The 72,089-nt window shown below is 37.6% G+C and overlaps 1 protein-coding gene across 1 annotated transcript; it reads right to left on the reverse strand.

Moving 5' to 3' along the window:
- Nucleotides 1–25,930: 25,930 nt before the first annotated feature.
- Nucleotides 25,931–39,118, reverse strand: LOC113837654 (odorant-binding protein-like). Its single transcript, XM_035449744.1, has 6 exons — nt 39,056–39,118; nt 38,467–38,606; nt 37,489–37,559; nt 35,933–36,043; nt 34,959–35,060; nt 25,931–26,127 (listed from the first exon to the last, which is right to left on the reverse strand). Exons 1-6 carry the CDS (start codon nt 39,116–39,118, stop codon nt 25,931–25,933), a joined length of 684 nt encoding a protein of 227 aa, XP_035305635.1.
- Nucleotides 39,119–72,089: the final 32,971 nt, after the last annotated feature.

Consider the following 72,089-nt stretch of genomic DNA (forward strand, 5'->3'; position numbering starts at 1 on the left):
GAGACAGAACCACTTTTCTTCAGTTGCTTACACAAATAGAATGCCCATGCACTTGCAGATGATTCTTTATCCAATCACATACTGAGAATACTAAATGAATAAAAAGGTACATGTAAAGTTAGGAGAAAGAATTGGTGAGTAGGAGGTCATGGAAGAGTTAAACAATGATGGACTGAGAGGGTAGATTTGATCAAAATACATTGTATAAATATATGAAAATATCAAATAATTAAAAAGGTCTGAATATTCCAATGTTCCATAAGTACTACCAGATACTGTGTTAGTTCAGTGCTACAATGAACCTTGAAACAGGATCTACAGAAACAGAATGGAATATTCAAACCTCCCCTTTAGCTTAAACAGCTGTGTTAAATTAATACATTTAGTGACTACTGTGTCTCTGAGATTATCAAAATCAGTCCTCAGTGAGTTATCCCACAGAAACAGCAAGTGACTCATTGATTTTAGAAAAAATCCTAGGTACATCTGACATTCATTCAAAGTCTCAATCCAAGAACTTTATGCACATAAAAAGTAAGAAGATATATGTTTAAGATTAACAATTAATTAAAACATGGTATGTGTCTTTCAAAGTTGTCTATTCCCTCCTCTCTATATTGAATGTTTGATATTTGAAAACATATTAAATATTATAACACAAATTGGACTTTTAAAATATTAAAATGTGAATGCCACAGTGTGGGGGCCGACATGGGAGTGAGAAGTACCAGGATGCATTATAAGAAATTAACAAATAATAAATTAAAATATTATGACAAAAATTGCTTCAAATTTTATTATTACAATTTTGAATGTTTTAGTTCTTGATTTCATGCCATATTCAACTTATGTAAATACAAGACTAACTAGTCTGATCATTGTTTCTCTTCTCATAAACATCATGGATAAGGAATCATGTCAAGTTTTGTGAAGTTTCTAATAAAATACTTTCTATGTTTTGAGAACTCAGTAGACCCCAACAACTTTATGTATTGATAGTTTCATCTCAAGTATATGATACATGTCAAATATATGCAAGTACATGTAATAGTAACTAATGACAAAAGAGGTCATGCTTTTGAAAGAGAGTAAAGGGCAATGGGTGGATATTGTAATTGCAATATGAAAAATAAGGCAAATAAGTGTTGCTTTATAACTTCAAGACCTAGGATGACTTTTAATTTTATTTGAATATGTGCTGTCTTTCATTGTGTGTGTGTGGTGTTGTACATAATCTTGTATAGTATTTTGAAAAGAAGAACTTAGATGATATGGATGCTGGTTTTGAGATTTTACAAACCTCTCTTTCCAAGATCTGGGGGGTAAATCCAGAAATTTGGGATAGTACGGAATTTTGTAGTTAAGGTCCATAATTCGTTGGGGCCAGTACATTCTCCGTTTCCTTTCTTCTGTGAACCACTGCTGTTCCCTGAGGGGGTGAGAAAAAGTGAATTTCTCCTCTTTATGCTGCTAATTTTGAGAATTTGGTGATAGCAGCAAGAAAAGTCATTGAAATTGCCAAGAAGCTGAATTCACTGAAGCATTTGTAGTATGCAGTCATCCTGACAGACTAGATACACACCTTGCTTGTCAAAACTCAGATTTCCAATGTATTCTGCTGCAACAGTGTGGTTTTCACAATTGTCATCGTCCCTAAATGTAAAGAGTCATCTGTTACCCACCATTTATTATTACAAATACATTATTTTTAATCTTACAGAAATACAAAAATTACATTTGTGTTTTATATTTGTCATGCCCATTGTCCTTTCTACAATGTGGTGCTTTCCATACCTTATTGCCACCTTTAAAGTTATCTATGGTTGGCATGTGGTGCAAAAAGAACATTTGTCTATATCATAAAAAAGATTCTGACCAAGGCACTGACCTAGAGCTGATGGTTGACAAGAGTTCCCACTCTATAAAACAGAAGAGATTTTCTTCATACATTGGCAGAGATCTACATTCAGTTCTGGAAGGGCCTCAATGAATATCATGATAAAAAAGGAACTCTGCATCTCAGATATGCACATTCATACAATTTTCTTTATTCTATCCCAAAATATTCCTCTGGTTCACTTAAAAATACCCTGGCTCCAGGATATTAAAATTAATAGTGTCCTAAAGTATCAAACTGCTTCAAGGCCCACCTCACTTTTTATCAACAATATTTCATTGAAATTGACAGTTACAATCTGCAAACGACATAGCATAGAGACCATAAACATAGAAAATCTGATTTGCACACTTTCTACCTAAAACTTGAAATTCTACTGCCAATATTCTAATTTACACTTCACATTCCCATTTATTAATATATTATTTTGGAGCAACATTTTTTCAATTTCTAAAACAAATATGCTCTGTATTATCAGTATTTTGACAAAAGACATGCTGAGTATGAATATTTTTATCAAACTCCTTATTCTGAAACACAAATATAACTTAATGTTTTAATTCCTCCAATTGAAACATTCAAAGCATAGTTTAATCTTTGCTATAACAAGTTGAAATAAATGCTAACTAGAACAATTATAAAAATTCTTTACTTATATTTGCTTAAAACTGTTTCTTAACTGAAATATGCTATTCAACTCAGAACAGCATCTTTTCTTGGATGAATGGAATTTTAGTTATCTTTTGTTTTTGTTTATAAGCGGGCCTTTTGAGACAATTTATTTCTGTGTGTCCCTGGCTAGACTGTAACTCACTATGCAAATAAGATCTGCTACAAAATTATAGAGATTTTTGTCTCTGGTTGTTGAATTCTCAGTGTTCAGACATACGTCACTATGAATTGTTTCATTTGTGTTTCTGTAGACTATTTTCAGTTGACATGAAACATCTTACAAATACAAGATAAATTAGACTACATGACATAACCTTATAATATCATTCATTGACATGTGGACACAGATGTAGAAGGACCACAAATTCTGATTCATCTTTAACTGTTTGGACTTGTGTAAACCTAGTTTCCAAAAAAATTATAAAATATGAAAAGCAAGGAACAGGTTATGCTGTAAATCCAAATAGCCATCTTAATGACAGGGTCTCATTCTTACTGTCTTCATACTTAATGTACATCCAGATAGTTCAGACATTTTTATGAGATCATAAAGTTTATTCATGTAGATGTTGAGATTATAACATGGTCTTAGAAATCATGACCGAGTAGACTAATGTCATCGAATTCTCCTAAGAGCAACAGAGATCCCCACACATTGTTAATGTATTCTGAAGGTAATAATTCTGCATTTTTCATCTTAAAATTAAAAAAGTCACTTACCTTGTATAAAAAATGAATGATAATTTCCTAGAATTATTACAATTACGATAATATCTAATGTTACGTGTATAAATTCTCAGAAGTCCATTTTTTCTTGTCAACTCTGTGTCACTGGATGCTATGTAAATTGAGTGAAAATTCCCTGAAAACTAAGAAGGAAAAGGCCAGTTAGGAAGGTCAGTTAACACGTGCATGTGTGTATCTGTATGTGTGTGAAATGTGTGTGTGGCAGCCATTTGTCAAAGTGAGGTGTTTTGCTCAGTCATTGCCCACCTTAATTTTGTGAGAAAGTTTCTCCAACTCTTCTGAAACTTACCAACTCACTTTAGTATGTGGACAATGAACCCCAGGGATTCTGCTCTCTCTGTCATCTCAGTGCTGGGACTACCCATACATGTCAGTGTGCCTAGCATTTTACAAGAATGCTGTGTTTCTGTTAGTATAAGGTTTTCCTTATCCTTATACTAAGAGCCATATCCTCTGTCCTACTCTTTTCTTTTTCCTCAACACCTATAATACTTACTGCACCTGTTTTTCACATTTAAAAAAGCTGATGCATAATCAGTTTGCAATTACCTACAGATCCCAGATATATAAGATAAAGTAATTGTAAAGTTCCATGTATAAATAGTGATATTTTGAGATGAAAAACTAAACCTATCAATGTCAAAGTACTGTTGAAACAGCGTGGTACCATTAACATCTTTACACTAAAAACCTGTGATTTGGAAAAGACAGAGAACTCAAACTGTTTTGGGCATAGGGAGTGATCTGAATACATTTCCTTATCAAGTCATATTTATGCATATATAAGAATGAATAATGTGTGTGCACACAGGAGCATAGAAACATACACAAAATACACAAACATACACACACAGTAAAACCTACACCACACACACACACACACACACACACACACACACACACACACACACACACTTTTTCATTCCATGGTCAGTTTTCACATGGTACCTCTGAAGCATCTTTATCAGTTTGAAGTTTCATTTTGAATGGAGATTTATTGGCAGCACAAACCAAGCACACCACAGCAAACAGCAGAAGAATCCTCATCCTGTTGCTGTTTTCTTCTCTCTTCTACAGAAATTCAGATTAATTCAGTTGTCAAAAGAATCAGAAAGGAAGATACAGTTACTGCATTTCTCCTTTCTCAAAACATGGAATGAAACAGGATTTGCTCATCCTCAGTATTTATATTTCTTCCATGCTTCCTTATTGATACTGTTGGGATATGTTTGACATTATTTTACTTAAACAGCATGATTAAATTTATGGAAAGTGTGATATGACTTTTATTGTTGACATATGTACACAAATGGGAGCAATCTATGAATTATTTCAAGGACATCAAAATGTAATGAGTTATGTAATTGATGATGAAGGAAAAATTAACATCCCTACATGAAGTGCATTTTTAAGTTACTTCCTGTATTCATGATGTTCTATACTTCAATGCCAGTTTAATTTAAATAGATCTACCATGAATCCAAAGTATTGATGACTGTATCTGTTACACAAATCATGCTGGAACAAAAACTGTCTGCCTTTGATCCTAACTAGGTTCCAATCTGGATTCCAAGGATGATAGTTTGTTACACAGGATCCACAAAACATTGTGAGCACCTCTTTTAATGTTTATACATTGTATGATTATTCCTTGTTCATATGAGTGGTGATTAATTTTGCGTCTTTAACTCTCAATTTCAAATTTTCATCTTCAGCCAAATCTGTTTACTATACCATCTAAACCAGAAGTTCTAAACATGTGTGTTGTGATCCCTTTGGTGGTCAAATGACCCTTTCAAAGGAGTCACCTAAGACCATAGGAAATACTAAATATTTACATTATTACTTATAGTAGCAGAAAATTACAGTTATGAAGGAACAATGAAATAATTTTATGGTTGGTGGTTACCATAACATGAGGAACTATATTAAAGGGTTGTAGCAATAGGAAGGTTGAAAACCACTATTTTAAATGATACCTCCACTAATGGTAACAATGAATTCAATGTTATACAGAAAAGAAAGTCATACATTGGAACTGAATATATGTATGTATATTAGGAATGTACATATGTAACACTAATTAATCAAACAAGAGGCCATGGATTTGAAAGAGTGCAATGAAGAGTATAGGGGACGTTTGGATGGAAGAAAAGGGAGAAAGGATCTAATTATATTACAAGACTTAAAACTAAAAGAAAGATATTTAAATGTACAAAGTGTGATTAATATGCATAGCTCTATAATTTTATTTAGAAATCAGGCTTGTAAATATGAACAAAATGCACTGTGTGAAATTTTCAAAGACTTAATTAAATTTATTGGGACAAAGGGAAGTTCATCTTTGTGAGTTGAGGTCAGCCTGTTTTTCATAATGGGTTTCAAGCCAGCCAGTGCTATGCAGTGAGACCTAGTCTCAAAAAACTCTAAAAATTTAATAAGAAATAAAAATAACAAAATAACAAATTGAAAAGAAAAAAATCTATTTTAACTGAAATATATGATTTTATAATTTTAGTGTAGTACTATTTGATTATATATTAGAACACAAAGGACGTTTTGAAAACTGAAATAACTTCCAACATTTTATTTGACCACAATGGAATAAAAATGGATATAGAATGTAATAGAAACTGCAGGAACTGCAAAAACTCATGGAAATTAAACAATACACTATTGAGTGGAGGGAGTTAGGAAATAAATAAAAAAAACATTACCCCAAGACATTTTATGTTTTTTGTGGATATTATGAAAAGTGAAGTCTGTCTGATTTCTTTCTCCACCAATATGTCATCCGTATATAGTAGGGCTACTGATTATTTGAGTTAATTTTGTATCCTGCTACTTTGCTGAAAGTGTTTATCAGCTGTAGGAGTGCCCTGGTAAAGTTTTTTGGGTCACTTATGTAGACTATCATATCATCTGCGAATAGCGAAAGCTTGACTTCTTCCTTCCAACTTGTATGTCTTTGATCTCCTTTTCTTGTCTTATTGTTCTAGCTAGAACTTCAAGTACAATATTGAAGAGATATGGAGAGAGTGGTCAGTCTTGTCTTGTTCCTGATTTCAGAGTTAATAGTTTGAGTTTCTCTCCATTTGGTTTGATGTTAGCTGTTGGTTTGTTGTATATTGCTTTTATCATGTTTAGATATGTTCCTCAGACTACCTCAAGATCCAGCAATTCCTCTCGGGCATAGAACCAAATAATGTACATTCATACAACAAGGATATATGTTCAACCATGTTCATAGCAGCATTGTTTGTAATAACCAGAACCTAGAAGCAACCTAGCTGCCCCTCAACTGAAAAATGGATAAAGAAAATGTGGAACATTTACACAATTTACTCAGCAGAGAATAGCAATGGAATCTTGAAATTTACAGGCAAATGGATGGAACTAGAAGAAACCATCCTGAGTGAGGTAACTCAGTCACAAAAAGACAAACATGGTATGTACTCACTCATACATGAATTTTAGACATAGAGCAAAGGATTACCAGCCTACAATCCTCATCACCAAAGGAACTAGGAAACAAGAAGGACTCTAAGAGAAGAATGCATGGAGCCCAGAGAATGGGAAGGGGCAGGATCTCCTGAGCTAATTGAGAGCATGAGGGGAGGGGAGAGGGAGCTGGCAGAATGAGAGTAGGAGAAGAGGAGGGGAGAGGAGGAAATGGAGGAGCAGAAAGTTTGAGTCCGGGGAATAGAGGAGAGCAAGATGAGAGATAACATAACAAAGGGAGCCATTATATTTCCGAGGAGAGATCTGGCACTAGGGAGATTTCTGGAGATCTACAAAGATAATACCAACTGACAATTTGGAAATGGTGGAGAGGCTACCCTAAATTCATTTCCCCTACTTTATGATGACTACTTTATATGCCATCCTAGAGGCCTCATCCGGTGGCTGATGGAAGCAGAGGCAGACACCCACAGCTAAACATTGAACTGAACTCTGGAACCCAGTTGCAGAGAGGGAGGAATGAAGATCAAAGGGGTTGGGACCAGGCTGGTGAAACCCACAGAAACAGCTGGCTTAAACAAGGGGAGCACATGGACCCCAGACTGCTGTCTGGGAGGCCAGCACCGGACTGATCCATGCCCCTGAATGTGGATGTCAATGAGGAGGCCTCGGCACTCTATGAAACTCCTGGTAGTGGATCAGTATTTATCCCTGGTGTAAGAAGGGACATTGAGAGCCCATCCCATGTGAAGGGATGCTCTCTCAGCCTGAACACATGGGGGAGGGCCTAGGCCCGGCCCAGGATGATGATAGACTTTGGGGAGTCCCCGTGGAGGGCCCTATCCTCCCTGGGGAGCAAAGGGCTTATGGGTGGGGGGCTGGCTGGGGGTTGGGGGGAGGGGAGGGAGAGGGAGATGGAATTGACATGTGAAACAAGCTTGTTCCTAATTTGAACTAGTAAAGAAAGAAATAAAAAGGGGAAATTCTAAGTTCTAAAAATAGAATGAAAGCAGAGCTTATCAAAATTTGTGGCATAAAATTAAGAGATTTCTATTTTGCTTTTCCAAGGAAATCAGGCACATATTTAAGTTATGCATACATCAAATCATTGAATATACCTCAAATTAATAAATTAAATTAAAAATGAACCTGAAGGCCTTGGAAAATCAAAATAATACCATACATGAGATGATAGGAAGACATAGTCAAAATGAGTACAGAAATTAATGGATAAATTTTAAAAAATCTGAAAAGGTTGGTAAGATTGACAAACCTTTATCCAACCTTTATTGGCAATTGATAGCTGCTGTGGCATAATGAGCCTTATTGGGCATGGGATGGAAGAATATGCCTGCTATGGGGTTATATGTGTCTTAGTGAATGGCCCACACCCAAGTTCATAAGGTTAACACTAATTGTATTCAGGAATCTATTACTATTTTGAAGATGGCATAAAGTAATGAGGAAGTATCAGAAAGGTAATGTGCAATGGATCACATCAAGATATATTGTATATATGTATGTAATTTGTAAATAATAGCTTAAATATTATTAAAAGAGTTACTTTCAAAAATTAAATGCATTTTTCTGGCATAGGAAAAACAATGTGGAATGGATAAAATTTAGTATCTTACACCACAAAGAAGCATTCGTTTATGTACAAACAGGCATGATCACAAGGAATTTTTATATTTCACTTTAATATAGATTAAGTTAGTTTATGCCAGTTGGGCTGACAATGCTCTCCACTAGACTGATAGCTTCTATAAGAAAACCCCATGAGCAAGATATAAGAAATGTTCATTTGAGTTTTGATATTTGCAAAAATTCCCAAAACAAGATAGGCTGTTGCTATTGTCCTTGACTGCCTCTCAGAGGTTAAAACTTAAATCCTTATTGCCAAAAATATGCAGATGTCAAACATAGGAGTCAGAAGCTTTGAACCAGGCCTGACTTGAAAGCCTCTTCTGTAAGGAATAGATTCCATAAGATTATACATGGTTATGCAAGCTGCCATGGGAGGGGAGCAATAAAGATCCTTATCTTCTTGTGGTGCCTCTGAACTACAACATTGTTTAGCTTGGCAAAATATGCCTAAGGTACAGCAGTGGCACTCTTACCTTTGTGTTAACTATTCACTGTATAACTGTACTTAAGTCCCACTCAACAGGAGAGAAATTATGCTTATTAAGCCTAGATAGCTAACCAGAACTATTAAGGTAATGAATGTTAAAGGAGAACATACTACTGCACTTTATTAGAGATAACTACATTTTAAATTTAATTTTATACTCACAGATAACTGTAGCTCTCACTCTGCTTCCAACAATTCTTCTCTCTGGAGGGTATAGAGAAAATTATGGAAAACCAAAACTGGTCATAATATAGGAATTAACTGATCATGGTGATCCCAGCTACAATGGAAAAATCTATCCCTGAACCCAAATTCCTGCAACCAAAGCTCATGGATCATCTCAGATGAGAGATTAAAAAATAAATTAAGAATTTGAAGTCCAGTGCTGTGAGATTTTGCTTCCTAAGAATGACAGGGAACATACACCCATGAGGTATCAACAATATCTCTGTCTGAACAATACCTGAAGAGTGACATGACCAACAGATATGTATCATGTAAAGGGGAAATTTCAAGGGGTCCCATTTGTGGACAAAGCTAGAGGCAACTAATGACTCTAGAGAGGGAGAATTATTCATTCTTAGGTATTATCCTCCTAATTTATTATGCAATACAAAGTACCCAGTCCTCAAATAATACACACATTAGATGAACTAAATTATTCTTAGTTACATATTTATATAATAATCAAGGAAAAGGTTGCCATTATTTTGAAAAATTGACATGGAGTGAGTACATGAACTTGGGTAGAGTTTGGTGAAGGAAAGGAAGGGGAAATTGATATCATTATACATTTTAGTTGAAATAAGACTATTTAAGAGGTATAGGTCAAATTTTTAAATACGCCAACTGTACACTCATCTTGGTGAGAGAACAAAGAAAATGATACCTCTCTTTATTCTTGTTATTTATTTAGACTGGGCAACCAACATAGTTCATGTTCGTAGTTTTTTATGAAAATATATATGTATAAATCCCTTTCATTTTGTTTTTCTTTTAGTCTCTGATGCTTTAATGTGTCATGAGTGTAGGTCACCCTCTGTTTTCCTTGGCTTATGGAACTTTCTTATTTGATTTTGCTGAGTACATTATGTATTCATTTAGCTTATAGGTCTTGTTTTTGTTTCTAGTTCCATGATTGGTAAATTTGAACATTTGATGGTGGCTCACATACCCTGTGTGTTTCATCAATATTTTCTCACTATTTTTTAACTTCTTTATTGAATCTTTGGGGGTTTCACCTCATATACCCCAATTCTGTTCACTTCCTGGTCCCTCAAATTCTCCCCTCATCCCTGTTGCATCCCTCCTACAAAAGAAAACGAAACAAAGTAAACAATCAGGCAAACAAAATCATGAACAAAAAAAGAAAAAAATTAAACCAAAACAGAACAAAAAACACACACCTGAAACAGCAAAATCTCTTCTTCTTCTCTCCTGCCTCTCCATCACATCTTCATCTGTCCTGATGGCACTGGTGGTTTTGGTGTGTCATATAGTATACCCCTTTGTCCCATCAGCTTGACTGGCAAATGTCCATTGAAATGAGTCACTGGTCTGGTTCTAGGCCTCTGGTTTTTGGTACACCACCCTCACTGGATCTTCACCAGAATTCTTCTGGAGTATCCTGAGTCTTAGAGATCTTTTGGGTATGATTCTGCAGGACCAATCCCTTCATGAGCTCTAGGAGGACCTATATGTGTGGGTCAATCCAAGGCCCAGTGGGGGGCCTGGTTGTTAGCCAGTCAGGTCAGACTGAGCCACTAGGGCCACCTGCCTCTGGTGCAGAGTCAGCTACCCTACATGCACGCCCTCAGAATAGGTTCATCCTTTCTTGTGGTGAGAAGTCAGGGCCCTCTCTCCTGATTGCAAGGGCCAAATTTCTTGCTGTAGTGGGCAGTGACAAGTAAGGCCAATGAAGGGTGTTACTGGCTCAGTATAGCACTCTGATTTCATCCCACATGGTTGCTAAGGCCTCCTTAGATGACACTGGCCACAGACATCAACACAGACCCCAGCTACAGCTGGACCATGGATCTAACATGGCCTCTGGCAACAGCTTAGGCCATGGCGACATCCGGGCTTTGGGTGGAGGAAATGGCCACTCAGGTGGGAATGGTTCCAGCAGCCCAGCCATGTGGTTGCCAGACACCAGCAAGGCCTCAGATTGCATCCCCAACCCTGAGCCTCTATGTGGCAGTGCCGGACCCAGACTTCAGGTCAGTTCTCCAGCCATGGTAGGACCATGAACCCCAACATGGTTCTCAGCAGCAGCTGTGTCTGGATGTCACCACTGCACCCATTCGTAGTATGACTCTGAGACACTATCTTGGCCCTTGATCTTGGATGTCTGCACAGCCTACGATGGTACCAGAAGCATCAGACATCAGCATGGACCCTGACTGCAGTGGGGCCGTGGACCCAACATGGCCCTCAGCTACAGCTCAGGCCCAGATGTGGCCATGTCACTGAGTAGCAGTGCAGGCCACTCCAATATGGACGCATCCTGGTCCTCAGTCACCAACCCAGACTCAGGTGGCTGGTTTGATTTGAGCTTCTTCATAGCATTTGGTGGCAACTGGAGCCACATATGTCAGTCTGGATTCTGACCACTACAGGGCCAGGGAACCAGACAAGACCCTCAGTGGCAGCCTGGGCCCAGATGACACCATAGTCCTGGGTGGTAGCACAGGGCACCCATATCTGCATGACCCTTGCTGTGTCATGGCACCCTGACTCCACCCAAGCCAAAGAGTTTGGCTGAGATACTGGGCCTCTGTATGGGCCCTAGTGGCAACTTGTGCACAGAGTTGAATGTGGAACCCAGATGCAGGTAGGCCACAGACCCAGAAATGGCCTCAGTCAACAGCTTGGCCTGGTGGACATCATTGTTCTGAGTGGTAGCTCTATGCACTCAGATCAGGATGGCTCTGATGGCAGCATAGCTCCTTGACAACAACAAGGCCACAGGATGTGGCCCAGACTTCAGGCTTTATGTGGCCTTTGGTGGCATTGTAGAGACATGGGTATCAATATAGACTTTAGCTGCAGTAGGACCATGGACACAGACATGGTCCTTGGCAGAAGCCTAGGCCTGGATGTTACCATGGCCCCAGGTGATAGCAAAATCCTCACACATCAGTAAGGCTCCAGTGGCAGCATGACTCATGAACTGGATCTCAGCCCCAGGAAATGACCCAGCACACTGGAGTCAGCATGGTGCTCAACTGCAAGTATTTATCTTTCTTAATATATTAACATTATCCATCAGCCTTCTCTTTCATTTATGTTATAAACACAAATACCCATAATAAATGCTTGGATTGAGTTCTTGGGACAACTATGTTACATTTAACAGGAACTTTATCATTTTTTGTATTGTCATTCACAGGGGCATTAACAAAAACCTGCAACATACCCTAGAGCAGCAGCTGCTAGGAGACAGCTAACATTGCAGCTTCTACTTGGTAGAAGCTGTAGAATAACCTATAGAATATGTGCCATCCTGTTTATATTTATTCTCTGTGTCTGTCTTTCCCTCCCTGTCTCTCTTTCTGTGTGTCTCTGCCTATCTCTCTCTCTCTGATAGATATCTGTCCTTAAATAATTTGGTGATTGTTTTATCATTAGTGGTTCCCAAGGAACTCATCCAGAGCTGTACCTGTAGTAAATCTCTTCTTAAAGAACACAAGTGTTTCACTTAAAACTGATTCTATATGCTATGCTGACCCTGCACTGTTACTTCCAAAGTATGCTTTCTTTGGTTTGAGTATACAGCCCATCTCCCTCCAAGTACCTGTTCCTTAGTCCCTGGCCATTTGGCACAAACAATCAGAATCAGCATCCTCCCCAGAATATACCATGTGCCTCATTTAGCTTTTATCAGTGTGTCCACAGATACAAACTCAAAAATTGATCTAGTGTGGTTAGAAAAATTGGAGCATTGTGAAGGGTGAATTTGCCAGATATTATGAGCTGTACATCCATATTTTAGCCTCCTTCTGTTGCTGTGATAAAATATGCTAACATAAAGCAATCTAGGACAAAAGGAGTTCATTTAGTGCACAATGGCAGGAGTTTGGTAGTCCCATCACAATCAAAAGTGTAGGGGAAGAAAACACTCATTTTACTTGCTTAATTGCTTGTGCTTTATTTGGATTTCCCAATCCTATCAAGTTCAGGAACCTATGCCAATAAATTAGAACAATATGTATAAGATAATAAATGATAAATTAAAATTAAATTAACAGAACGTTCTTATAATGTTACAGAAAATCAATATGGCTTGTTTTAGTATGGATAAAATGAAAACAAAATTGACAAGCCCTAATACAAACAAACACTAATATTGAATACTAAAACAAAATATATTGGGATTCATAGAATTAGTAGAGATTATTTTAAGAAAAAATATTTTGACAGTTTTATACTGGGAGAATTAGGAAAAACTTTTGTAGGAAAGAAGGCAAAGAAATACAGGCACAATAGAACTCACAGTGCCACACATACAATGTGCCCAGGTTCAGACCAGCCAAATTCTTAGCACTGAGTAGGGGAGGTGGACAAAAGGCCCATCCATCACCAAAAAGATCCTGGTATGTGATAGCTGCTATAAAAGAGAAAAGTTAGTATTTAGCCATGTAGGGACATTGGGTATATCACCCACTTTCCATGGCTGGAACCATACCAAGGAGTAGTTGGTCAACATAAAACCTAATCTATGTATTTTTTGTGTTTGATTTTGTTTTATTTTGCTTTGTTTGGGTGGTTATTGATTTTGTATGTTTTTAGCTTTATTTGGGGGAACTTATTTAGAGAGATAGATAACATAAAATTAGTTGGCTGGGAAGGTGAGAACATACATATAAAAAAGCGACTTAAAAATAAAGACAAGACATTTTTATTTCTTATTCTTTTAGAGTCTTTCTCACAAAATCCTTACCTATGCCTTTAAGCTGAATTGATCTCCCCACTTTTGCTCATAGCAGTTTTAAGGTATCATATCTTATGCTTTATATCTTAATCCTTTAGCAGTTTTGCTAAAGATGAGAGAATAGGCCCTTTCCTCTATCTTACTTTTCTAGTTTTCTAAACATCATTTGCTGAAGATTCCATCTTTTTTCCATTGTGTAATTTTGCATCTTTTTGAAGAAAATGAATAACAGTAGCTGTATTGACTTCTATCTGCTCCTTATATTCTACTGCATTGAGCTACATGTCTTTTTTGATATCAATACTATGCTTTTTATTACTGTAGCTCTGCAGTATCCCTTGAAATCAAATATGATGTTGCTTCTCACAGCATTCATTTTGTTCAGCATTTCTTTGGTTATACATCATACTTTATAACTCAGTATCCTATTTTTATCATTAATATATCTATTCATTGCCCAGTAGCTTTATATAAAATCACATGTATTCTATTCATTCGGGGTGATGAGATTTCTCTTGATTTTGGTTTATAAAATGCTGGTAAATTTTGGTAGTTTTTTTTGTTGTTGTTGTTGTTGTTGTTTTGAGACAGGCTTTCTCTGTGTAGCTTTGGAGCCTACCCTGACACTCACTCTGGAGACCAGGCTGGCCTCGAACTCACAGAGATCGGCCTGCCTCTGCCTCCCGAGTGCTGGGATTAAAGGCGTGTGCCACCAACGCCCGGCTTGGTAGGTATTTTTTAAAACTGGCCTTTATTATTAATCTCTCTCTCTCTCTCTCTCTCTCTCTCTCTCTCTCTCTCTCTCTCTCTCTGTGTGTGTGTGTGTGTGTGTGTGTGCGTGTGCGTGTGCGTGTGCGTGTGTATGTGTGTGTGTGTGTGTGTGTGTTTGTAGTGATGTGAGTGTTGGAGACCTGGATCTAAGGGCCTAAGAGAAGGAGAATTAGCACTGCTCCTTGCTGTAGGCTGCATTTGGTGATCTAGCACAGACAATTCCGGAGATCTCATTTGGGTAGTGAGGATGAGGGAAAGATAGTGAGCTGACCAATCCAGCTACCAACCAGGCCCAGAACCAAGGCTATGAGTTGTTCCATCCCAGCATCCCCCTAACCTATGAACTGTTGGAGCATGTGGAGGGGACAAACCTACAGATCAAAACAGCAGGATCTTCATTGACATAGAAAAACAGCAGAGTATCCAGGAGGAACCCCCAGTAAGAGCCCATTATAGGTGTTGCAGAAGAAACTAGAGGCTTCTAGCCAGACCAATGAGTCCCAGCAATGCACACTTGCATGTAACGATGAATGGACTAAAAGGTAATCAGTATGTCTCAATGGACCACATTACAGCATTCATGACAAGATTCTTTTTTATTGCTTTGCTTTTGTTAATCTTTGGTTTCTTTGTGTTTTTTTTTGTGTTCGTTTATGTCTCTGCTGGGTCCTCCTTTCCTAGCTTCTCTGGCCTTGTGGATTGTAGGCTGGTAATCCTTTGCTCTGTCTCAAATCCATATATGACTGAGTTCATGCCATGTTTGTCTTTTTGTGACTGGATTACCTCACTCAGAATGGTTTCTCCTAGTTCCATCCATTTGCCTGAGAATTTCAAGATTCCATTTTTTTCCCACTGAGTAGTACACCATTGTGTAAATGTACCACATTTTTTCTATCCATTCTTCAGTTGAGGGACATCTAGGTTGCTTTCAGGTTCTGGATATTACAAATAATGCTGCTATGAACATAGTTGAACAGGTGTCCTTATTTTATGAGTGTGCTTCTTTTAGGTATATGCCTAAGAGTGGAATTGCTGAATCTTGTGGTAGAATGATTCTAATTTTCCTGAGAAATCTCCATACTGATTTCCAAAGTGGCTGTACGAGTTAGCACTCTGGGTGTTCTTTTAAATGTAGTTTTATTTGGAGGAATGACAGGGAGATATGTAGGATTGAAATACATGATGTGAAATCCACAAAGAATAAAAATTTAAAAAAACTAAAAATTTCAAAAAAGACAAAGGTATTAGATATGTAATAAAAAAGAAAGTCAGATAAACAGATTTATAAGTAGATTCCACTAAACTCACTAGTTATAAGTATTGTTATGACAGTGTTCCATCAAATATATAGGCAAAGGGATTCTTTATGTTAATCCAATATTATCATGCAATCAGAATAAGAAAAAAGTATTAAACATACTAGGTGTTGAATACCAGTGTTCAAAGTTGATTAATAAAATACTTCTCTTTAGAATATACATCCCATTTTAGTCACAACAAAGCAATTAAGTTTCCCTTCATGGATGGAAAGATATTGCTGTATGGGAACAGCCATGGTCAGTAGGCATCTGATTCCAAAATCATGTTCATATCAGTAGATAGAGAGATAGAGATGGAGGAGGATGAAGAGGAGCTGAAGAGTGAGTTTGATGAATATCAATGGTATGTGGTGGAAAAACATAACCATCATAAACTCTCTAAAGAGAGCACAATGCCACAGAATAAAGGCAAGGATGGCAAATCCATAGCCATTATCTAAATAATACAGGAATATATTATAGCATTTCTTAAAAACTGTAAACAAAAAACAAAATAATTTACTCTATGTAGTATTTTAAATTTTTTGTACAGTAAGGTTTTTGTACAGGAAAGGACATAGTCACACAGGTCAGACTCACAGGATATGCTTTGGAAAAAAAACAAAGTCACTGCCAGCTCTTCATTTAGAAAAAGACTAATATAGACATCATAAAAAGAACATCAAACATTGACTAATAAAAGATCAAATGTTCCAATAAAATTGGCAGACAACCTTACCAGATTATTCCCAAAGGAAGTAATAAAAATAACCAAAAAATATATGAAATGATGGTCAGTGATTTTACATTCTTGAACATTGAAAGCAAAATGAAAGTATTTGAAAGCTACATCTTTTAAAACAATATTTATGGAGATTATAAACTTATTAACATGTGTAATTGTATTTAATTAATTTTTCCTACTTCCAAAAGCAAAATAAATTTATAGATTTGCAAATACATTAGAAGTTAACTTCTAGTTTATTTGTGATTAGATAATGAATTTGAAAGAGAATAGGAGGGAGAAGTTGGGGAGGAAACAGAATGGAGAAATGTTCTAATCATATTAGGATTCTGGTTAGATTAGTGTAAGGGTTATGTCTAGGACTAGGGTTAGTATTTTGGGTTAGGATTAGGTTTAGTTTAGGCCTGGGGTTGGAGTTGGGATTACAGTTAGGGTTGTGGTTTGGGATAGGGTTGTGGTTAGGGTTTGGGGTTAGGATTAGAGTTAGTGGTTAGGGTTAGGGTTAAAGTTGGGTTAGTGTTAGGGTTTGGGTTATGGATAATGTTAGGGGTTGGGATTAGGCTATGTGTTGGGGTTAGAGTTTGGGTTAGGGTTAGTGTTACGGTTTTAGGGTTTAGAGTTAAGGTTGGAGTTAGGGTTTAGGGTTAGAGTTAGGTATGGAGTTGAGGTTAGTTAGAGTTAGAGGTTGGGGTTAGAGTTAGGTTTAAGGTTGGGGGTGGGATTAGGGTTACTGATGGTGTTAGGGTTTGGCTTTTAGTTAGCATTAGTGTTAGCATTGGGATTATGGCTACTGTTGGGGTTTGTGTTAGGTCAAGGGATAGAGTTCGGGTTATTGTTAGAGCTAGTGCTAGTGCTGAGTTTGTAGTTGGGCTTGGTGTTGTGGTTGGGATTGAGTTAGGGCTGACGTTTGGCTTTGGGTGAGGGTTTAAGTTTACGGTTGAGGTTGGGGCTGGGATCGGGGTTAAGGTTGGGATTATGGTTAAGGTTAGTTATAGAATTAGGGTTAGGGTTGGTATGGGTAGGATTAGAGTAAGAGTTAGAGTTATGGGTTGGCTTATGATTGGGGTCATGGTTCATATAGGTTAAGGGTTAAGGTTAGGGCTAGGGATTAGGGCTGAATTTAATGTTGAGTTTGGGGTTGGAGTTTGGGTAAGGGTTATTATGGTAAGGGTTGTATTTAGGGCTATGTGGCTTATTTGGTTTAGGGTTAGGATAGATTAGGATTAGGGTTTAGGGTTAGGGGTTGGGGTCAGCTACAGTGCTGGGGTTTGGGGTTTAGGGTTTTGGTTAGAGGTTGGTGTTTAGATTTAGCATTAGGGTTAGAGGCAGGTTTTTGGATTAGGAGCAGGGTTGTGTTTAAATTTAGAGTTGGTGTTTGAATTAGGGTTGGGATTAGAGTAAGAGTCAGAGATGGGGCTATTGCTGGGTTTGGGGTTGGGGTTTTAGTTTAGGGTTAGTGGCTAGGTTACAGTTAGCATTGTGGTTGGAGGTAGGGTTAGAATTAGGGTTAGGGCTAGGTCTAGGGCTATAGATGGTTTGAGGGTTAGGATTGGGTTTTGTGTGAAGGTTGGGGTTAGAATTAAGGTTAAGTGTTGGAGGTAAGTGTTAGGATAGGGTTAGTGTTAGGGTTAGTGTTGGGTTTGAGTGTGGGTTGGGGTTGAAGTTTTTCAGCTTTGGTTTAGGGTTTGGGTTATGGTTGGGGATAGGCTTATGGCTAGTGTTAGGGGCAGGATTATATTTGGGGTTAGAGTTTAGGATTATGGTTTGTTTTAGGTTTAGGGTTTTGGTTAGGGTTAGGGCTAAGGTTGAGATTACTATGGGAATTGGGTGTTAGAGATAGGGTTAAGGTTGCATTGGGGGTTTGAGTTATGTTTAAGGTTAGGGTCAGATTAAGGGTTAGGTTTGGGGTTGGGTTTTGGATTGGGGTTGGAGTTTGGATTGTGGTTGTGTTAGGGATTTAGAGTTAGGGTTGCAATTGGGGCTGGGGTTAGGGCTAGAGTTAGGGCTAGAGCTGGGTTTGGGGTCCAGTTTGGGATTTTGGTTATGGTTGGGTTTGGGTTTAGTGTTATGGTTAGGTTTAGGGTTAAGGTTACAGTTGGAGCTGGGGTTGGAGTAGGGATTTGTGTTGGGGTTGGGGTTAGGCTTGGATTTGGGGTTTAGGTTTGGGTTGGGGTTAGGGTTAAGGTTAGATTTAGGATTAGAGTTTGGGGTTGGGAGAGAGGTTAGAGTTAGGATTAGGGTTAGGGTTGTGGTTGCAGTTTTAGGGTTAGGGTTAGGTTTAGGGTTATTGTTAGGTTTTAGATTTGGTCTAGGCCTGCTCTGTGTTTGATTTTGCTGTTGGGTTCAGAGTTAGGGTTAGGGTTTGGATTTCAGTTGTGGTTCAAGTTGGGGTTAGGGTCAGGGTTAGTGTTGGCATTAGGCATTATTATTAGGCATTAGGGTTAGGTATGAGGTTAAGGTTAGGGTTAGTATTAATGTTGCTGTTGGGATTGTAGCAAGGTTTAGGGATGGGTTAGGGTTAGGACTAGGGCTAGAGCTGGATTTGGGATTGGGTTTGAGGTTGGGGTTGGGTTTATGGTTAGGGTTTACATTAGGGCTAGAGTTAGGGTTGGTATTACAGCTAGGGCTAGGGCTGCATTTGGGTTAGAGTTAGGGTTGTGTCTAGGGCTAGGACTACTATTAGTGTTGAGGTTGGGGTTATGGGTAGAGGTAAATTTACTGTTAGGGTTAGTGTTGAGGGTTAGGATTAGGATTAGAGTTATGGTTAAAATTGGAGTTGGAATTAGGGTTTTGTGAGGGTTAGAGCTAGGCCTAACACTTGGTTTGGGGTTGCGGTTGTGGTTTGGGTTATGGCTACTCAGGGTTTGAGTTCAGGTTGGGCTTCGTATTAGGGTCAGAGTTAGGTTTAGGGATAGGGTTATGGTAGGTGCTGAGGTTGGGGTTAGGTTTAGGGTTAGGGTTGGTATTACGGTTGGGTTTAGGGTTTGGGTTGGGGTTAGTATTAGGGTTTGTTGGTGGTTGGGATGAGGTTAGGATTAGGGTTAAGGTTAGAGCTGTGGTTAGTGTTAGGGCTAGGGTTAGGCCTGGGTTTAGTTTAGGTTAGAGTTGGGTATAGGGTTATGGCTAGGACTAGGATTAGCATTGGGATTTTTGCTAGGGTTAGATGTAGGGTTTTGATTAGGGTTAGAGTTTAGGTAAGGTTAGACTTGTGATTGGAGTTAGGGTTTGGTTTGGGACAAGGTTAGGATTAGGGTTATATTTAGGGTTATTGTTAGGGCTTGGGTCTAGGGATAGGGTTTGGAATAGGCTTATCATAATGGTTATGCTTATGGTTAGGGTTATGGTTAGGGCTATGGCTAAATCTGGCTTTTGGGTTGTGATTGGAGTTAGGGTTGGTTTTGGAGTTTGTGTTGTTTGGGATTACCATTAGGGTTGGAGTTAAGTTTAAGTTTACAGTTATGGTTCTGGCTGGGATTGGGGTTAGGGTTGATGTTGGGGTTTAGGATTAGGGTTAGGGTTAGGGGTACTCAAGTGTTAGGTTTAGAGTTAGGGTTAATGTTAGGGTTTAGAGTTAGTATTGGGGTTAAGGCTGGGCTTGGGGTTGATGTTGTGTTTGAGACCATCATGTTTAGGGTTGGGGTTTGGGTTACAGTTGGGGCTAGGACTAGGGTTTAGGGTTAGAGTTAATGTTAGTGTTGGGCTTGTTGTTAGGGTTAGGTTTAGGGTTAAAGTTAGGTGTTAAGGTTAGTATTGGGGCTAGTGTTAGGTTTAGGGCTAAGGTTAGGGCTGGGTTTGGGTTTGGGCTTGGGGTTGGAGTTAGGGTTTGGGTTACAGTTAGGTTTAGGTTCAGGATTAGGGTTGGTTAAGGTTTAGGGTTATGGTTGTGGTTGTGACTGTGGGTTAGTGTTGGTGTTAGGGGTAGGGGTAGGGTTTGAGATAGGGTTGGTGTTGGGATGGGGTTGGTATTAGGGTTATGGTTAAGATTATGGTTGTGGTTAGGGTTAAGATTAGGTTTGGGTTTAGGGTTTGGATATTTGGGTTAGGTTTGTGGTTAGGGTTAAGTTTAAGGTTGGTGTTTGTGTTAGGGTTAGGTTTGGGGTTTATGTTGGGGTTGGGGTTATGGTTAGAATTAGGGCTAATCTTAGGACTAGGTTTGGGTTAGGGTCAAGGCTAGTGCTGGGTTTGGAGTTTGTATTGTGGTTCGACTTAGTGTTAGGGTTGGGGTTTGGGATAGAGTTGGAGATATGCTTAGGTTTCAGATTAGGGTTAGGTTTAGTGTTAGTGTTAGTGTTAAATTTAGAAATTTAGGATTAGGACTTACATTAAATTTAGAGTTAGAGATAGAGATATTGGTTGGATTTGGGTTATGAGTGGGTGTTACTGTTGGGGTTGGGTTTAGTGTTATGGTTTGGGCTAGGGATAGGCTTAGATTTAGGATTAGGGTTAAATTTAGGGTTAGGATTGGGGTTGTGGGTAGGGTAGAAATTAGGATTAGTGTTGGGGTTGGGCTCATTTTAGGGGTTAGGGCTTGTATAGGTTTTGTGGTTGTATTTAGGGTTAGGGTTGGGATAGGGTTAGCATTAAGGTTGGGGTTGGGTTTTGAGTTGGGTTTGGAGGTTAGGGTTAGGGCTGGGTTTCAGTTGGGGTCAATATGGTTAGCATTAGAGTTGGGGTTAGAGCTATGGCTAGGGCTACAGATCAGGTTAGGGTTAGGGTTCAGGCTAGGACTGCAGATGGGGTTGTGCTTGGGGTTAGGGTAATGGTTGGAGATAGAATTAGGCTTAAGTTTAAGACTAGGACTAGAGTTGGGTTTGGTGTTTGAGTTAGGATTAGGGTTGGGGTTGGGGTTAGATTTGGGGTTTCAGTTAAGTTTGGGTTTAGATTTAGTGGCTAAGGTTAGCTTTAGGGTTAGAGTTAGTGTTAGAGCCCAGGGCTAGGGTTAGGGCTGGGTTTTGTTAAAGTTATTAGGGTTAGGGTTATGATTAGGGCTAGGGGTTGGGGTTAGATTTAAGATTAGGGCTAGGGGTTAGGGATAGGGTTGGATTTGGCTTAGGGTTATTAGGGCTATGGCTGTAGATGGGGTTGGTCTTAGGGATAGGGTAAGGGTTATGAACAGGGTTAGGTTTAAGTTTAAGGCTAGGACTAAGACTGGGTTTGGAGTTGGGGTTGAAGTTAGTATTAGGTTTGGTGCTCAGGTTAGGGTTGGGATTACAGTTGAGGTTAGAATTAGGTTTAGGTTTAGTAGTTAGATTTAGGGTTAGATTTTGTGTTAGGGCTCAGGGTCAGGGTTAGGGTTAGCATTAGGATTGAGGTTGGGTTTGTGGTTAGTGTTAGGATTAGGATTAAGGATAGGACTGGGCCTGGGTTTAGGTTTGAAGTTTGTGTTTGGGTTAGTATTAGAATTATGGTTAGGGGTTAGAGTTAGTGCTAGTGTTAGTGTTAGGGTTGGCTTGGGTTTGGTGTAGAGATTTGGGTTGTTTCTATGGGGTAAGGTTTGGTTTAGGGTAAGGTTTGGTGTTGTGGTGGGGTTGGGGTTAGGATTAGGGTTGAGGTTGAGATTAGGGTCAGGGTTGGGGTTGGGGATGAGGTTGGGTTAGGGTTGGGGTTTGGGTTAGGATTAGAATTAGGGTTAGGGTTAGGGCTACAGCTGTGTTTGAGTCTAGGGCTAGGGTTAGGTATAGGTTTAGGGTTGGAGTTGAGGTTAGGGGTAGGAGTAGGGATAGACCTGGGTTTGGATTTCAGGTAAGGTTTGGAGTTTGGGTTAGTGTCAATATTGTGTTCGGCTTGGGTTCAGGATTAATGCTGTTAGGTTTAGGGTTAGGGCTGTGGTTGTGGTTGGTATTAGGTGTAGTATTGGTGTTGGGGTTATGGTTAGGGTTAGAGTTAGGATTGGCACTCAGGATTAGGCTTAGGCTTAGTGTTGAGAGAAGTTGGAATATAAAAAAACTATTAACCTATATATTTTTAAAGAGTCTGTCTGATCTTCTATGCCTTCAGGCCAAAGACTGGATGCCCCAACTTTGAAGAAGAATCCTGGGGTAACTGTCCAGGCAGCCAGATATCTCTGTTACTTCTATATGTTTGGAAGTGGCCTGCATGGCACTTCCTGTTTACTCAGGTAATATTATATCCTTAGGGGTTCTTTGATGGAATTGAAGACTACATAGCTATAGTTAGATTCCCTTACTCATGATAGAAAATAAATTAGGTAAAAAACTTTGGACTCATGAAGAGGGGATAGATAACAGAATATTTTCTCTAATTTTTCCAAATACAAATGGACTGGATAATGTAAATATGATTTTTATCTGATAATTCTTCTTATTGTTTAGAGTTTTATTTTGTTAGTATTAAGACCTTTCCTTTGAGCTGGGCGGTGGTGGCACATGCCTTTAATCCCAGCACTCGGGAGGCAGAGGCAGGTGGATCTCTGTGAGTTCAAGACCAGCCTGGTCTACAAGAGCTAGTTCCAGGACAGCCTCCAAAAGTCACAGAGAAACCCTGTCTCGAAAAATGAAAAAAAAAATAAAGATCTTTCCTTTGTACTTGTTTAAGAAGGGGGGAAATGTTGTAGAGTGATCTTTTTATACACTGTGAAGATATATCACTGTTATTGGCTTAATAAAAAGCTGAATGGCAAACAGCTAGGCAAGATTTCTAGGCCCAGAGGACACCGGAAGAAGAAGGGAGACTCTAGACACAGAGGAAGCAAGACATCTAGGGCATGAGGTAATAAGCCAAAAGCAACATAGAAGGATTTTAATTAATAAGAATGGGTTAGTTTAAGTTATAAGAACTAGTTAGAAAAAAGCTTAAGCTATTGGCTAAGGTTACATAATTAATAATAAGTTTCCATGTCATGTTTTGAGTTTGCAGCCAAAAAAGAAAAGTCCATCTACATATGGTTATGTAAAGTTTTGAAACAGAGTTATAACATGGAGGTTTGACCACATGAGAGTTCATAACTGACAGTCATGATCCTGGATCAGAGCTTCAGTGGCAACCATTAAGAAACACTCAGCCATTGGATCAGGATAATGATAAATTGCTATTGCCAACAAATCTTGTTACATTCACATTTCAAGAAAAATTGCATAAATGACAACAGCCTAGAGAAAGATTCTAAATTAAAAGGTAGGAAAGTTGTTCTGTTGGAATATGCTATTAATCATAGATATCATTGTACTTTTGGATACATTGTTACATGGAGACAAGGGTATCAAGTAATCTTTGTATTAAGCAATAGGATTGTATTGATTTTGAATAGCAAACTTAGGAAAATGTACACACTACAGAAACAGAGTCACTAAGGATGTGGTTGTCACAATTCTTCCTTCATTGTGTAATAAAGAACATAAAGATAAATCAACATTGCAGACCTTAAAATATTTTGTAATATTTGTACACAGTATTACCAATTTCATATTAATCTTCACACACTAGCCTTTTCACTTATCATATAAAGAATGTCAAACATTCTGACACTGATCTCTTAACAGGATTACTGAAAACAAAACTAACTGGATGAAAAAAATGATCATTGTCAATGATTCATTGATATACAATGAGAGGAATTCCTTAAATGTGTCATCATTAGAGACCTTCTGACTACTGAACTGCAGTGAGACTACAAGGGGAGAAAGAGAATGGAAAAGATGAAAGCAATTTGACTAGCTGCTATAGCCTGTTGGTTTCTGATTCTTGGGAGCCTTAGAGGTACCATCAGTATGCTGGCCTAGGTTTGGATGGTAATGGTGGTCGTGTTTATTTCTTACAAGTGAATGTGAGTATCTGAGAACATTGGCTGACCCTACTCAGTAGTTTTCTGTAAGTCCCTTTTTTTACGTGTTTATATTGTTTAAATTACATTTACTTTGGGATATGAGAGTCAAAATATATTGTTGTATGAGATTTTGTTTTTTGTTACTAATTAGCAAAATTGGGCTCATTTTTATATTTAAACATTAATATAAACATTAATATAGTAAACAGTTCACTAACAATGAAAACACTAAACTTAGATAATATATGATATATATATTATATATATATATTATATATTATATATATATATATCATTATTTATGTCTTTCAGCTTTCCATCTCTGTACAACTGACTAAATCAATGAGCCAGAGACTAAATTTTTTTCTTTTCAGAGTTTTTTATTTGAATTAGAAACAAGATTGTTTTACATGACAACCCCAGTTCCCTTCTCCCTCCCATCCTCCCCTAACGCCCCCCTACTAAATCCCTGCCTATCACATATATTTTCTTCTATTCTTTCCCCGACTAAACGTTTCTGCTCCCTCCTGACCTCTGCAACCCTCCTCTTCTTCCCTTCTCATTCTTGTAGATCCCTCCCCCCTCTTCCCCTGCTCTCAATTTGCTCAGGGGATCTTGACCCTTTCCCCTTCTCAAGGGGACAGAGACTAAATTTATTGTCTTGTAATTTCCTAAAACAAGAAGCTTAATGCACTTATTCTAAACTCAGTCTCATTGTCAGACATTGTCATGACCCTGAAAACGTGTTTTTTTTTAAATCAGTAGTCAATGAAAAAGAGATGACTACAGCTGTTGTAGAATGGCTGTGTGCCCCACTGTACTGCCCCATTGGCAGTACAACCTAGCAGCAGCAATCACTGGAATGTAAAAAGGCGAAAGTACTGGAAGAGATGACCTGCAGCAAGGTTTGAAACTGATTCTGATAGAATAAAGTCAGCCATAGAGTGCATTTTAACCCAATTCCAAGGAGAGTCATCCCTTCTGTGAATACATCCAAGTGAGAGCTCTATTGATCATATATCTATTTATATTCTACTCCTCTACAGTTTTATGGAGAATCGAAATACACTCTTCTTTTTCTACTTTATCTGTTTTCTAACCCCAACCTTCTCCTACATAAACCTATTTTCTTGCTCCTCTAAATGAATACCTATGTCCTTTGAACAACATTGTCAGGTTTTTCATACAAAAATTCAAATATTGGTACTGATATTCTGTATTGTCACTTCTCTTTTCCCTATGAGGAAATAAATGATAAAAGATATACACAAATAAAATGCAGCAGTGTTCAGAAGATAAGGTTAAGGTTGTCTTTTTGTGAAGCGAAGAATTCGTTATTTTTATGAGATGTTAAAACCAGAGATAGGCAGAAGAACATTACTTAAGTTTCCATATTTCTCAGTGGAAGCAACAGACATTGTGGATAAAGGGTACAGACATTATTTAACATTAGTTAGGTCCAAAGGAACACGGGAAAGTTTTAAACCTTTAAGAATTTTCTTCCAGTTCCACTGCCCTGCTCGCAGACATCTGATGCCAGGGGTAGGCTAACAGGATCCAAACTCGGTGGGATCCAACAAACCCAGAGACTGTCAAGGCCCTAGTAACAGTCCCACCTCCATCCAATGGACCAAGTAGGCCTGGGGCTGTTTCTGGTTCTGGTTCCTGTGTCCTGCTCGAGACACCTGAGGCCAGAGGACAGCTCAAGGGATCCAAACTCAATGGGATCCAACAAACCCAGAGACTGCCAAGGCCCCAGTAACAGTCCTGCCTCCATGCATGAGAAGAGGACAGACATCAGAGTATTGGAATTGTTTGTATCTACCAGAAGAGAACCTTGCTCCCATAGCCACCAGGAGAGGAAGAGACTCCTGCTACACCCACCAGAAGAAAGGATGGGAAGAAGACAATACAAAAGCACATTCAACAACAGAAAAAAACAATAAGACACCACCAGAGACTAGGAACCCTACACAATCAAGACCTGAACAACATAATGCAGATGCAGCAGAAGAGAATGACCTTAAAAACATCTTCATGAACATGATAGAGGACGTCAAAGAGGATATGAGAAAATCCATTAAAGAAATGGAAGAAAAAACAAATAAAAATTACAAGATATCAACAAATCTTTCAAGGAAACACTTCAAGACCTAAAAACTGAAATAGAGGCAATAAAGAAAGCACAATGTGAGGGAATGATGGAAATAGAAAAGCTGGGTAAATGATCAGGAATTACAGATGTAAGCATAACCAATAGAATACAAGAGATGGAAAAGAGAAACTCAGGAGTTGAGGATACACTAGGAGAAATAGACTCACTAACGAAAGAAAAACTTAAGTCCAACAAATCCCTAACACAAAATATCCAGGAAATATGGGATACTGTGAAAAGACCAAACTTAAGAATAATAGGTATAGAAGAAGGTGAAGAAATCCAACTCAAAGGCACAGAGAACATATTCAACAAAATCATAGAAGAAAACTTTCCCAACCTAAAGAAAGACATGCCAAAGAAAGCACAAGAAGCCTACAGAACACCAAATAGACTGGACCAAAAAAAATGTCTCCTCACCACATAATAATAAAAATCACCTAGGAGAATGAGAAGGGGGAGAAGAGGAGAGACACAGAGGACATGAGGGAGCAGAAGATTGAGTCAGGGTAAGAATAGAAGATAACTAGAATGGAGATACCGTAATAGAGGGAGACATTTTAAGTTTACAGGGAAATCAGGCACTAGGGAAATGTCTGGACACCTACAAAGATGACACCAGCTAACAATCTAAGCAACAGAGGAGAAGATACCTTAAATGCTCTCCCCTGATAATGAGATTGATGACTGACTTATATGCCATCCCATAGACCTCATTCAGCAGCTGGTGGAAGTAGAAGCAGACACCCACAACTAATCACTGAACTGAACAGGAATCCAGTTGCAGAGAAGGATGAGCAATGGGCAATGGGGTCCAGGCAAGGCTGGTGATACACAGAGAAACAGCTAACCTGAACAACAGGAATCTCTTGGTCCCAAGACATATCTGGGATACCAGCATGGGACTGATCCAGACCCCAGGAAAATGGGTTTCAGTGAGGGAACATCAGAAATCTATGGGACCTCCTATAGTAGTTCAGTCCTTATCTCTAGCATAGGTGTGGACTTTGGGTGCCCATTCCACATAGAGGAATACTCCCTGAGCCAAGACACATGGGAGTGGGCCCACGCCATATGCCAAAGGATACAATAGACTCTGATGACACCCTATGGATGCATCATCATCCAGGGGGAGCAGAAAGGATATGAGATAGGTAGGGTTTTAGTTGGGGGGTGGTAGGGGAGGACAGGCGGGAAAGAGAACTGGGATTGTCATGTAAAACAATCTTGTTTATAATTCAAATAAAAAATCTGCAAAAATAAATAATAATTAAAACCTGAACCATACAGAATAAAGAGGAAAATATTAAGAGCAGCAAAGGAAAAAGGTCAAGTAACATATAAAGGCAAACCTATCAGAATTACACCTGACTTTTTTGTGGAAACTATGAAATCCAGAAGGTCCTGGATAGATATCATACAAATACTAAGAGAACATGGATGCCAGCCCAGACTACTATACTCAGCAAAGCTTTCAATCAATATAGATGGAGAAAACAAGACATTTCATTACAAAATCAGATTCAAACAACACATATCCACAAATCCAGCCCTACGGAAAAAATCTGGAAAGAAAACTGCAACCCAAAGAAGTTAACTACAACCACAAACATATAGGCAATGGATAATCCAACATTACCAATAGCTAAAAGAAAAAAGGGACAGAAACACACACATAATTTCACTACCACCACCAAATCCAAAACAAACAAGAATGAACAATCAATGGCCATTAATATCCCTCAATATTAATGGTCTTAACTCTCCTATAAAGAGACACAGGTTAGCAGAATGGGTAAGAAGACAGAATCCATCCTTCTGCTGCATACAAGAAACACACCTCAACTTCAAAGAAAGACAGTACCTAAGAATTAAAGTTGGGAAAAGATTTTCCAATCAAATGGACCCAAGAAACAAGCAGGGGTAGCAATCCTAATATCCAAAAAAATGGACTTTTAACTAAAATCAATGAAAAGAGATTAAGGGGGTCATTTCCTACTCATCACAGGAGAAATCCATCAGGATGAAGTCTCAATTCTGAACATTTATGCAACAAATACAAAGGCATCCACATTCATAAAAGAAATATTACTATCAATTAGGCGGCCTCTGCACTCTAGGGGGCTCCTGGTAGTGGATTCGTATTTTTCCCTGGTTTAAGAAGGAGCTTTAAGAGCCCACCCCACGTGTACACTCTTGGCCTGTACACATGGGGGAGGGCCTAGGGCCGGTCCAGGATCATGTGGTGGACTTCGGGAAGCCACTGTCAAGGGCCCTACCCTGCCTGGAGAGTGGAGGTTGGGTTGGGTGGGGGGCAGGTGGGGATTGGGGAGGTTGGGAGAGGGGAGGGAGAGGGACAAGGGATTAACATGTGAAGCAAGCTTGTTCCTAATTTGGACTAATAAATTTTTTTTAAAAAAGAAACATTACTAAAACTCAAATCACACATAAAACCACACGCACTTATAGTGGGAGACTTCAACTCCCCATTCTCACTACTGGACAAGAACACCAGAGAGAAACTTAGCAAATGAACAAAGGAGCTAATAGAAGTTATGGCCCAATTGGGGTTAACAGATATCTATAGAACATTCCATTCAAATACAAAACAATATACCTTCTTGTTAGCGCCACCTGGAACCTTCTCTGAAATCGACCACATACTTGGCAACATAGCAAACCTCAACAGGAACAAAAAAATAAAATAATCCCCTGTATCTTATCAGACCACCATGTTTTATAGGTAGAATTCAACATAAACACTAATTGCAGAAAACCTACAAACTCATGGAAATTAAATACTGCCCAATTGTACAATTCCTGGGTCAAGGAAGAAATAAAAAAGGAAATTAAAGATTTCCTAGAATTCAATGAGAATGCAGACACAACATACCCAAACTTATGGGACACTTTGAAAGCAGTGCTGAGAAAAGTTCATAGCGCTAAGTGCCCACATGAAGTAACAGGAGAATAATCTCACTAGAAAATTAACAGCACAACTAAAAGCTCTAGAACACAAAGAAGCCCATACACCCCAGAGAAGCAGATGCTAGGAAATAATCAAATTGAGGGCTGAAATCAATAAAGTGGAAACTAGGAGAACAATACAAAGAATCAATGTAACAAAGAGTTGGTTCTTTGAAAAACTCAACAAGATAGACAAATTTTATCCAAACTTACCAAACAGCAGAGAGGTAACATGCAAATAAATAAAATCAGGAATGAAAGGGGGACATAACAACAGACACAGAGGAAATCTAGAGAATCATCAGGTCATACTTCGAAAATCTGTATTCCTCAAAATTTGAATCTAAATGAAATGGACAATTTTCTGGATTGATTTCAATTACCAAAGTTAAATCAAGAACAGATAAGAAACTTAAATAGACCTATAGACCCTAAAGAAATGGAAGCAGTCATCAAATATCTCCCAACCAAAAAACCCCCAGGGCCAGATGACTTCAGTGCAGAATTCTACCAGAAATTCAAGGAACAGCTAATTCCGAATGTCCTCAAAATATTCCACACAATAGAAGCAGAAAGTTAATTTCCATATTCTTTTTATGAGGCTTCAATAACTTTGGTACCCAAGCCACACAGAGACACAACTACAGACCAATGTCCCTCATGAACACTGATGCAAAAATACTCAATAAAATACTGGCAAATCGAATCCAAGAACACATCAGAGAAATCATCCACCATGATCTAGTAGGCTTCTTCCCAGGGATGCAAGGATGGTTCAACATATGAAAATCCATCAATGTATTTCACCATGTAAACATACTGAGGAAAAAAACCGCATGATCATCTCACTAGATACCGAAAAGCCCTTTGACAAAACCCAACACCCCTTCATCATAAGGGTCTTGGAGAGATCAAGGATAACAGGAACGTACCTTAACATAATAAAAGCAATATACAGCAAGCTGACAGCCAACATCAAATTAAATGGAGAGAAACTCAAGGCAATTCCTCTAATATTGGGGACAAGACAAGGCTGTCCACTCTCTCCATACCTCTTCAATACTGTCCTTAAAGTTCTATATAGAGCAAAAAGACAACAAAAGGGGATCAAAGGGATGCAAATTGAAAAGGAAGAATTCAAGCATTCACTATTTGCAGATGATGTGATAGTCTACATAAGTGACCCGAAAAACTATACCAGAGAACTCCTACATCTGGTAAACACCTTCAGCAAAGTGGCAGGATACAAGATCAACTCAAAAAAATCTGTAGCCCTACTATATACAGATGATACATTCATAGAGAAAGAAATAAGAGAAATATTACCCTTTACAACTGCCACGGGCATAAAATACCTTGGGGTAACACTAACCAAAAAAGTGAAAATCTTCACTGTAAGAATTTTCAGTCTCTAAGGAAAGAAATTAATGAAGATTCTAGAAAATGGAAGGATCTCTATTGCGGGAAATTACCAATACGGAACCAGGTAGACATACAAGGGATTGTAATAGGGAAAAAGCCTTATTTACAGAGCTACCTAGCCAGCTGACAGGCAGCAGTCTGTACAGCAAGCCAAAAGCAAAACTGAAACCAAAACATGCCACCTGAACACCTCTCACTCTACGTCACCCTGACCACCAAGGCCTCGCAGGTACACCCCTAATCAGGCATGGCTACAGCTTCCCCTACAGATCTCCCATTTTCTTGGATAGACAGGATCAACATAGTAAAAATGGCAATCTTGTCAAAAGCAATCTACAATGCAACCCAGTTCCTCACAGACCTTGAAAGAACAATACTAACTTTATATGGAAAAGCAAAAGACCCAGTATAGCCAAAACAAACCTGTACAATAAAGGAACTTCTGGAGGCATCACCATCCCTGATGTCAAGCTCTATTACAGAGTTATAGTCCTGAAAACAGCTTGGTATTGACAAATAAATAGACAGGTAGACCAATAGAATAGAGTTGAAAACCCCGATATTAACCCACACACCTAGGAACACTTTATTTTTGACGAAGAAGATAAATTTATATGCTAGAATAAAGAAAGAATCTTCAATAAATGGTGCTGGCATAACTGGATGGTGGAATGTAGAAGACTATTGCCATGCACAAAATTTAAGTCCAAATGATTCAAAGACATCAACATAAATGCAGCCACATTGAAACTATTAGAAGACAAAGTGGAAAATACCCTTGAATTAATTCATATAGGAGAGCGATTCCTGAATGTTACACCAGTAGCACAAACCCTGAGATCAGCAATTGATAAATGGGACCTTCTTAAACTGGGAAGCTTCTGTAAGGCTAAGGACACAGTAAGACAAATGGCAGCACACAGACTGGGAAAAGATATTCAACAACCCCACATCTAACAGAGAGGTGATCTCCAAAATATACAAAGAAATCAAGAACCGAGTCTCCAAAACACCAAACAATCCAATTAAAATTGGGGAACAGAACTAAATAGACAATTCTCAATAGAGGGATATAAAATGGATGAAAGGCACATAAGAATGTGTTCAACATCCGTAGCCATCAGGGAAATGCAAATCAAAACAACTCTGTGATACTATCTTACTCCTGTTGAATGGTTAAAATGAAAAACACCAATGATAGTATATACTGGAGAGGATATGGAGAAAGGGTAACACTCCTCCACTGTTGCTGGGAGTGCCAACTTGTACAGCCACTTTGGAAATCAGTATGGAGACTCCTCAAGAAAATGGGAGACAAATCAGGCAGTAGGAAAATGTCTGGAGAGCTACAAAGATAACACCAACTAACAATCTAAGCAACAGAGAAGACTCTACCTTAAATGCCCTCCCCTAATACTGAGATTGTTGACTGTCTTATATGCCATCCTATAGACTTCATAAAACAGCTAGTGAAAGTAGAAGCAGACACTCACAACTAATCACTGAACTGAACAGGAATCCAGTTGCAGAGAAGGACGAGTGAAAAGCAAAGGGGTCCAGACCAGGCTGGTGAAACCCACAGAAACAGCTGACCTGAACATCAGGGAACTCTTGATCCCCAGACTGATAGCTGGAATACCAGCATGGGACTGATCCAGACCCCAGGAACATGGGTTTCTGAGAGGAAACCTCAGAAATCTACGGGACCTCCTGTAATAGTTCAGTACTTATCCCTAGCATAGGTGTGGACTTTGGGAGCTCATTCCATATAGAGGAATACTCCCTGAGCCAAGAAACATGGGGGTGGGCCTAGGCCCTACCCAAAGGATACAATAGACTCTGATAACACCCTATGGAAGGCCTTACCACCATCCAGGGGGAGCAGAAAGGATATATGGTAGATAGGGTTTTATTTGGTGGGGGGTTGGGGAGGACAGGAGGGATAAGGGAACTGGGAATGTCATGTAAAACAATCCTGTTTCTAATTCAAATAAAAAATTGAAAAAATAAAATGATGTAAATGTACATTGAATACATAAAATTTTCAAAAAAAAACATTAGTCAAGTATTTTTTCTAAAGGAACATCATTTTTCATGGCACACAAAGAAAGGTTAAATAGCAGATTTTATATCAAAACATGATTTCATAGTTTCTTATTCATGTCTGTAGCATATACATATGCATATATATGCATATATATATATATTAAATGTGCTTTGCATATGTTATATCTTTAGACTTCAGGAAAATGGATGTAGCAACAGTGACTAATATTTTTTTCCTTGATCCAAGCCCTCAAAGAAGACTGCATCTGCCTTTAATTTTATCTTAGCTAACTATATTCTAAGAAATGCTTGTAATAGCCACAGGAAATTTTAATAAGTTCTTGTATGTTTGTGAGAATTGGTATCTATGAAAATTCATTGTCATGAGTTTATTCTTCAAACATGAATGACTCACATGTGCACAATTTAAGTATATCCTAATGGATTTGCTTACTGAAATCATTTAGTAAAAGATAATCTCCTGAGATGGACTTTTGAAAACAGATTTCATTCTTCCTTTGCAATACTGTGGAACATGCAGGAAGAACAAGGAGTGTCTTATGTGAATTCTTTTAGAGTGTTAAGGACATTCATTGCAAATCACTCTTTACAGCTGAAAGTATATAAGAAACACAACATATAATATACTTCTACAGTGTTCTCACCCATGGCTCTCCAATAAATGTGACATTTCAATTATTACAATAGTTTTTAATAATACGGATATCATTTGTTACACCAGAGTGATTATTTTAATTATCGTAGTGTATATTCATGTGTTTTTTGAAAGAGATGCATTTCACAAGGTGTTTATTGCTTCTTGAAACACTTTATTTAATCAGTCAAAAAGGAACAACAGCAAATAATAGATCATTCGATGGGAAAGGAAAGGTAAGCCAGGAATTTGGTATGTGGCATCCTGACTTCACAGGACAGAGGACAATTCATTTAGAAGGAAATGGTGATTTACTTGTGATGTTGATTCCGTGGAAAAGAGGATATGATGCATAATTGTCATCCTGTTCTCACCTTGCAAATATGAAAGCAAAAATTATCATTGAACAGACAGGAAAGACTTCATCCTTGAGAGTGCATGAATATAAAATTAAATATCACAATACAGAGTATACAGAAGGGATTATACACAGACAGTTCCTTCATTGGAAATCACCAACACTTTGTACTTTGGATTTTATATGAGCACAGTCAACAGTGAATAATGACATTCTATGTCCCCACATGCATATGTAGATTGAGAGGTTTCAAAGAATGTATTGAAACTCTCAACATGCTTATATAATATCTGTGACAAATTATATTCCACAATCATAAGTAAAGTAAGATTTTTCAAATAATAGGAAACATTTCTTGATGGAACATTCCTCAAAATAAATATATTAGCAATTCTGAATAAAAGTCCTTCACATTGTTTTGTACATAAAAATTTTCTATTCTTCATTTTTACCACTGTAACATTTTCAGCATGAAAACTCAAATAATATTCTGTCTTCATATTGCCTACTTTTGAGTTCATTTTATCCTTTGTCAAAACTTACAGAAGGACAAATCTATTCAAATATCAGGATGGTTAGGCATGGTTTCTGTTTCTACTCACCTACAGAAGGTCTTTATTTAGGGCAAGTATCTGAAAAAGAACATGAGTAGGGTAAGGAGTAACAGAAGTTTTATCATAAGAATATAAAAACAGTTTTTCCAAGACTCTTGCTACAAATGAAACTGAAAGATAAGATGACTAAATATAATCTGAATCAGTGGTTGTACTAACTAGATAGATGGATAAATAGATAGATAGATGATAGGTAGGCTCTGTGTGCATATATACATACATAGATGTATAAATATACATCCATATACATATATACATATTTATAAATAATGTATCTAAAACATATTCATTGAGTTTACCTGTAGCAAGAACATTGTGAATGTTTTCTTCTGGAATGTTCTTTTCATGAGCAAATTCCACAAGTTTTTCATGTTGTTCAGATGTCAAAGGTTGACCTTTACCTGTATTGCATTAATGACAATGTCAGAGAGTTGGTCAGTAGAATTCTGAAGAATTTATTTTGCTTCCTTAGTGTCCCACTGTGAGGTACAATTGAAAGACCCCAACTTTTCCAAATTCACCTACCCTGGGTGGGTAATAACAGTCAATTACAATTTTCAAAATTTACAAGTACACAATGGATAACTTCTTTTTTAATTTTTATTGCTTCAAATTAAGAACAAGCTTGTTTCATATGTCAATCTGTTCTGCCTCTCCCTCCCCTCACACCCACCCTCCTCCCCCACCCCGACCTAATCCCCACCCCATCCACCCTCCACTCCCCAGGCAGGGTAGGGCCCTCAACGGGGGCTCCGAAAAGTCCACCACTTCAGCCTGGGCTGGGCCTAGGCCCTTCACCATGCATCAAAACTAAAAATTACTTCTCTAGAGAATTCACTCATCTGAATCCTTTCCACATTCCAAAACATAACACTAAAGAGCTATTTATGCATGTCAATGTAAAATTCACAACTCTCCTGATTCTATGCACTGAATTTCATGTTTTAATTTGGTGTACACTTGATCAAATAATGCTCAAAATGGTCTGAACTTTGGGAAAATAATATTTGCTCTACTCTTTCCATTGAGGAATCATGAACATACACTCTTCCAATAGCCTCCCCAGGTTGCCCCTAGTCTTCAATGACCATCCTACTGGATTTACAATATAATGTGAGAGCTGGTCCACACAACAATAGGATAGTCATTTAGTGAACAGGATTTTGGAAATCCCATAACACTGATTTGGAGGGGATGGTGTGAATCTGACTTCATCTTCATTTGCAGAGTGATACTTTTGCTACTATTTGAGAGAATCCACTCCCATTCTTACCAACAACATAAATCAACTTTGTTTTCCGGCCTTCTCGGTCCACATTATCGGTGACAAAGACAATGTTCTCTGGTGTTGCATGTACAGGTTTAAATGTATTGTCACCTTCAACTGTAATAATAGAAATATTTCAAAACTCAGTGTCACTGATTGTTCTACCTCGTTTCCTAATATTAACTTTGACCCTTTCTCTAGCAATCATCTTTTATCCATTATCATATGACACATGTGTACAAAGCAATTCCTGGTCTCATTCATTTTGTATATCCCATCATAATACTGTGACCAGTCATTTCTGCTCTTCAACTCTGATATTGAATCCTAAGTACAGGTAATTTCCCATTTCTCTGAATTCCTTGAGTCAAGACTTTGGGACAAATCTGTTGGGTATTCTTTCCCCTATCAACCAGGTCCCAAAGGCCACTTGTCCTGAAAGTGTAAATATCTGGTGTCATACCACGGTAATACACAGTAAGCAAAAGTACACATGTGCAAGGAAAGACTGTACTAATTAATAATATGCACAAAATTTATCATTGTGTAAGATTGTTGATGAATACTTGTAAGGTTAAACATTTTTAATTTGACAGACATTCATATTGTATGCATGTGTTGGTCTGTCAGTGTATGCTTTGAATGCCCAGGTAAGGGGTGTGTGTGTGTGTGTGTGTGTGTGTGTGTGTGTGTGTGTGTGTGTGCACATCTGCGTGTGAATGTATGCATGCATGTGGTATTTGGACTCACTGACAATTATTAAATATAAACGTGATTAGCATGAAAATAAAAGGATTTATAGGATGTGGTCATTTAATACTACAGAATTGCTTTTAATATCCATGTAAATTTAGGAGAGTATGAGACTTGCCACAAGAATGTGTCCTCTGTTCATTTAAATTAAGCCAAATGCCAAACTGTGTATAATTCATTACAGTAGTGTTGTGGGTTTTTTTTTTAGCCATTCTTACAAAATTGAAGTATTCAGTCTGAAATTCTTAAACAGATTTTCAATGAACTGCTTTTCAAAATTGAAGTTAATCATCTGAGGATCAAATTGTTGTGATCTCTATACAATGTGAGAAAAATAATCTTTGAAATGGCACTGTTCATTTGAATTTTCACAAATCAAGGGAGACAGATAATATCTGTAATACAAATACTTGAGAACATGAGGCAAGAAGTTTGCAAAGATGTTCAGGACACAGGGTCCTATTAGTGAGTGGTGGACTTGTCCAGTAACAAACGGAGACACTGAATGAAAGAAAACATCCTGAATACTTACTGGTAATGAAATTTTCATTCAGGGAAACTATTTGGAGACATTTTGCTAGAATTATTCACATCTTTCTGGAATAGTGTTCTTCTCCATGTAAACTTCAGATAACCAACAATGTAATCTGACTTTGATGCATATGTCAGAGATTGGAATGAATGATACCCTTCCAAGTAGCAAAAATTGTTCTACATCCATGTACCTATGGGTGGCTGAAGTATCAATGTTAATGTGCACACCCACATTGCCTTTGTTCAGAGAGGAAGCTTCCAGATCCCATACTTACACTGTGTTCGGTATGTACCATCTGCTTGTCTGTACCCAATGACTTTAGTCTTTGAGCATTGGTTATTTGCACTAAAAATCAAACAGATAAACCATAGTTTGTTCTTTATAATCTTTGAATTTATATTAAAGACGTTCAATTGATATAATGAAATTGAGGGCTAATAGGATCTATGAAGACTTTACATAGCTAGGACTAAAATATCTATGATTGCCTCACTTTTTTGATCTTTATTGAGAAAGTATCAACATATTTTAATCATAGAGATGACATCCTTTATTTCTGCTTATTTTGCCTAAAGCTAGGAAGGCTCTCTTCCAAACTTCACTATTCAGTGAGTATGATTTCAAATATGCAAATTCTCTTGTGCTAGTCCAACAATAATATATACACAGTTATTTTGCATGTGCTTTAAGTACTTTCATTGGTAACCTAAAACACACAATTGTGACTATAACATAGATTTACTTCTAAGCATTTTTAGGTCTTATGGTGTTATGCATCTTCCATTGAACATAGTCATCCAATTGTCACAGAGAAAATCTTTGAGACTAGCGCTACAGAGAAAGGGAATCCCAAATTAGATTTATTTGAACTGTTTTTGGAAGACTATTTCATCACATCATCGACTGAATAACATAACATGCACAGCTTTGACCCAAATGCTGACACAATCCTACTGACTTACTAGAAATTGGAACCTTGGTGTTCCTGCATGTGATATTAGAGCATAAAATTCAACTACACACTTCTAACTACAAGGACTTATAAGAAAAAGCACATGGAATTGGATACAGTGCCAAACTTCTATGTGGTGTTCAGAGCTGACCCATCATGAAATAAGGTAATCACATTGCTAAAGGTGACACCTTCAGTTTCATGATGAGAAACAAAATATTGCCATGTAATCTTAACAACATAAAGGCTGAGGAATGCATACAGAGTCTGCTTAATTTATAAAGTTGACAATTTGCTTACTTGACATAAAATGTGACTCCCATTTCACTACAGTCGTCATTACAATCAATTTCACGAACGTAGAGTCTCATTGGTCCTTCTTTCTCTATCTTGTCAACATTGTTAGCAGCAATGGCAATGGTTTCCCATTTTCCTTGAAGCTGAAAATAACAACAAAGGCAAACAAAGGAAAGAAATAAAACAGGCCAGTGTTATACATTCACATCACTCATCACAGTCCTTGGAACCATATACACTCACTGTAAATATAAATCAATAATATTTTGTTTATCATTTCAAGATTATGTTCCTAGTGATGTAGGATAGCCCAAGGTAATGTGATGACTCAATTAACATAGATCATTTTGAACCTGAGACTTTGAATAACTGTTCATGTTTTGGCCTTCTTATGCTCTCAAATACCACCCATTATGTCCTTATTCCATTTGTTTCATAGAGAGAAATCTGATTGGTGAAGTGTATCTGCATGAGAGTCAGAAAGCTTATTTCTTGAATATGGACTTGCATGGACTAACTGGATGATGCATCACATCCACAGAAATATGCTATTGAGGAATCTCAGATATATGATTAGACCAAATGAATTTACCTCAGCATAGTCATCAGCATGAGCCAGGCCAAAGGCCAAAGCCAGCAGCAGAAACTTTACCATGGTGGCGCCTTCCTTTGCTCTTCTGCAGAAGCTCAAAGAGGTTAGTGGTTGTGAAGGAACTGAACTGACAAAGCTTTTTATACAGCCAGTTAGAGGGAGTTTCATGGAATCAACCAATGGTTATGCTCCACACTAAGCTGCATCTGTCTAGTATTTCCTCTTTGGCCCTGCCAAATGATGTATGAACTCATATCCCTAAACTAATGTGATTAGCCTTAAGGTCAGGTTATGTTGGGTTGAAAATTGATCATTTCTGTCACAAAGAAAGGACTATCTTGTTACAGCATTTAATAATGTTCTTGCTTCCAGTACTATGCTGGTGGGTAAAGGTCATGCTACATATGCATATGTCCTATATGATTCATAAAGCAACATGAAGAACATTTAAAATATTTTCCAAATATAAGCATAATAATGTAAAGTTAAATGAATTTAAGACTGATTGTGAGGTGATATGAGTTAGAGTAACCATGTTACTCTAGAAGATAGATGTTAAAATTCAAGGAGGATTTCCCAAAAGGATATAGATATGTCTGGTGCTACTTTTAATATTTTCCATATATTGACTGCTTTATTTTTCTGGTACATTGAATTCAACAGCCATGGTACAGAGCTCCAAGAGATATCATTGAAGCTTAACTGTATAAATAGTGGGAATATGCTACTAGATGTCCACTAGTAATAAATACAAGTGTCATTAGTTAAAAGGATCCAAATCTAGTGAAACAGTCTATAAATACAATGATGTTCACAAAACTGTCTTATTGTGATAACAGACTGTGCATTCAAGCTGAAAATTTTACTTTATGTTTGCTAAAGCAAAAACACTCTCTGCCTAGTTGAACTCCTTACACATCAAAACCAAGGACTGTGTTTTGCTGAGCCATAAGATCTTGTCATCCAGTTTTATGGACAACCAAGAAGACTATTAGGACTCTGTAGTACTGTTAATCTTCTGGAGCTTTCCTCTCTAAAACAATGAATAACCTACAATTAATATATTAGTAATTGGGGTTGAAAACCCATGGTTTCTAACTACACCAAGACACCTTCTCTAAATTACATCCCCATTATTATCTCTATTTCTTTTATCTTTGAGATTATAACACAATTTCATTGTTTTCAACTCTCTTTACTCCCTCTAAACCCTCCAATATGCCTACTCCTTCAGCTCTTTCAACATTCCCGACTCTTTTTTCACTAAATGTTGTTACATGCATGTGATTTTCATGGTCTCAAGTGAGTCCTAAACTTTTATCTGAAGATTTGATCCTAGGAATAACAAAAGAGACATTACATGCCACAATTGTCTTCTTAGATCTGGGTTACCTCACTCAATAGGATGTTTTATCATGCCTGCCATTTACCTGCAAATGTCATGATTTCATTTTTCTTTTCCATGCAATAATATTACATACTTTGTATGTACCACTCTTTTATTATCCATTAGACAGCTGAAGAACATTTAATTTGTTTCCTTTTCCAACCTGTTTGAATGGAATAGCATTGAACATGGATGAGAAACTTTCTATTAAATAGAATGTCAAATCATTTACACATAGTCCAAAGAGATGTATAACTGAGTCACTTTTAGAAACCTAAGAAATCCAGTTTATGCACCCTGTCCACTAATGCTAGGGGTCTTAGATGGGATCAACCTTCTGGGTTCTTGGGAATTTCCCTAGCATCAGGTTTCCTTGTAATGCCTCCCTATATGGAGATTTGCCTTTCTATGCCTTTCTCTTCAGATTGGTGACCTCCCTAACTGTTATCATAGAACCTTCATCTGGTAACTGGTGGTATGAAATGAAGACATCCATATCCAAACACCAGGCTGAGCTACAGCAATCAAGTCAAAGAGAGGAAGGAGAGATTATATGAGCCAGGGGATCAAGATAATTATGGGAAAACCCACAGAGACAGTTGACCTGAACTTGGGTAATTACAGGAGCTCATGGAATCTAGACCAACTTCTGGGGAACCTGCACAGGACTGTACCAGGTCCTGTGCATGTGGGTGACAGTTTTGTAGCCTGGTCTGTTTGTGGGATCCCTGGCAGTGGGACCAGTATATATCCCTAGTGAATGTTCTGGCTTTTTGAAACCCATTCCATATGGAGGGATGTCTTACTCAACCTTGATGTGGATCAATATGAAAAATGCGCTCACATGACTCACTTATTTGCCTCCAACATTTTGCCAATACTCAGGCACTGAGCACAGATACATTGCAATTTATATGATACGATTTCCAGTGGTAGTTTTGTTGTATATTTTCAGAAGGAATAATGTGACAAGAACATGATTGCTCCATTTTGTTATTTTCTATAGTACACTGTTCAGATCATTGTACATTGATATTAGCACTGTTCGTTTTTATTAATGATAGTAGGAATTTTTCATACATTCTCAATACATGTTTGTTATAAATAAATGTATTTAAATATCATCTTAGAATATAAACTTTCTATTAACTATTTTTTCAGCATATCTCAAAGTCCCAAATATCTAAATTTGTAAAAGATCACCTCTGTCCTTCTACTACTCTCTCTCTCTCTCTCTCTCTCTCTCTTTCTCTCTCTCTCTCTCTCTGCCTGTCTGAGTGTGTCTGTCTCTGCTTCATAGAGCAATGCAGAAATTCAGTGTTCAGTTTCCTAAAACATTTTTCATCTATCGTATATCCAAGGTTTTAAAGCTTCATGTGATCACTTCTAGCTTTGCCTCTTCAATACAAGTGTCTCGAGTTTTCTGGGATGCAGCTCTATGTACTGTGGAAAATGATTCAGGAGATTCTAACTGCACATACTCATTTTTTCCTTAATGACAGATATATTGTAAGGAGTGATTTCTTTACTCAAATGTTTATCAAAATCCTCTGCAAAGAATACCCACCATCAATATGCTCCTTTACACTTTGAAGATAACAGTGTGCTTTTCTTGCTATTTGCAAATTAATAACCATATTTGGAACTTGCTACATTATAAAAGAGATGTGGTCTCTGTTTAATACACACTATGGTTTAAACATCACCAATATGAATCAACCATGATGATTCAGAAAATCAATACTCTCTCATGTTCAGTTGAATCACAATCATCTCAGAGTAACCCTCTCAAGCAGTGCTTTTAGCCCAGGATTCCTGAATCATCAAATTCAATTATAATCATCCGCTCAGCTTGGTGTCAAATCAGAAGAGTTTTATTTTATTGTTTTCTCCTTCCATCCTTTTTCTTCTTCTGTATGGCAGTATCATGTCCTGCACATTTCCACTGTCATTGCTGGAGTAAAAGTATAATCATTCTCTGTTTACTACTTCACGACTCTGTCTCACATCCCTAATATCTAAAGGTCAATAAAGTTTTCCTCTGCTCGCTGCCTCTGTGTAAATCCTAGAATAAAAGAGTCATTCATACCTGTTTTCTCTAAGTGAATTCTTATGTCGAATTTGTTAGTCTTTACCATGATCAATTCATTTGAAGTTTTTTCACATTCCCTTCTTAAATATGTAGATCTGTTTTTCTTTTATCTTTCCTTTTCTTTTTGTTTTACCAGACAGGGTTTTTCTTTGTAGCATTGTAGACCAGGCTGGCCTTGAACTCACAGAAATCCACCTGCCTTTGCCTCCATGGTCGTGGGATTGAAGGCATGTGCCACCACCGCCCGGCTATAGATCCATTTTTCAACTGGACATACTGCTAATGTTTTGGGGAAAATGACTCTGAAATTTTTCATTGCATTTATTCATTTGCCTCCAAAATATGTTTATACTTAATAAAAATTGCCTTATGTGATTATCAAGATCCTCCTAGATATTCATTGACAACTGTCTCATTGACATTTTCCATTATATGGTGTATTTCTAAGTTCTCAAATTAATATCTATATTGTGACCCATTGTGTTTAAAAAAAGAAGAGAGACACAAACTCTTTTTAAAACATACTGAAGTTTAGACTTTGAAGATCCCCCATGGACTGCCTCACCGTCCCTGGGGTTGGGATAAGGGGTTGGTGGGGTCAGGGGATGAGGGGAGGGAGAGGGAACTGAGATTGGTATGTAAAAGAAATTGTTTCTAATTTAAATTAAAAAACAAACTGAAGTTTAAAGTGCAAAGTGTATCAACCATGACAATCTGAAAAGTATATTCTTTATTTTCAGTTGCGTGACAAATCTCTTCAGTGTCCCCAACCTCAACATGACCCCGTGGCTTTGGATTCCTGTTCATTCCTAGGCAATTTGCCTCATCTGTTCAGGCTGAGGTCAAATCAGGACAGTTTCTATTATTTCCTTCTTCCTTTATCTTGATCTTCTCTCGGGCATTTATGTGCCAGGAAATTCCCTGCGTCCTTATTGAGTATGAACATATGCCCAAGCTTACTTAAGGAATTGGTTTTCTGAAAGGCATTATTGAACACTAAACACTCATTCCAATCCCCTTGTTACTATCTATTCTCACAAAACACTCATACTACTTCATCAAATTATCACATTTTTGAATGTGACAACAATTAATAAGAAATTCCTGAATAAGGTCAGGGAAAAGACGAGACTACAGGATGGTTCAGGAGGAAAGTCATGGAGTACATGATGTGATTATAATATTAGATCTTAAAATTAAATATTTCACAATTATAAATTAATGTCTGTTATAAACATAATCCTCTACCTGCTTATTAAAACAGTATAAAATCAATTATTTTGCATTTATTTCAAAGCCCCTTGAGTTTTATTTTATATTAATCTCTCGAGTGAGGAGTCTTAAGGACCTATTTTGATGTGGTATTCAGGATTCAAACAAGAGTAGCACTAACTATGAATCCCATGGTCACAGAGTAAAAACTCCCAGGATATTTACACATGAGACACTTATCTATAGACATATTGTATTCAGATAGACTTCTCTCACTATGATGCCAGACATTATACTAGTTTTTGGCTAGAAGAGGAAACCCCAGGCAATATATTTCATGGCAAGCACAACTTAATACACATGAAGTTATTTGTCCTTTATTTTAAATGTTTTGTTCTTAGCTTCACACATGACACACTGAAAACAATGTACTTCTCCATACTTTCTGCAGTTTCTTCTCATCTCTGTATTTTTCTTTACACAAAATCAATTCGGTAATCACTAGATTCATGACCCATAGCTTTGAGGAAGGAGGCTGTTGAGAGTTACTCAAATGAAATTATGTATGTGTGGAAATATCTCAAATGATATTCAAGACATGTAATGAAAAATAAAAATAAATAGTCCTCAACAAAGAGAAAAATAAATAGTTCATATTGAGACAATTCAAATGAATGATAGTGAAGTAACATACAGTCCTGACAGTTAAGGGTATGAAGTTCTGTGCTCTGTTATGTTAGAAAGAAAATCCCAAATGCCAAATACTTAACTGTGCTCTTTACATATAAAGTGCTGTTTTCAAACATTTTATTGTTTTCAGTTGTCAGCAATTCCATAAATTCCCCTCTTCTTTTCCTCCCTCCAGCTGCTTCAACCTACCATCGCCCAAACATCTTATATATACCCATCAACTCAACTTCATAGATTTACATTGATTATTAGTAATAACATATATGTATGCAGACATACACCCACACACATACCATGATGAGTACCATTTTGACTTTGATTACATATTGTTTCAGAGCTTACTATTCTGTATTTCACAAGCAATAACAGTGCAAATCTTTTGTGAATGGAGTTAATTCTTCTCCCTACACTCATACATTTCTGTGGTGATTCTCTAGGGGTGATATTCTATATAATTATCCCCTTACATGATAACATATTCTTTTATATTGTCATTTTCCAGATTTTTATTTCAATCATTTATAGGAGAGAAAGTTTCACAGCATAGTTCCTGGTATTCTGGCTTTAATTTCTTTCCAATCCATTTTCAGAGATGTCTGCTCTCTCTTAATACAGGAGCTGTGATGTTCATTTACCATTGGGACCTGGCTCCCATGATCACTTGTTCTCTACCTTGTGTTCAGCAGTATATTTCTATGATGTTTACATTTGCTATAAATAGAAGCATTTACTTCATGAAGAGTTTCTACGTTCACTCATCTGTGGTTTTAAAGGTAAGATGTAGAATATAGGAAGGAACTGTGATGGTCTAGCAAACTTGCAGTACTACCTGCTTTCTTAAAAACCAAGAATTCACTAACCCTAGGGAGCTGACAATGTTTCCAGTACCAGGAATGATTTGCCTCCTGTAGAATGGTCCTTGAGTCCTATCAGACAACTGTTGGTTGCCACCAACACATGAGTGTCACCTCTACCTTTTAGATCATCTTGCCAGGGTGCTAATTGCCATTGTTCACAGTTCTTCCATCTGGTTAGGGCTGTTTACTTCCCTCTCTTAGCATCCTAAATAGTATTTTCTGGAACCAGGGAAATGAAGTCACAGGAAACAAACGTAGAATCACAAATTCAGTTGGAATTTTCTGAGCCCAGTGTCCTCATTATACAGTAACTCTAGCTATAGGGGCCCACCTTCAACCTCTGAGATGCAACCAAGCTCAGAATAGAGAATTATGTGGTTTTTGGCATCACATTGACAACCTGACAAATCATTCCAAAGGAATTTGTCAGTCCTGATACTACCTATTTGTTAGTTCTTGTTGGTATTTTATCAGTCCAAGTAAGTTAGCTTCTTTTATATCGATTTCTATTCACATGCATATGTACATGCCAACAGTCATATATGGGTACTATTTAGGTAAATATAACATTTAAAAAGAATATGACTCCTTGAGTTTATGCCAAATGTCTTTGTTCTTATTTCACACCTCCACCTCAGTTCCCCTATTGTATTACATTATTGCCTCAGAAACTTGGACCCATTATTTGTTTCATTAGTTATGCAAGCTTTATCCTGCATTAACTTCCCACTCCTGCAGCCTGACCCACACTTTCCTGATGTCTTTACACTTTGCTGATGTCTTTGTATACTCAATATTGTCCACTCAGATCTGTGCATTGGAGGTAGGAACTCCAGATGAGAAAGAAAATGTGATGTTTTGGGGGTCTTGGCCTCAGTTAACTCACTCAGTATGATCGTCCTTGCTTCACTTCATTTACCTGCAATGTTCAAGATTCTGAATTTATTCAGCTGAGTTGTATTCCTTGGTACATATTGAACATACTTTCATTGTCCATTGCTCAGTTGAAGAGTATTAAAATGGTTTCATTTGTAGATATTGGGGATTGAGCAACAGTATACCTCACTTAGAACATGGCCTTGGAATAGGAAGGCAATTCCTTTGGGCATGCATTAAGCAGTGATATAGTTGTTTCTTATGTTAGGTTTACTGTTAGCTGATTGAGAATTATTCAACCTTGGTTGCAGAGTTTTACAATTTAGCAAACTGACCAAGGGTGAAAGAGTATTGTCTTTTCCCTTCACTACCTCACACTTTTCCTGTTTGTTGACTTTTTGGTCTTTGCTCCTCTGCTTGGGGTAATAAGAAATCTAAGCACTGCTTTGATTTGCATTTCACAAATGACTAGTGCACACAGACATTTTTATAAGATGTTTGTGATCAGTTTTTCTCTCTTGCTCTCATTTTAAAGCATATTGTCTTCAGGTACTAGGACCACTTTGAATGTAGTACTCTTTTTTTGACTCTGTGTTTTGAGCCCTTTATATATTCTGGATATTAATCCTGTCAGCAGTAGACCTGGTAAAGATTTCTTCTCATTCCCTGAGCTTCCTCCTCACTCTGTTTTTATGTCTTTAACTGTACCATTTTTTCTTTTGTGAATTCCTACTTGTAACTTCTCATCTTAATTCACATCTTATCTGTTTCCCTGCACTGAATCTGTACTACACTTTGTCCATATGTTGGGAGTTCTGAATGAGTTGCTCACTTCTGTGATTGTAACCTTCCATTCTGAACTGTGAGTCATTGAAAGATTTTTCTGTAGTGAGGGACATTGCCTTCACTATGGTACCCAATGCTGAGGCACCAGTGTCTCACTGATTAAAAAGCTGTCTACAATTACAAGAACAGAATAAATTTAAGACAAGACAAGAAAAATATTTAAATTGAAAAAATATGGATCTCTAAAGTGGACCACTTGGTTGGGGCAGTTTTTGAGATCTTGGCATAATGATCTAAGAAGTGTGAGATAATAGTAAACAGAATAAGAAGTGTGTGTTTGTTTGCCTGTGTGTGTGTGTGTGTGTGTGTGTGTGTGTGTCTGTGTTTGAAACTGTCAAAAGCCAATTTTTTTAATCAATACATGCTACCGGAGCTATTTAGGACAGACCACCTTTTTTAACAAATAAAAAAATAATGGTAGAGTCCTGAATCAAGTATGCAACATAGAGACATTCTCTGCTTTGACTCACACAGAGTCCATGAAATGTCTTAACCCTGCCCAAAGGACATTTTTAATGATCTACGAAGTGTGAGGTAAGAGTAAACAGAATAAGAATAATGTTGTCTTTATGCGCATGTGTGTGTGTGTGTGTGTGTGTGTGTGTGTGTGTGTGTGTGTGTGTGTGCGAGCATGTGCATGTGTATCTGTGTTTTAAACTGGAAAAGAACAATTTTATTTAATTAATATATGTTATTGGGGATATATATAACAGACCACCAATTTATCAAATAAGAAAATAATGCTGAATAAAGTATGCAATATAGGGATATCCTATGCTTTCAGATTCATGGAAATGGCTCAGGACTCACATAAAGTCAATGACATCTCTCCACCCTGCCCACAGAACATTTCCTATGGATGTGAAACACTTGGCATTGGTGTTTCTCAAAACTTTTGGAATTATTAGTGGAAGGGTGATTAATTTCAATATTTGATTATGTAACATGATTATGTTTTTGTCTTTGATGATCTTTGACTGGCTGATTTCCATCTTCTAGTGAATAGTAATGAGAGTTTCAAATGCCCAGTTACAATTGGATTAATAATTGATAGATGTATTTTTATGGTTCTTGACCTTTTCAAGGTAAAAGAAAGAGATATTGACTACTTGTTCTCAACAACTGTAGGCATATAATTCTTGGCTTGATTCTCAGGCTTACTACTGTCATAAGAGGGCAGCTTTAAGGCATTAACTTAATTCTTATTGTCCCTAAAAAAATTTGCATTTCTCCACTATTCAAATTTTTAAAGTCTAATGTGAACATTACCACGACCATTTCTAGAGATTCCTTTTATTTCATATTTGTATTTTGTTTTTGGCATTTCCATACCGTTCCTCTCCACTCTCGTCAAGCACTCCCCGCCTTCCTCTGTCCCACCTCCCATCCATTTCTCAGAGAGGGTAAGTCATCCCTTAGGATTTCAAGTAAGTCTGTCCCAACACATTGGTGAGACAAGACTAAGGCAACTTTGCCAGGTCTAGGCTGAGCAAAGTGTTTCTCCATAGAGAATGAGCTACACAAAGTCAGTTTATGCATTGTATTTTGAACTTGGTCCCACTGCCAGTGGCCTTGTATACTGCCCATGCCACATGACTGTCACCTGTATTCAGTGGTTCTAGTTCAGTCCTATACGATTTCCCCAGTTGATTTGCAGAGTCAGTGATCTCATACTAGCTCAGGTCAGCTGATTCGGTGGGTTTCCCTATCATGGTCTTAACTCCTTTCTTCATATTAGTGCTTCTTCCTCACTTTGAATGTACTCCAGAAAGTTGGCCCAATGGTTAGTTAGACATCATCAAATCTTCTTCCATCTCTTTATGGAAGAGGGATCTAACTTTTGGGGGGTTGTGGATTGTAGCCTGGTTATCCTTTGTTTTATGTCTGGTATTTATTTATAAATGAGTACATACTATATTTGTCTTTCTGGATATGGGTTACATCACTCCGGATGGATTTTTCTAGTTCTGTCCATTTGCATGCAAATGTAAAGATATAATTGTTTCTCACTACTGAGTAGTACTCTACTGTGTAAATTTACCAATTTTCTTTCTCCATTCTTCAGATGAGGGCCATCTAAGTTGCTATTACAAATAATGCTGCTCTGAACATAGTTGAGCACGAGTCCTTTTGCTGTGAGTTTTCATTTATTAAGTATATGTCTAAAAGTGGTATCACAGTGGGTTAAATTAGATTGATTCCTAATTTCCTGAGATATTCACACACCAATTTCCACAGTGACTGTACAAATTTACATTCCACCAGCAAGAGAGAAGTGTACCCAATACTCCAGAATCTCTCCAGCATAAGCTGTCATGAATGTTTTTGATCTTTACCATACTGATTGGAGTAAGCAGGTAACTTAGAGTTCTTTTGATTTGCATTTCCTTGATGACTAAGGATCTTGAACATTTCCTAAGTGTCTTTTTTGCCATTAGAGATTCTTCTGGTTAGAATTCTCTGCTTAGATCTGTATCCCATATTTTACTTAGATTATTTGGTCATTTGGTGTCTAGTTTCTTGTGTTCTTGTATATTTTGGAGAATAGCCATCTGTCAATTGTGGGGTTGGTGAAGATCTTTTCCCATTCTATAGGCTGTGTTTTGTCTTGTAGACTATGTCCTTTGCTTTACAGAAGCTTCCCTGTTTCAGGAGATCCCATTTATTCATTGTTGCTATTATTGCCTTGCTACTGGTGTTATATTTAGAACCTGGTATCCTGTACCAATGCATTCAAGGGTACTTCCAAATTTCTCTTCTATGCTGTTCAATGTGGATAGATTTATATTGAAGTTTTGAAACACTTCATCTTCAGTTTTGTGCATGACAAAAGACCTGGACCTATTTGCATTCTTCATGTCAACATCTAGTTATAAAAGCTCTATTTGTTGAAGATATTTTCTTTTTTCCATTTTTTAGCTTATTGGTCAAAAATCAGGTGTTCATAGATGTGTAGGTTAATATCAGGATCTTCCATTCGATTCCAATGGTCAACCTGTCTGTTTTTATGCTAAAACCAAGCTATTCTAATTATTATATCTCTGTAATAGAGCTTGAAGTCAGGGGTGGCGATGGCTCTAGATGTTCCTTTATTGTACAGGGTTGTTTTGATTAACCTGCATTTTCTGTTTTTGCATATGAAATATAGTGTTGTGGGGTTTTTTGAGGTCTGTGAAGAATTGCACTGGGATTTAATGGGTAATACATTGAATTTGTAGGTTTCGCTTGTTACGATTACCATTTTTACTATGTTAATCCTACCTGTCCATGAGCACATGAGATCTTACCATTTTCGGATTCTTCTTCAATTAATTCTTCAAAGAATTAATATTGTTGTCATACAGGTAGTTTACTTGTTTGGTGACAATTACCGCAACATATTTTTTTTGCTGTTTCCAGATATGGTAAAGGGTGAAGTTTCTCTTATCTTTGCTCATCCCTTTTGTAGGGCTACTAATTTTTTGGTGTTCATCTTGTATCCTGCTACATTACTGAAGGAGCTTATCAGGTGTAGAAGTTCTCTGGTAAAAGTTTTGGGGTCATTTATGTAAACAGTCACATCATCAGCAAATAGTTAAAGGTTGACTTTCTTCCATTCTAATTTATATCCCGTTGATCTCCTTCTGTTGTCTTATTGCTTTAACTTTAATACTTCAAGGACTATATTGAATAGATATGGAGAGAGTGGAGAGCATTGTCTTGTTCCTTTTATTGGGATTGCCTTGAATTTCTCTCCATTTAGTATGATGTTTGCTGTTGGCTTACTGTATATTGTCTGTATTATGTTTAGCTATGTTCCTTTTATTCCTGATCTCTCCAAGATGTTTATCATGAAGGGATGTTGGATTTTGGTGTAGACTTTGCAGCATATAATTAGATGATCTTGTGGTTTTTTTTCATTCAGTTTGTTTATATGGTGGATTACACTGACAGTTGTCCATATGCTGAACCAATCCTGAATCTCTGTGATGAAACCTACTTGGTCAAGGAGTATGATTATGTTACGTGCTCTTGGATTCGGTTTACCAATATTTTATTGAGTATTTTTGGATCAGTGTTCATGAGGGAGATTGTTGTGTAGTTATTTCTTTGTTGCATCTTTCTTTGGTTTGTGTATCAGGGTTACTGTAGGCTTACAAAATAGTCTGGCAATGTTCCTTATGTCTGTAATGTGTGGAAGAATTTGAAGAGTTTTGGTATTTCTTTTTTGAAATTCTATTAGAATTCTGTGCTAAAACACTCTTGTCCTGGGCTCTTTTTGATTGGGAGTCTTTTGATGACTGTTTCTATTTCTTTTGCAGTTATGGGTCTATTTAAGTTGTTTATCTGGTCTTGATTTAATTTTGGTATGTGGTACTTACACAGAAATTTTCCAATTTTGTGGGATACAGGTTTTTGAATTATGACCTGATGATTCTCTGAATTTCCTCAGTATCTGTTGTTACATCCCCGTTTTCATTTCTGATTTTGCAGATTTAGGTATTTTCTTTCTGTCTTTTTGGTAGTTTGGATAAATATTTGTTTATCTTGTTGATTTTCTCGAAGAATAAACACTGTCTCATTGACTTTTTTGTTTATTTTTGACTTCTCATTGACTTTGTTTCTATTTTATAGAATTCAGCCCTCAATTTGATTATTTCCAGCCACCTACTCCTCCTCCTGGATGAGGGTGCTTCTTTTTGCTGTAAAGTTTTTGGTTGTTCTATTAATTTCTTAGTGTATGCTTTATCCAGCTTCTCTATGTGGGCATTTAGTGCTATGAACTTTCCTCTTAACACTGCTTTCATTGTGTCCCATCTGTTTGAGTTGTTAAGAGGTCATTTTCACTTCATTTTAGGAAGTCTTGATATGATTCTTTATTTCTTCCTTCACCCAGTGGTGATTCAGTTAAGCATTATTCAATTTCTATATGTTTGTAGGGTTTCTGAAATTAGTGTTGCTGTTGAATTCTAACTTGAGCAGTGGTGATCTGATAAGATACATGGTGTTATTTCATTTTTTTGTATCTGCTGAGGCTTGTATTTTGCCAAGTATGTGAACAATTTTTGAGAAGTTTTTATGGGGTTCTGAGAAGAACGTATATTCTCTTGCCTTTGGGAACAGTGTTCTATAGATACCTGTTAAGTTCATTTAAGTCATAACATCTGTTATTTCCCTTATTTCTTTGTTGAGTTTCTGTTTAGCAGACCTCTCCAGTGGTAAGAGTGGGTTGTTGAACTCTCCCACAATTAGTGTGGTGTGGGGCTTGTTGTATGCTTTAAGCTTTAGTAATACTGCTTTTATGAATATGGGAGTTTTGTATTTGGGACAAAGATGTTCAGAATTGACACTTCATCTTGATGGATTTTTCCTGTGATGAATATGAAATGACCTTCTTTTTCTCTTTTGATCGATTTTGGTTTGAAGTCTATTTTGTTAGATATTAGTATACCAGCTTGGTTTTTGGTCCATTTGATGGCAAATTCTTCCTTATCCCTTTACTCTGAGGTAATGTCTGTCTTTATGGTTGAGGTGTGGTTTTTGTATTCATTCTGTTTTCTTATCCAGTCTATTAGCCTGTGTCTTTTCATAGGTGAATTATTCCATTTATATTAACAGATATTAATGACCAGTGATTGCTAGTTCCTGTTATTTTTGTTTTTGTTGGTGGTGGTGGCACAGTGTATTGGCTTCCCTTTTTCTTGCTTTGTACCTATGAGACCATTATTGCCTTGTTTTAGTGAATGTCATTGATTTCTTTCATTTGGAGTTTCCTTTTCAGTGCTTTCTGTAGGGCTGGGTTTATGGATAGGTATTGTTTAAATATGTTTTTTTGTCATGGACTATCTTGTTGTCTACTATGGTGATTGAAAGTTTTGGTGGGTATATTAGTGTGGGCTGGCATTTCTGGTCTCTTAGTGTCTGCATAACGCCTGTCCAGAACCTTCTGGCTATTAGTGTTTCTAATGAGAATTTGTGTGTTATTCTGATGGGTCTGATTTTTATGTTATTTGGCCCTTTACTTTTACAGCACTTAATATTTTTCTTTATTTTGTATATTTCTGTTTTGATTTTTATGTGGCAAGGGAGCTTTTTGAGGGTTCCAGTCTATTGGGTGATCTGTAGCCTTCTTATATCTTCATAGGCCTTTCCTTCTTTAGTTTGGAAATTTTCCTTCTATGATTTTTGAATATATTTGCTGTGCCTTTGTATTGGATTCCTCCTCCTTCTTCTATCACTATTATTCTTAGGTTTGGTCTTTTCACAGTTTTCCAGATTTCCTTATATTTTATGTTAATAATTTGTTGAAATTAACATTTTCTTTGACTGATGCATCTATTTCCTCTATCATACCTTCAGCACCTGAGATGCTCTCTTGCATCCCTTATTCTATTGTTTAGACTTTTGTTTGTGGTTTCTGGCCGTTTACTCAATTTTTCCATTTTCAGAATTCCCTTGGATTGTGTTTTCTTCATTGTTTCATTGTTTTTCATTGGTTTCCTTGGCGTTCTTTTAAGTATTTATTGAATTCTTCCATTTGGGTTTTTTTCCTCCATCTCTTCAAGGGAATTTTTCATTTCCTCTTTAAGATCTTAAATATCTTCATAAAGTTATTTTAAGGTCATTTCCTTTGCTTCATCTGTGTTGGGCTGTACAGTTCTCACTGTTGTAGCACCACTAGTTTCTCATGGTGATGTATTGCTCTTTATATTGTTGACTGTACTCTTACATTGTTGTCTACCATTATCTTCTTCCAATTGATATATATGAAGCTTCTGCTTCAGGGAATCTGTCTTCCCCCAATTGGTGTAGTTATAGTTGGGAGCTGTGGCTCTGGTGATTATTCCTCCAGGTGGAAGCACGTCCAAGGATCAAATGTTTGCTCCTGGAGGTGCAGGAGTTGCCACCTTTCTGATGATTAGTTCTCCAGGTGGAGGCAGAAACATGGTTCTGGTGATGGCTCTTCTAAGTAAATGTGGAGCTGGGGTTCTGGTAGTCAATGCAGCAGCAGGGTATCAGTGGATGTTGGCTGGAACATAAGTGCTCTTTCCCAGAAGAACATCTCATGACTGCTTCTGGAAAGAACTTGAGGGAGCCAATGGTTTCTTCTCTTCCTGCCGTACCACTTGTGTGTTCTTTCCCAGCTATAGCTCGCAATTCCCAATGGCTATGGCCTCCTCTGATTTTCCTGCAGGCTCAGGCCTCCTCTGGACATCCCAACTGCACAGACCTCTCTCTCACACTCTTGGTAATTCAAGCTACTCACTAGGTCTCCCACCAGGTAGGGCCTATGGCTGACGCTCCCGCAGCCTCGGGCATCTCACTCCAGACTTCTTCTTAAATATGCAGGTCTATGATATGCCTCTATACAACTCTACCCTACACTGGAAAGTAACTTTTCCTATAGATCTTAAATTTACCAGAAAAGGGTGGATAATCTATAACAACAACAACAAAACAGCCTACCTTTAAAGAGTAAGATATTTTTGAGCTCATATGTAGAAAATCTTTCTTCATACAATATCCACTGAAAAGACACATCTTTAAGTTTCCATTGAAACAGTATTTTACTGTTCACAATTTATATGTACATGTTGGGACACTGTTATATCATGAAAGATAAATGAATTCCGTTTTGCAAAAATAAGGTTTAAACAATAACAAGAAGAATAAAACATCATGACAAATCAAGAAAGTAAATATATTTTGATTTCATTTGAGAGACAAAACGCCTCAGAGTCTCCAAACTCAATCAGTGCCATTGGCTTGGATTCTTCCACAGTCCAAGGCAAATAGACTCATTCATTCAGCTTGAAGTTAAATCAGAGCATATTTATTTTATCAATCCATTTGGTCTTCTTCTTACTCTTCTCAAAGACAGGAAATCTCCATGGATATTCCATGTGTACTTACTAAAGTAAGAGCATATGCACAAAGTAAATAACAAGTTCTCTCTCTCTCTCTCTCTCTCTCTCTCTCTCTCTCTCTCTCTCTCTCTCTCTTTCTCTGTCTGTCTGTCTGTCTCTGTCTCTCGCTCCCACTCTCTGTCTCTCCCTCTCTCTGTGTTTGTATGTGTGCTTACATGAGTGGTGTGTGTGTGTGTGTGTGTGTGTGTGTGTGTGTGTGTGTGTGTACTTGTGTTTCCTTTTCAAATGACTCACTTAATGACCCAGCCCCATTTTGACTGAACAGTCTCTTTTATGGCACTGTTTTAAACTTGTTAAGTATTCTGGATATCACAGCTTGCATATGTGCTTATTTGCACTTAAACTAGCATTTGTTGTCTGCTGGAATTTATGGAAGGGGACATGGCTCATGGGATTGCAATATTCATTTCTGGAGGAGGGGCCACTTACAGGTGAGTGGGAAAAACAACATTGGGCAACCTTATTCCTTACTTGTGAGGTCATTAGGGTCCAATTGTTAGTTCCAAAGCTAAGGACACACATACATCCCTGGTTAAACAAATAGGGCTACAAATGAAACTAAAATAAATAATACAGTGAGATGGGCTTGTTGGGGAGAGGGGGAGGGCTTGATGAGATTGAGATGACATGAGAGAAAATTAACAGACTATTTTATATATGCGGGACATGTCATCAAACATTTTTTAAAGCACATTACTGGAGATATCAACAACAAACCAACTTTTTGAAAAATGAAAAAGAAATACTTGTGGAGTACAGAAGGGAATTTGAAGTACTTAGATATTCTGTGCATTCAGGTTCACAGACCTGGACCCCTGAGCCACAGATAGCTTTCTTCAATGAAATCCTTCTACCCTGTCCCCAAGACGCAATCTTCTGTTTAGTGACACTCATACAATGTGTGTTCTCAAAACTCTAGAAATAGAAAAATAACAGTGGAAGGGACACCAGTTCTCATCCTTTCTTCACAGGTTTTTGTTTTCTGTGATCAGTCAGTAAGAATGAGTGGACTATCCCCTTCATAATCCAATTTTAGACTGATGATATACTTCTGCTTGTTGACCTTTTCAAAACACGTGGATGATTAACTGACTTCTGTTTTGCAAGAACTCGGCTTCTGTATTTCTTGGCTTGATGTGCAGGATCAATATGAAAGGAGGCTCTCACATGAATGACTTATTTGCCTCCAACCTTTTGCCAATACTCAGACACTTGGCAAAGATACATTGTAATACATTTGCTATGATTTCCAATTGGAGTTTTACTATATATTATCAGAGGGAATAAAGTGACTTGAACATGATTGCTACATTTCTTTATTTTCTATATTCCACTGTTGAGATCATTGCACATTGATATTAGCAGTGTTCATTTTTATTAATGATGTTAGGGATTTTATCATACATTCTTAATACATGTTTGTTATAAATAAGTGTATTTAAATATCATCTCAGAATATAAACTATTAACTATTTCTATTAACTATTTCTTCAGCATATCTCAAAGTCCCAAATATCTAAATTTTTAAAAAGTTCACCTCTGTCCTTCACACTTGTGTGTCTCTCTCTCTTTCTCTCTCTTTCTCTGTCTGTCTGTCTGGCAGTCTCTGTGTGCCTCTCTATGTGTGTCTGTCTCTCTGTCTCTCTCACTCTGTTTCATAGATTAATACGTAAATTCAATGTTCACTTTCCTAAAACATTTTTCATCTATCCTATACCCAAGATTTAAAGTTTCATGTGATCAGTTCTCTTAAATCTCTTCTAGCTCTTTTTATTAAATATGGGGATCTGGTGTTTTCCTGGATGTAGCCCTATGTGCTTTGGAAAATGACTCAGAAGATTCTGATTGAACATATTCATTTTTTCCTGAACAATAAATATGTTGTAAGGAGTGTTTTGTTTTTTTTACTCAAATCTTTATCAAAATCCTTCTGCAAAGAATACCCACCAGTAATATGCTCCTTGACACTTTTAAGTAAATAGTTTTTTTTTTTTTTTTACGATTCCCAAATTAATAACCATATTTGGAATCTGCTACATTATAAAACAGATGTTCTTTATGTTTAATACACACTATGGGTTAAACATCACCAAAATGAATCAACCATGATGATTCAGAAAATCAATATTCTTTCATGTTCAGTTGAATGAAAAGTCATCTTGGACTACCCCACCTCAAGCAGTGCTTTTAGCTTAGGATTCCTGTATCATCCAATTCAATTATCATCATCCCTTCAGGTTGGTGTCAAATCAGAAGAGATCTATTTTATTATTTTCTCCTTCCATCCTCTTTCTTCCTCTATGTGACAGGAACATGCCCTGGACATTTCCATTGGCATTCCTGGAGTAAAAGCATAAACATTATCTGTTTACTACTTCACCACTCTGTCTCAGAGCACTGACATCTAAAGGTTAATAAAGTTTTCCTCCCCTCCCCACCTCTTTGTAAATCCTGCACTAAAACAGGCATTCATGGGTGTTTTCTCTAAATGAATTCCTATGTCCAAGTTGTAAGAATTTAGCATGATCAGTTCATTTGAAGCTTTTTCAGCTTCCCTTCTTAAATATGTAGATCCACTTTTTCTTTATTTATTTCCTTTTTTGTTTTTTTCCAAGAAATTATTTTTTATTAGTTCAATTAGAAGCAAGGCTGCTTCACACGTCAATCCCTTCTCCCTCTCCCTCCCCTCCCCCTAACCCAGCACCAACCCGCCATCTCATCCCCTTCTGCTCCCCAGGGATGGTAAGACCCTCCATGGGGGTTCACCAAAGTCTGTCATATCATCCTGGGCAGGGCCTAGGCCCTCCCCCATGTGTCCAGGCTGACAGAGCATTCCTCCATGTGGGATGGGCTCACAAAGACCCTTCTTAAGCCAGTGGTAAATACTGATCCACTACCAGGGGCCCCATAGAGTGCCAAGACCTCCTCACTGATATCCATGTTTGGGGGTCTGGATCAGTCCCATGTTGGCCTCCTAGACAGCAGTCTGGGGTCCATGCGCTCCCCCTTGTTCAAGTCAACTGTTTCTGTGGGTTTCACCAGCCTGGTCCCTGGTTTTTTGAGAAAGGGTTTTTTAGTATAGCTTTGTAGACCAGGCTGGCCTTGAACTCAGAGAGATCCACCTGCCTCTGCCATCCAAATGCTGGATTAAAGGTATGTGCCACCACCGCCCAGCTATAGATCCATTTTTCAATTGGACATAATGCTAATGTTTTTTGGGAAAAAAACTCTAAAATTTTTCATTGCAGTTATTCATTCCCCTCCAAAATGTGTTTATAATTAATAATTTTCTTTTGTTCTTACCAAGATACTCCTAGATATCCAATGACAACTGTCTCATTCACATTTTCCTTTATGTTGTATATCTAACTTCCCAAATTGATATCTATATTTTGACCCCATTGTGTTGAAAAGGAGACATTAACACTTTTTTATTGTTTTTTCTCTTTTTCTCCATTTTTATTTAAATTAGAAACAAGGTTGTTTTACATCTCAATCCCATTTCCCTCTCCCTCCCCTGCCCTGCCCGGCAACTGCAACTAACACCCTACATATCCCATGCCCTTTGTGCGCCCCAGAAAGTGTGAGGCCTTCCATAGGGGGGTCTTCAGAGTCTGTCACATCCTTTGGGATAGAACCTAAACAATCCCCCATGTGTCTAGCCTGAGGGAGTATCCCTCTATGTGAAATGGGCTCCTAAAGTCCATTCTTATGCTAGGTATAAGTACTGATATACTAAAAATAGGCCCCATAGATTTCCAAAGCCTCCACACAGACACCCACATTCATGGGGTCTGGATCAGCTGGTTTCCCAGTGATCAGTCTGGGTGCCAGACACGGACAATTTTTAAAACATACCGAAGTTTAGACTTTGAAGATACCCCATGGAAGGCATCACCCTCCATGGGGAGCAGAAAGGGCAGGGGATAGGGGTTGGTGGGAATACAGGGCAGGAGGGAGGAGAGGGAACTGAGATTGACATGTAAAAGACACTTGTTTCTAATTTAAATTAAAAAAAAAAAACATACTGAAGTGTAAAGTCAGAGTGAGCCAATCATGAGAGTCTGAAAAGCAAATATTCTTTATCTTCAGTTGAGAGACAAATAACCTCAGAGTCCCCAACCTCAACATGACCCTGTGGCTTTGGCTTCCTCTTCAGTCCTAGGCAATTTTCCTCATTTGTTCAGGTTGAGGTCAAATCAGGACAGTTTATAGTATTTCCTTCTTCCTTAATCTTAATCTTCTCTCTGTAATTAATGTGCCAGGAAATTCCCCGTGTCATTGATTGAATATGAGCAAATGCAAAAGCTTACATAAGGATTTGGTTTTCTGAAAGGCTTTATGGAACACTAAACGAACACATTCATTCCAATCCCCTTGTTTCTCTCTATACTCATGAAACATTCATACTTGTTCATCAAATTTTCACAATTTTGAATGTGACAACAATTAATAAGGAAGTCTGAATAAGGTCAGGGAAAAGACTAGACTACAGGATGGTTCAGGAGGAAAGTCATGGAGTACATGATCTGATTATAATATTAGTTCTTAAAATTAAATATTTCACAATTATAAATTAATGTCTGTTATAAATATAATTCTCTACCTGCTATTGAAACAGTATAAAATCAATTATTTTGCAAAGCCCCTTGAGTTTTCTTTTATTTTATATTAATCCCTCGAGTGAGAAGCCGTGAAGACCTCTTTTGATGTGGTATTCAGGATTCAAACAAGAGTAGCACTAACTATGAATCCCATGGTCACAGAGTAAAAACTCCCAGGATATTTACACATGAGACACTTATCTATAGACATATTGTATTCAGATAGCCTCCTTTCACTCTGATGACAGACATTATACTAAGATTTGTCTAGAAGAGGAAACCCCAGGCAATATATTTCATGGCAAGTATAACTTTATGCACATGAATTTATTTGTCCTTTATTTTAAATGTTTTGTTCTTAGCTTCACACATGCCACACTGAAAACAATGAATTTCTTCATACTTTCTGCTGTCTCTTCTTGTCTCTGTATTCTTCTTTACACAAAATCAATTTGGTAATCACTAGATTCATGAGCCATAGCTTTGAGGAAGGAGGCTGTTGAGAGTTACTCAAATTAACTTATGTATGTGTGGAAATATCTTAAATGATATTCAAGACATGTAATGAAAAATAAAAATAAATAGTCCTCAACAAAGAGAAAAATAAATAGTTCATATTGAGACAATTCAAATGAATTATAGTCAAGTAACATACAGTCCTGACAGTTAAGGGTATGAAGTTCTGTGCTCTGTTATGTCAGCAAGAAAATCCCAACTCAAATGCCAAATACTTAACTGTGCTCTTTACATATAAAGTGCTGTTTTCAAACATTTTATTGTTTTCAGTTGTCAGCAATTCCATAAATTCCCCTCTTCTTTTCCTCCCTCCAGCTGCTCCAACCTACCATTGCCCAAACATCTTATATATACCCATCAACTCAACTTCGTAGATTTACATTGATTATTAGTAATAATATATATGTATGCAGACATACCCACACACACACCCTGATGAGTACCATTTTGTTATTGATTGCATATGGCTTCAGGGCTTACTTTTCTGTATTAGACAACCAATCACAGTGCCAATCTTGCATAAAAGGAGCTAATTTTTCTTCTCCATACACTCATAGATTTCTGTGGCCATTGTCTAGGGGTGATACTCTACATAATTTCTCGATTACATGATAAGGTATTCATTGATATTGTCATTTTTCCAAGTTTTTATTTCAATCATTTATAGGAAAGAAAGTTTTACAGCATAGTTCCTGGTATTCTGCCTTTTAATTTCTTTCCAGTCCATCTTCAGAGATGTCTGCTCTCTCTAGATACAGAAGCTGTGATATTGATTTATCATTGGGACCTGGCCCCCATGATCAGTTGTTCTCTACCTTGTGTCCAGTGGTAGATTCCTGTAATGGTTTACATTTGCTATACAGAGAAGCTCTTATTTCAGGAAGAGTTTCTACCTACACTCACCTGTGATATTAAAGGTAAGATGTAGAATATAGGAAGGAACTTCGATGATCTAGCAAACTTGCAGTACTATATGTTTTCCTAAAATCCAAGAACTCACTAACCCTAGGGAGCTGACAAGGCTTCCAGTACCAGGAATGATTTACCTCCTGTAGAGTGGTCCTTGTGTCCTATCAGACAACTGTTGGCTCCCACCATCATGTGCGTGTCACCTCTACCTTTTAGATCATCTGCCAGGCTGCTAATTGCCATTGTTCACAGTTCTTTCATCTGGATAGGGCTTCCCTCTCTTGGCATCCTAAATAGTATTTTCTGGAAACAGGGAAATGAAGTCACAGGAAAGAAACTTAGAGTCATAGATCCAGTTAGAATTATTTGAGCCCTGTGTCCTAAATATGCAATTACTTTAGCCATAGCGGCCCACCCTCAACCTCTAAGATGCAACCAAGCTCACAATAGAGAATTAAGGGATTTTGGCCATCACATTGACAACCTGGCAAATCATTCCAAAGGAATTTTGTCACTCATGATACTTAGTTCTTGTGGGTATTTTATCAGTCTAGGTGACTTAGCTACTTTTATATCAATGCTTATTCACATGCATATATACATGCCAACAGTCATATGTGTTGTGAACTATTTTAGGTAAATATAACATATAAAACTAAAATTTAAAAAAAAAGAATATAATATGATCCCTTGAGGTTGTGCCAAATGTCTTTGTTCTTATTTCGCTCCTCCACCCCAGTTCCCCTATTGTATTACATTATTGCCTCAGAAACTTGGACCCATTATTTGTTTCATTAGTTATGCAAACTTTATCCTGCATTAACTTCCCACTCCTCCAGCCTGACCCGCACTTTACTGATGTCTTTACACTTTGCTGATGTCTTTGTATACTCAATATTGTCCACTCAGATCTGTGCATTTGGAGCTAGGATCTCCAGATGAGAAAGAAAATGTGATGTTTTGGGGGTCTTGGCCTCAGTTACCTCACTCAGTATGATCTTCCTTGCTTCATTTCATTTACCTGCAATGTTCAAGATTCTAATTTTATTCAGCTGGGTCCAATTCCTTAGTACATGTTGAACACACTGTCATTATCCATACCTCAGTTGAAGAGTATTAAGGTGGTTTACATTTGTAGATATTACAAATGGAGCAACAGTATACTTCACTTAGAAAGTGGCCTTGGGGCCTAGGCCTGACCCAGGATGATGTGGTAGACTTTAGGGAGCCCCTTTTGAGGCCTTACCCTGCCTGGGGAGTGGGGGGGGCGATGGCTAGGGGCAGGTGGGATGTTGGGGGGAGGGGAGGAAGAGGGAGAAGGGATTGACACCTGAAGCAAGCTTGTTCCTAATTTGAACTAATAAAATAAAATAAAATAAAATAAAATAAAAAGTCAAAAAAAGAATTCAGCTTAAAAAAAAAAAAAAGAAAAGAAAGTGGCCTTGGAATAGGAAGTCAATTCCTTTGGGCATGTGTCAAGCAGTGATATAGTTGTTTCATATGTTAGCTTTACTGTCAGCTGATTGAGAATTATCCACACTGGTTTGCAGAGTTTTATAATTTAGCAAACTCACCAAGAGGGAAAGAGTATTGCCTTTTCCCTTCACAACCCCCGCTTTGCCTGTTTGTTGTCTTTTTCATCTTTGCTCCTCCGCTTGGGGTAAGAAGAAATCCAAGCAGTGCTTTCATTTGCATTCCCCAAATGACTAGTGCAGACTGACATGTTTAGGAGATGTTTGTGAGCAATTTTTCTCCCTTTATTTCATTTAAAAACATACTCTCTTCAGGTAAAAGGACCATTTGTAAGGAGTATTTATTTTCTGACTCTGTGTTTTGAGCCCTTTATATATTCTGGATATTAATCCTGTCAGCAGTAGACCTGGAAGAGATTTCTTCTCATTCCCTGAGCTTCCTCCTCACTCTGTTTTTATGTCTTTAACTGTACCATTTTTTCTTTTGTGAATTCCTACTTGTAACTTCTTATCTTATTTGTTTGCCTGCACTGAATCTGTACTACACTTTGTCCATATATTGGGAGTTCTGGATGAGTTGCTCACTTCTGTGATTGTAATCCTCCATTCTGAACTGTGAGCCATTGAAAGATTTTTCTTTAGGGAGAGACATTGCCTTCAGTGCTGAGACCCCCCCCCCCGAGTCCCACAGATTACAAAGCTATCTGCATTCACAAGAATAGGAAAAATTAACTGACCAGGCAAGAATAAAATTTTAAATTGAAAAAATATGGATCTTTAAAATGGACCACTTGGTTGGGGCAGTTTTCATGATCTTGGCACAATGATCCAAGAAGTGTGAAATAAGAGGAAACAGAATAAGAAGTGTGTGGTGTGTGTGTGTGTGTGTGTGTGTGTGTGTGTGTGTGTGTGTGTGTGTGTTTGAAATTGTCAAAGGATAATTTTATTCAATCAATACGATATTGGAGCTATGTAGGACAGACCACCTATTTTAAGAAATAAAAAAATAATGGTTGAGTCCTGAATAAGTATGGAACATAGAGACATTCTCTGCTTTCAGATTCATGGAAATGGCTCATGACTCACATAGAGTCCATGACTTCTCTTCACCCTCCATCCCAAAGAACATTTCCTAATGATCTACAAAGTGTGAGATAAGAGAAAGCAGAATAAGAATAAGGTGTGTGTGTGTGTGTGTGTGTGTGTGTGTGTGTGTGTGTGTGTGTGTGTGTGTGACAACATGTGTGGGTGTGCATGCGTGTCTCTGTTTGAAACTGGAAAAGAACAATTTTATTCAATAAATACATGTTACTGGGGATATATATGACAGACCACCTATTTTAACAAATAAGAAAATAATGCTAGAGTACTGAATAAAGTATGCAATATAGGGACATTCTCTGCTTTCAGATTCATGGAAATGACTCAGGACTCACACAGAGTCCATGACATCTTTTCACACTGCCCACAGAACATTTCCTAAGGATGTGAAACTCTTGTTATTGGTGTGTCTCAAAACTTATGAAATTATTAGTGTAAGGGTGATTAATTTCAATATTTGATCATGTAGTGAAATGTTGCATTTTGTCTCTGCTAGTCTTTGACAGGCTGTTTTCCATCTAACAGTGAATAATGATGAGAGATTCAAATGCCAAGTTACAATTGGATTAATAAATGATGGATGTATTATTACTGCTCTTGACCTTTTCAAAGTAGAAGGAAGAATCACTCACTACTTGTTCTCAACAACTGTGTGGAAGTATTTCTTGGCTTGATACTCAGGATTAGTACTGCCATAAGAGGGCAACATTAATGCATTAACTTAATGCAGTAACTCATTGGTATTGTACCAAATTTTTGCATTTCTTTACTGTTCACATTTTTAAAGTCTAATGAGATCATTTCCTCTACAGCTTCTCCAGATATCTTTTTTTTTTTTTTTTTGGTTTTCTGAGACAGGGTTTCTCTGTGTAGCTTTGGAGCCTATCCTGGCACTCACTCTGGAAACTAGATTGGCCTCGAACTCACAGAGATCTGCCTGCCTCTGCCTCCTGAGTACTGGGATTAAAGGTTTGCACCATCAACGCCGGCCAGATATTTTATTTTTAATATTTTGAAATTGTTTTGGCATTTCAATCCCAGTTTCCCCCACCATACTCTTCTCAAGCTCTCCCCTCCCTTCCTCCATCACACCTTCCATCCAGTTTTCACAGAGGGAATGACCTCCTCTAGAATGTCAACTAAGTCTGTCACATCATTTTGTTGAGGCAAGACCAAGGCAGCCTCACCATGTATAGGCTGAGCAAGGTATCTCTCCTTAGTGAGTGGGCTTCTGAAAGTCAAGTAACACATTATAGTTAGATGTTGGTCCCACAATCAGTGGACTCATATACTTGCCAAGCCTCACCACAGTCACCTGTATTCAAGGTTCCTAGTTTAATCCTATAACATTTCCCCAGTTGACTTACAGAGTCAGTGATCTCTTACTAGCTCAGATCAGCTGATTCTGTGGGTTTCCCCATCATAGTATTGACTGCTTTGTTCATACCACATTATTGATCCTTCCTCACTTTGATTGTACTCCAGGAAGTTTGCCCAGTGGTTAGGCATCTCCACATTTGCTTCCATCTCTTCCTGGAAGAGGGATCTAATTCTATGAATTTGTTGATTGTTGCCTGCTTATCCTTTGTTTTATGTCTGGAATTTATTTATAAGTGAAGCTAAATGAGAACATATTAATTTTATCAAACATTCGTGCTTCTGCTTACTCCTCTGAATGACAGGAATACTGCATGGACACTCCCTGTGTCTGCTGGAGTAAAAGCATATGCACAAACTAACTGCAAGAGGAAGAAAAGAAGACAGGAAATACAATTAAACAGCTGAAGTAAACAGTTCAAGAATTAAAACTGAAATAGAGACAATAAAGAAAGCACAATCTGAGGGAATGCTGGAAATAGAAAAGCTGGGTAAACAATCGGGAACTACAGATGTAAGCATAACCAACAGAATACAAGAGATGGAAGAGAGAATCTCAGGAGTTGAAGACAGACTATTGAATATAGATTCACCAACCAAAGAAAATCTTAAGTCCAACAAATTCCTAACACAAAATATCCAGGAAAATATGGGACACTGTGAAAAGACCAAACCTAAGAATAATAGGTATAGAAGAAGGTAAAGAAATCCAACTCAAAGGCACAGAATACATATTCAACAAAATCATAGAAGAAAACTTTCTCAACCTAAAGAAAGACATACCAATGAAAATACAAGAAGCCTACAGAACACCAAATAGAATGAACCAAAAAAAAAAGGTCACCTCGCCACATAATAATCAAAACACCAAGAATACAAATCAAAGAGAAAATATTAAGAGCAGCAAAGGAAAAAGGTCAAGTAACCTATAAAGGCAAACCTACCAGAATCACAACTGACTTTTCCTTGGAAACTCTGAAAGCCAGAAGGTCCTGGATAGATATTCTACCTACACTAAGAGACCATAGATGCCAGCCCAGACTACTATACCCAGCAAAGCTTTCAATCATTAAAGATGGAGAAAACAAGATATTCCATGACAAAACCAGATTGAAACAATACATATCCACCAATCCAGCTCTACAGAAAGTACTGGAAGGAAAACTGCAACCCAGGGAAGTTAACTAAAACCAGAAAAACATAGACAATAGATAATTCCAACTTACCAACTGTCAAAAGAAAAAAGGGACACATAATCTTTCCACCATCACCAAATCAAAAACAAACAAGAATGAACAATAATCAATGGTCATTAATATCCATCAACATAAATGGTTTTAACTCCCCTATAAAAAGACACAGATTAGCAGAATGGATAAGAAGACAGAATCCTTCCTTCTGCTGCATACAAGAAACTCACCTCAACCTCAAAGACAGATGGTACCTAAGAATTAAAGGTTGGGAAAAGATCTTCCAATCAAACAGACCCAAGAAACAAGCGGGGGTAGCAATCCTAATATCCAATAAATTGGACTTTAAGCTAAAATCAGTCAAAAGAGATGAAGAAGGTCATTTCCTACTCATCAGTTGAGGTCATTTCCTACTCAACAGGAGAAATCCATCAGTATGAAGTCTCAATTCTGAACATTTATGCCCCAAATACAAAGGCATCCACGTTTGTAAAAGAAACTTTACTAAAACTCAAATCACACATAAAACCACACACACTTATAGTGGGAGATTTCATCACCCCACTCTCACCACTGGATAGGAACACCAGACAGAAACTTAATAAAGAAACAAAAGAACTAATAGAAGTTATGGCCCAATTTGGCCCAATTCGACTTAACAGATATCTATAGAACATTCCATCCAAATAAAAAACAATTTAACTTCTTCTCAGCGCCACATGGAACCTTCTCTAAAATCATCCACATACTTGGCAACATAGCAAACCTCAACAAGTACAAAAAATTGAAATAACCCCCTGTGTCTTATCAGACCACCATGCTTTAAAATTAGAATTCAGCAACAACAAGAACTACAGAAAACCTACAAACTTATGGAAATTAAGTAATACCCAATTACACAATTCAAGGGTCCAGGAAGAAATAAAAAAATAAATTAAAGATTTCCTAGAATTCAATGAGAATGTGGACACAACATATCCAAACCTATGGGATACTCTGAAATCAGTGCTAAGAGGAAAGTTCATAGCGCTAAATGCCCACATGAAAAAAACAGGAGAATAATCACACTAGAGAATTAACAGCACAGCTGAAAGCTTTAGAAATCAAAGAAGCCAATACACCGAGGAGGAACAGACACAAGGAAATAATCATATTGAGGGCTGAAATCAATAAAATTGAAACTAGGAGAACAATACAAAGAATCAATATAACAAAAAGTTGGTTCTATGAGAAAATCAACAAGATAGACAAACCTTTATCCAAACTTACAAAACAACAAAGAGTGAACATGCAAATTAATAAAATCAGGAATGAAAAGGGGGTCATAACAGCAGACACAAAGGAAATCCAGAGAATCACCAGGTCATACTTTGAAAACCTATATTCCTCAAAATTTGAAAATCTAAAGGAAATGGAAAGTTTTCTGGACAGATTTCACTTTCCAAAATTAAATCAAGAACAGATAAGCACCTTAAATAGGCCTATAATCTCTAACGAAATTTAAGCAATCATTAGAAGTCTCCCAACCAAAAAAAGCCCAGGACCAGAAGGCTTCAGTGCAGAATTCTACCAGAAATTCAAAGTACAGCTAATACCAATTCTCTTCAAAGTATTCCACACAATAGAAGCATAAGGGTCATTACTAAACTCTTTTAATGAGGCCACAATAACCTTGATACTCAAGCCACACAAAGACACAAATAAGAAAGAGAACAACAGAGCAATATCCCTCATGAACATTGATGCAAAAAATCTCAATAAAATATTCGCAAATCGAATCCATGAACACATCAGAGAAATCATCTATCCCGATCAAGTAGGCTTCATCCCAGGGATGCAAGAATAGTTCAACATATGAAAATCCATCATTGTAATCCACCATATAAACAGACTGAGGAAAAAAATCACATGATCATCTCACTAGATGCCGAAAAAGCCTTTGACAAAATCTAACGTCCCTTTATGATAAAGGTCCTGGAGAAATCAGGGATAACAGGAACATACCTCAATATAATAAAAGTAACACACAGCAAGCTAACAGCCAACATCAAATTAAATGGAGAGAAACTCAATGCAATTCCTCTAAAATCAGGAAGAAGACAAGGCTGTCCACTCTCTCCATACCTCTGCAATATTGTCCTTGAAGTTCTAGCTAGAGCAATAAGAAAACAAAAGGAGATCAAGAGAATACAAATCGGAAAGGAAAAAGTCAAACTCTCACTATTTGCAGACGATATGATAGTCTACATAAGTGACCTGAAAAACTCAACCAGGGAACTCCTACATCTGATAAACACCTTCAGCAAAGTGACAGGATACAAGATTAACTCAAAAAAATCTGTAACCCTACTATATATGGATGAAACATTGGTGGAGAAAGAAAACAGAGAAGCATCACCCTCTACAATTGCCACAAACAACATAAAATACCTTGGAGTAACACTAACCAAAAAAGTGAAAGACCTACATGTACGAATTTTGAGTCTCTAAAGAAAGAAATTAAAGAAGATACCTGAAAATGGAAAGATCTCCCATGCTCTTGGATAGGCAGGTCAACATAGTAAAAATGGAAATCTTGCCAAAAGCAATCTACAGATTCAGTGCAATCCCCATCAAAATCCCAACACATTTCTTCACTGACCTTGAAAGGACAATTCTCAACATTATATGGAGAAACAAAAGACTCAGGATAGCCTAAACAACCCTGTACTATCGAGGAGCTTCTGGAGGCATCAACATCCCTAACTTTAAACTCTATATTGAGCTATAGTCCTGAAAACAGCTTGGTATTGGAACAAAAATAGACAGGTAGACCACTGGAATAGAGTTGAAAACCCTGAAATTAACCCACACACCTACAAACACCTGATTTTTGACAAACAATCCAAATATATATGCTGGAACAAAGAGAATACCTTCAACAAATGATGCTGGCATAACTAGATGCAAACATGTAGAAACTACAGACAGACCCAAGCCTTTCACCCTACACAAAACTTAAGTCAAAGTGGGTCAAAAACCTCAACATAAACCCAGCCACACTGAAGCTACTAGAAGATAAAGTGGGAAATACCCTTGAATTAATTGGTACAGGATACCAATTCCTGAACATAACACCAGTAGCACAGACACTGAGATCAACAATTAATAAATGGGACCTCCTGAAACTGAGAAACTTCTGTAAGGGAAAGGACATAGTCATCAAGACAAAATGACAGCCCACAGACTGGGAAAAGATATTCAACAACCCCACATCTGACAGAGGGAAGATTTCCAAAGTATACAAAGAACTCAAGAAGCTATTCTCGAAAACACCAAACAATCCAATTAAAAAAAGGGGTACAGAACTAAATAGACAATTCTCAATAGAGGAATCTAAAATAGCTGAAAGACATATTAGAAAGTGTTCAACATCCTTAGCCATCAGGGAAACGCAAATCAAAACAACTCTGAGATACCATCTTACTCTTATCAGAATGGCTAAAATCAAAAAAATACCAATGACAGTTTATGCTGGAGAGGACGCAGAGAAAGAGAAACACTCCTACATTGTTGGTGGGAGTACCAACTTGTACAGCCACTTTGGAAATCAGTATGGAGACTCCTCATAAAAATGGGAATGAGTCTACCACAAGATCCAGCAATTCCACTTCTAGGCATACACCCAAAAGAAGCACTTTCATATAAAAAGGACATCTGTTCAACCATGTTCCTAGCAGCATTATTTGTAATAGCCAGAAACTGGAAGCAGCCTTGATGCCCCTCAACTGAAGAATGGATACAGAAAATGTGATACATTTACATAATGGAGTACTACTCAGCAGAAAAAAAAACAATGGAATCTTGAAATTTGCAGAAAAATGGATGGAACTCAAAGAAACCATTCTGAGCGAGGTAACCCAATCACAAAAAGACAAACATTATATGTACTCACTCATATGTGGACCTGCTTTATGATACATAGTAGTGACCGTGCTTTATCAGAACTGTTTTTAATGATGTTGCTCAGAATGGTTTCCTTCCAGATGATGATTCAGAAGCTAATTAAAAAAAAATGGTGCCAGGTTCCACAAGAGTAACAGAACTGTGCTGTTTTTCTGGAATTTTGATTTTTACTTTTTTTTTAATGGAGAGTACTGGATGTCTCTACAATTTTGTTCAAATGACTGCAGAACCTGGAAAAGCTGTTGCTTCTTCTGATGCATAACATATATATATATATATATATATATATATATGTATATATATATATATATATATATATATATATATATAATTTGAATTTTTGGAAGCTTTAGCTGTGCTTTCAACTTTGGAAAAATTATCCCAGTTTACCGTGTTGAGGTGTCATTGTACAAAAATTAAGAGCCATATTGGTCTAGAAATGTTGAACTTAATTTTTTTCCATTAGTACAGGAGTAAAGCACTGTATTAAATATGTAAGGTCTTAAAAAATAAAAGAAGGGCCCCTTTCCACCGACTGATCCACAACGAGGTGAGTAAGCCTCTTGCTCTTACCCAACTCCCTTCCAAAGCAACATTCACCCTGATCTCCCCTGGCCTGTGCCTACCTGGTATAAACATGCCCAGGCAGGGAGGAGCTCCCTGAATCTGGGAACAGCCCAATCTTCCTTCACATCCCCCGCCCCAACCTGACCCCAACTGAGGCCTAACTCCTTCAGAGTGAGGAGACTACCAGGAGAGGCAAGACCATCCAGAGCAAAGGACATTGAATTCCTGGCCCACACACACACCACTGGGTCACACGAGGAGATGGAGAGACCCCTCCTGCACCCACTAAAAGAAGATATGGGTAGAAGACAGAATAAGAACTCACTCAACAACAGAAAGACCAATATGACACCACCAGAATCTAGGGACTCGACTCCAGCAAGATCTGAAAAGCCCAACACAGCATGAAGAAGAGATGGACCTCAAAAATTATCTCAGCAAGATGATAGAGACCTTTAAAGAGGAAACAAGAAAATCCCTTAAAGAAATAGAAGAAAAAGCAAGCAAAAAATTACACGAAATGGAGGAAAAGACAAACCAAAAAATTCAAGAAATAAAAAAATCTCTTAAAGAATCTAAAGAAACCCAAGAAAAAACAACCAAAGAAGTGAAGGAAGCTCTTGAAACAGTTCAAAGCATGAAAGCTGAAATAGACACAATAAAGAAAACACAGAATGAGGCGATGCTGGAAATGGAAAGACTGGATAAATGAACAGGAACTAAAGATGTGAGTATAACTAATAAAATTCAAGAGATGGAAGACAGAATCTCAGCTATTGAAGACTCACTAGAGGATATACATTCATCAACCAAAGAAAACCTCAAGTCCAACAAATCCCTAACAAAAAATATCCAGGAAATATGGGACACCGTGAAAAGACCAAACCTAAGAATAATAAGTGTAGAAGAAGGTGAAGAACCACTGCTCAAAGGTACAGAAAACATATTCAACAAAATTGTAGAAGAAATCTTACCCCAACCTACAGAAGGATATTCCTATGAAAGTAAAAGAAGCTTATAGGACACCAAACAGACTGGACCACAAAAAGAAGTCCCCCCCGACACATAATAATCAAAACATCAAATCTACAGAATAAAGAGAAAATATTAAGAGCAGCAAAGGAAAAAGGACAACTAACATATAAATGCAAACCAATCAGAATCACACCCGACTTCTCAATGGAAACTCTGAAAGCCAGAAGGTCTTGGATAGATACCCTACAAGCACTAAGGGAGCATGGATGTCAACCCAGACTACTGTACCCAGCAAAACTTTCAATCACTATAGATGGAGAAAACAAGATATTCCATGACAAAAACAGATTTAAACAATACATATCCACAAATCCAGCACTACAGAAGGTTCTGGAAGGAAAACTCCAACCCAACGAACATAACTACACTCACAAAAACGCAGGCAATAGATAATCTAATTTTACAAACACAAAAAGAAACAGGAGGGCGAAATCCACACACAATGACACCA

This window comes from Cricetulus griseus, chromosome X (assembly GCF_003668045.3).
Source record: "Cricetulus griseus strain 17A/GY chromosome X, alternate assembly CriGri-PICRH-1.0, whole genome shotgun sequence".
Classification (NCBI taxonomy): Eukaryota; Metazoa; Chordata; class Mammalia; order Rodentia; family Cricetidae; genus Cricetulus; species Cricetulus griseus.

Bases quoted from the DNA above. Each gene is read 5' to 3' on its own strand.
- LOC113837654 (XM_035449744.1), bottom strand. From the start codon at position 39,118: ATGGTAAAGTTTCTGCTGCTGGCTTTGGCCTTTGGCCTGGCTCATGCT. The intron at 38,607-39,055 runs GTAAATTCATTT...TGTTATTTTCAG, and splicing joins ATGCTGATGACTATGCTGAG to CTTCAAGGAAAATGGGAAAC. The intron at 37,560-38,466 runs GTAAGCAAATTG...TTTGATTTTTAG, and splicing joins GGAGTCACATTTTATGTCAA to TGCAAATAACCAATGCTCAA.